General features: G+C 34.9%; 2 pseudogenes; one reads left to right on the forward strand and one right to left on the reverse strand.

The window, feature by feature from the left end:
- Positions 1-45,404: 45,404 nt before the first annotated feature.
- On the forward strand, positions 45,405-45,762 carry LOC107841811 (annotated as a pseudogene).
- Positions 45,763-47,872: 2,110 nt separating this feature from the next.
- Positions 47,873-49,875, reverse strand: LOC124897113 (annotated as a pseudogene).
- Positions 49,876-53,121: the final 3,246 nt, after the last annotated feature.

A 53,121-nucleotide genomic window follows, 5' to 3' on the forward strand; every position in this document is an offset into this window, starting at 1 on the left:
TTGGAAAACTTCTAAAGGTCGATGCGTGCACCTCCTCAACCCTTCGAGGGTGATATTTTAATGACCTAATATGTGAAAACTTTTATTTTTGTGTGATTTGATAATTTTGTACTTTTTCATAGTTGTTACATTTTAATTATGAGATGTGGGGGGATAGTTGACACGGTCCCTTGTACATTCGAGAATGATTTATGCGAGTTTGAGACTCTTAGAGGCTTTAAAAATCTGATAATTTTACTTTGGTAAATATCTTGTGTTTTGAGTATCAGATGATAATTTAGACAGTTCTATTACATCTAAAATATCAAATTTGAGTTAGTAGTGAGGTTGGTTCGGGTTCAAGACCTTTATTTTGCTTTTTGACCCTTGTTGTGAAAACTAGTTAAATAAGATTTTAGGTGTTTCAGGGGTTAAATTATTGAAAATATTTCTTTTAAAAATTTCGATGTTGTTATTGAGTCCAGAACATTCAAAATAGCCTAGTACCATAGTCCGTTTGCATTCATGGGATTCCAAATGAATCCCAGGGGTTGATCGATAACTTTGCAACTTAGCAAAGTTGTTGATGCAACTGATATCTGGTACAACCACTTAGGTGGCCAAAGATCGCTTCGATGGTAGTTGCTTTAGTGGCATGTCTCCCCTTTAGCGGTGACCTCTTTAGTGGTTATTCAGCCACTAAAGCAGTTATCGCTGAAGCACTATATATAATCCATTTGGCAATTTCCTTCATATTTGGACCTTAAAGCTTTGATTTTTAACAATTTTAAGGGTTTCTTTACCACTTGAACTTTGGTAATCTTCAAACTCTTTAATCTTGATTTCAAAAGGAATTTTGGAGTTTTGCTGGTAAAATATAAAAATGGATTTTCTTCGATTTGAACTTTGATAGTACTTGGACTTTCAACTATAGACTTATTTAATCTTAGGGAACTTGTTTCTAAATAATATGTCAATTTTACCCTTTCATTTTCGAACTTATTTTGGATTAGACTTAAATTGCCAATATGGGTATCGTTAGCTTTTTTTAATACATTGTATGTTTTAGTTGATTCCGAGACCGTTCAAAAGAAAAACGCTCCTTGTTGAAGTCATTAGGCTTGAGTTTTGTCACTTCGAGGTAGGTTATGACTTAACTTTCTTTAGACTGGGCTAGAGAGTTAATAAATGAGTAAAACATGCTATGGGTTGGAAAAATTATCCGTGAGAGTTGTATTTCAAGATTATTTGATATTGTAAACTCATGTGGGGGCTTATATGGTTATGGTTATTGACTTTAGATATCTTATATTATGTGTTGCCCATGTAGATAGGCCTTATATGTGCATTAATTGCCTATTCTTAATGTGATGCCTGTGTGGGTTTTTCATGAATTGATATATAGGCCTTATTTAAGTATTGTTTGCCTCTATCATGATAGACATACCCGAGTTAGGGGTTTGATATGATATTAATAATGTTCTACATGACAATTATTCCGATGGTGCCAAGAGAGAACTGTTATCATGACTTGTTAACATATTAAGTTGATTCTGATCTCACGTATATATGTATTGAATGGATTATTATCTTTATATTAATTTAACTGTGAGTATCATATCCCCATCCATGAGATATTAGTACCATTGAGAAATACTGATATAAAGAGAACTGAGATATTTTTATGAAAACCCTTGATCTGTGAACCATAGCCGAAGAGGTAAATGAGACATTTTTATGAAAAATCCTTGATCCGTGAACACTAGCTGTAGATGAAAGTTGAGATTTAAGGTAATATATGGGTTGCAAACCCCAACGTGTCCTATCTGGGGAGCATTAAGGCTCGGTAGGTATATACAGTAAGTCATGTGATGACTTTTAATCATTCATTATGATCCCATCTTCATTACATTGCATTGCATATGCATTTTTACATTTTTTATGTACTTGACATGTAGTTAGTTTTTGTATACATTTAGTGTGTATCTGTTTCTATTCGTTCTTTATATATACATATTAGAACTGTTAGTGAAGACAGTGTGAACTACCTTTGGGAACTTTTCTGCTTATAAGTTATGTACTTATAGTATCTTTCACTTGTATTTTTCTACTTTGCAAAATCGGTCTATGATACCTATGGAGTAAAAGTGGATTGTACTCACCCCCACTATGCCCTTTTGATGCAGTTTCTAGAATGATTACGAGATGTGGTAACTGATTCGTGCTATTTGGAGATGACATTTGAGGTACTGGTGCACTCCTGAGTTTAGGTCAGGCTACAAATCTCTTCATATCCTAGTTGTCTTTTATTTTTTTTTGGTGACAAACTAATGTACTTTTCAATATTTGGATGTCATATTTAGATTCTCTTATACTTGTGACACTTTTTCTTGGGATTTATGGTATTTTGTTCATATATCCACTTTATTGTACCTGTGTTGACTTGACTTCGTTCTACAAATCTCATTTGTGTCATTTTATTTCCATTTTTAATTTTCTTTTTATTTTGGGGAATCGACTTTCTTACCAAGGTGGTGCCTAGATACGTTCCATGACCTCAATTTTTTTATCTTGATAGATTAGGATCAGAGGCAGGTTCATTTATATTATAAGTGTACGAGCATGATGTCTAGTAGAGTCTCATAGATCGGTACGCTAACTTCCATTTCTATCTTCGAGAGGCTATAGAATGTCTTTATGAATTTTTTTTCTAATTTGATTCCTTTTCGTGAGGGTTATTCATACCGAATATTCTAAACTTTTATTTCATTATTTTCTGTGCATGTGGTGAGGAATAGGTCCAGATATGCCAGGGACGCTAAGCTAGCACCAGATATGGGAGCCTCAACCAGAGTGTGAGGTAGGAGTTAAGGTCGACTCAGAAGTAGATTACGAAAATGAGGAGCTTCCCCATCCAGGGTATGTGCTAAGAATACCTCACCCAAGCTAAGGTTGAGTATACTAAGGATGAGTATTAGAAAAGGGGTGGAGACCAGCTTAGATCCCATAGAGTTCAGTTGACACCCTAAGGATACATGATATATTGATACATCTTTTGAGTCATTTGGATGGTGTTCCTTTGAGTGTATCAGCTATTCCACAAACTTTGAGTGATGTTCCATCGTCAATACCAACTTCTTCTTATGGTGTTTCCACTTCAGGAGTACAACCATCTTTTTTGGTACCCCTACGTATGGATTTACTAACTACCATACTTACCATTCTTTTAGTTACTTCGGGTACTGTGATGTCTTTTGATGATCATAAGAGGTTTATTTATTTGGCTCCTCCTAGGTTTAGTGGTTTGATTGGCCAGGACACTTATGAGTTTCTGCTTGACTGTTAGGAGAAGTTACTTAATATTGGATCTCTTAAGTCTTATGGAGTTACTTCATGACTTATCAGTTCACTGATGTAACCAAACATTAGTGGAGGTCTCTTTCTAGTTGTAGACTATTAGGTTCACCTACTATGACATGGGCTTAGTTTTTCGAGGCTTCATTGAAGAGGTTTGTGTTGTACAATTTAAGGGATAAATTAAGAAATGAGTTTGATAACCTGAGGTAGGGTTTTATGTCTATTTCTGAGTTTGAGGTTTATTTCTACGCACTATCTAGATATTTATATGCAAGTATCTCCATTGAGTCATAGAAGATTCAAAAGTTTGTTAAGGGGTTAGACGGTCCTTATCAGTTAGCTACAACTCAGATGATAGTTTGAAGTGCTTCTTTTTAGAGTATTATAAAGCGTACTATGTTGGTAGAGTCGATTACCCATGATACATAGGATCGAACTAAGAAAGTGCACTGGCAGGGTTTTAATGGACATGTCTCCCGAGGTAGAGAATTTTAAGGCCGAGTTTCTCATGGTTATAATGATAGGCTAGTTCAAGCTACTTTATAGGGTGCAGATGATAGGCTTTTGATTTCCATGACTCCAAGAAGCTAGGTATCAGGTCAAGTGAGTGGAGGCTCTATTTCTAGTTCTTTGGGCCAAGGAAGTAGTTCTAGTTCATCTGTGCTCCCTCAGATTGAGTCCGACCATAGAGGATGCTATGTTTGTGAGGAGGTTGGTCATTTGTCCAAGAATTATCCCTGGTGCGTGTTTGGTCTTACCCAGTAGGGTTCTTAACTTCAGTTTTTCCCTACTTCTATATCTACAGTAAGAGGTGGTTTGTGGCAGAGGTGGTACTAGAGGTACTCGAGGTAGAGATATGGGAGCTCAGGGTAGTGGTCAAGGGGTTTCTTAGTGATGTGTCATGAACACATGACACTTAAGATGCTTAAAACAAGAAATATTTGCAATAATAAGGGTACTTTATGGATTTTATGTGTTTCTTTTAGTGTTTGCAGACTTTTTGGACTTAGAGAAGGAAAATGCTTAAGATTGGACAAAGTTGGCATCAGATGACTCGTACCATGATCGTGGGATTAAACCAAGGTCGCACCTAGGCTTTCATACCATTGAATTAGAGATGCTACAAGTCAGAAGTCTCTTAGATGGATGGAACCACAACCGTAAATTGATATCACGATCTTACCATGTGATCATGAGTGTAAAGTAAAATTCACATCTGCAGGAGTTAAGTGTAAGATGATCGAACAAGAGCAATCTACGATCGTGCCTTGGAAAAATAATTGTACCATATGGTCGTGGGAAAAGACTCCAGTTGTTGATAAGTTTCAGAACTTTAATAGCACAATAATCAAATGGTAATATGAGACTGAGCATCGTACCTTTAAAGACCTAAAAGTTATCAAGTCTAAGTACAAACCATGACAAGCAAAGGACGATTGTGGTTCCTAACCATGATCGCACTTTCTTCCCTTCGAGGCAGCCGACACAATTCCCTTTTTCTTTTAGGATAGATTTTTTTATCTGTAAATACTCTTATAGGGATATTTTTATGAAGTTACACAATTATTACAAACATTACTTCATATTTTAGAATTCTAAGACATCTTCTTGGGATTGTATGAACATTGTTCCTAGTGTTTAATTAAAGTTGAGTTTTAAAGTTTATTTCATATTGTAAGTTCATGATTATGTCTTCATCTATGAATTCTTGTTATGTGCTTTCAATTATGAGTAATTAAACTCCATAACTAAAGTTGTAGGAACCATGATGAATTAGCAAAATGGGTTATCAATCTAGAATGATGTGTTTGCATGTATTGTTGTTTTCTTTGGTATGATTGCTCTTTTAATGGATACATATATTATTAATTCACCTGTATCCTAAACTTACTTGAGAAAGTATAAATTAGGAAATGAGAATAACAATAGAGATTTGAAGCTATCAACCTTCATCTAATAACTAAATCCCTAATAAGAATAGTTAATCTAAGATTAAGAACAAGGGTTAGTAATGCAATGCTCTTAGTACAGAAGGAGATGAGTGAAATTCATCTATAACAAGGTCGGAAGACGTTTAGGTGATACATATATTGTTAGATTTTGCATGCAACACATTGGGATAGTCTGTTAGCATGAATAACCTATGGAGTTATGAAGCCATGAGGATCACAATCCCAGTGTTTGTCTCATATTGATTACAAATCCAACAAATCAATGCTTGTTACGAGTGGTATTTTCATTCATACCCCCATATTTACTTATGTGCCAATTACTTAGACATATACTTAATCGAATTTCATCCCATTTTTTGTGGGATCAACCCCAACCTAGTTGAGTTTTATATTTGATCAGCGATCTCTTTATACTTCTAGGAGGTGTTATTTGGGCAACATCAAATTTTGACACTATTATCGGGAAATATAGTTACAAAGCTGAATTATTATGTTTGTCGAGTTATTTTCATTTGTTGATTGTACTTTTTTGCTGTTTCTAGGGCACACACTGGTGTATACCCAATACTCAGAGTCAAGGAAACCTCTTGATCTGAAACTTTGAGAAAACTCTAAGACAAAATCGAAGGTTGGAGAGAGAGGGGGTTCATGATCAAGGAGCCCAGCTCAAAGGGGTTTATGAGAGTCATAAATTGTGAATCGGCCACTCCATCATGAGGTTTAGAAAACTACATAATAGGTCATTTCTTGGCTAATGGCTGAGAAAAATGCTTGGCAAGCAGCTGCCAGACGAGCAACAAGGAAAGCAAGATCTAGACAACAAGAGAAAGAACGTTTATCTACACTTGATGTGAGGAGCAAATTGAGAAAAATAGGGGAATATGCCAGTTTATGATGATCCAAAAATGGATTTGGGGTATGCTGTTGAAATTGGCGCAATCATTGCTCTGCAATTACCTCAAGGTACTAAGTTTGATATAACTAGTATGACGATTCATGTACTAACTCTAAAAGGGATGTTTGATGGCCTACGTACTGATGATGCACACATGCATATTATGAACTTTATGGGGATCTTTACTTCATACAATTTTCTTAGGGTGAGTCAGGAGGAGATACGATTGAGAATCTTCCCATTCTCTCTGATTGGGGAAGCTATTTTGTAGTTAGGTAAGTTTCCCTGTGGATCTATCATTACTTGGAACGAGTTAAGGACTCAATTATTTCTACCCTATAGAATTTTTCAATTGAAAGATGAGATATATTATCATGACCCGAACCAGGGCCTAGTCGTGACGGGTATCTCAAGCCTGCCATGGACCGGAAACCACCCCCTTAGCCTAACTTCAAGAGCACAATAATAATAATAATAAAGCAAAAGCCAATCAAGATAGTAACGAAAATATAAATAAGCAGAATGAAAGTTCTAAGTGTCTAAACCAACAATACAACCCATACTTGTCCACAAAAGCCTCTAAAGCCAGAAATACCAACTAAGTCGGGACATGTCCTAGACTATGACCAAAAAGGGATCCAAATAAAATACTTAAGATAGAAATAAATGTAGTGAAATGATAGGGCCTTCCAAAAGATGGAAGATTACCACTTCACAGCAAATCCACAGGAGTACTCAACCATCTAACACTGCACAGGAGCAACATAAAACCCTTCAGACCCTCTATAATGAAACAATGCAGTGTCTAGGCAAGGTCAATTAGGCGATCACTGCTATGTAACTATGGAAATAAGGGTAAAATAATGCAATTACTAAAATCTAGTCATAAATCATATGAACCACATTCATATACATTTTATAGGATGTTGGGATATGGACAAGGGTCATGAACATAAGAGTTTAAAGATTTAACCTGAACTATGTAGCTCGTTCCATCCTAAAAGCACCCATGGGCTATATGGGTCCAGCTCCCCTTATTGGAAGGGCCTTAGTGTGTGTTATCCGCACAAACTGAGGAAAAATTATGAAAAGGCTAAAGACATCAAGGTCATAGACCTACCAAAATATAGATACAATGTGTGCACCAAGCATACAGTTACATAGACCCCCAAAATTGGAAAACGTGGTTTCTAGTGTTCATCCCCCCGGGATATACACCTTAATGCTGAGAAAGACTATTTTCTTTAAGACCAAATTAAAATAATTTGCATATAAATCAAACAACAATCCAGGAGTCATTCATTAAGGAATTTACCAATTTGGTATCACTTACTAATATGCTTTCAAGCTAAATCAAATACGCTAAACCAATCTATATAACGAAATTGACTCTCAAGTTCCATTTAAAATCCAAAACCAAGGCCACCAAGGCTATCCAAAACCATATTCATTCATTATACTTTAATGTAATGAATTGGGTTTAAAAATAAGTTAAACCATACAATTTTCAATATCCAAAACAAGTTTACAAGGTGGGTTGAAGTTAATGCCACTATCAAGCCAAAATTCCATCAATTTGGAGAAATGAGACTCATACCTTATGCACTTTCATTCAACATGGGGAGCAAAAATGGGTGCTTGGATCTTTTATCTTCTTCACCTTACCATGTAGCCTCTTCTACCTTTTGATTTTTCCATAAAACCTTCACCGATGCCACATCCTTGGTCCTCAATCTACGAACCTTTCTATCCAATATTTTATCTGAGACTTCCTCATACGGTAATGAATCTGTAACACCGACTTCATTAATAGGCACTATCCTGGAAGGGTCACCAAAACACTTTTTCAACATACACATGGGAAACCAGATGAATCAAAGCTAAATATATAGCCACATGTAGCTCAAAGCAACATTCTTAATTCTCCTCAAAATCAAATATGGACCAACGTAATGGGAACATAGATTCCACTTTTTCCCAAATCTTATGACTCCTTCATAGGAGACACCTTCAAGGATATCTAATCACTAAACTCAAACTTCAACTCCCTTTGCCTTACATACGTATAAGACTTTTGGCGACCTTGAGCAGTCTTAAGTCTTTCTCTAATCTCCTTCACCTTCTCCATGTCTTAGTGAAACAAGTCAGGACCAAACAACCTAGTATCACCTACTTCAAACCATCCAATAGGAGACCTGCACCTCCTACTACAAAGATCCTCAAAAAGGCCATTTGAATGCTAGAATCATAATTGTTATTATAAGAAATCCCAATAAGAGGCAAATGGTCAACCCAACTACCTTTAAATTCAATCACATAGGCCCCTATCATATCCTCCGAAGTCGAAATAGTATGTTATGCTTGTCCATCTATTTAAGGGTGGTAAGTGATGCTAAGGTTCACCTGAGTACCCAAACCTTTTTGAAATGAATGCCATAAGTGAGAAGAAAACTACATACCTCGATCTAAAATGATGGATACTGGTACACCATGAAACTTTACAATCTCCTGAATGAACAAATTAGCATAATCCTCTCCTGAGTAGTTAGTCCTTACATGTAAGAAGTTAGCAGACTTAGTCATCCTATCCACAGTGACCCAAATAGAATCATACTAATTTTGAGACGGCGAAAGACCTATAACAAAGTCTATATTAATCATTCACCACTTCCACATGGGAAAATCTATCTCTTGAGATATGCCATCAAGCCTCAGATATTCAACCTTGACTTACTGACAAATCATACACTTAGACACAAATTTTCCATATCTCTCTTTATGTTATTCCACTAGTAGATTTTCTTCAAGTCATGATACATTTTAATCAAGATCAAATTATCTGTATAGCGAGAATCATGATCTTCAATCAAAATCCATTATCGTAGTCCATTAATATCAGGAACACACAACCTTCCTTGATACCTCAAAATTCCATCTCCCCAATCTCAAAAGCCATAACATTTTACAGATCCACATTATCCTTAACCTGCATAAGTATGGGATCCAAAGATTTCTTTTTCTTTACCTCAGTACCATGAGATGATTTAACCACTTCCTGAACAATCAGTCCTCCATTCTCAGAGTCCAAAAAATAAACTCCTAAATTAGCTAGCCTGTGAATATCTTTCAATAATCCTCTTTTCTCCTTATCAACATAGGACAATCTCTCTATAGACAACCTGCTAAGAGCATTAACAATAATATTACTTTACTTGGATGGTATTGCAAACTCATGCATAATCATTAAGCAATTTGAGCCACCGTCTCTGCCTGAGATTCAATTTCTTCTGCATAACACATACTGCAAGCTCTTATGATCTGAATAATATTCATATGCATCTCATATAGATAATGTGACTAAATTTTCATAGCAAAAACTACAACCACCAACTCTAAGTAATGAGTAGGGTAATTCCTTTTATGAACCTTAAGGTGCCTAGAAGCATAGGATACAAACTTACGATGCTGCATTAACTCATAACCCAATCCCACACGGGATGCATCACAATACATAACAAACCTATCAGCTCCCTCGAGTAGGGTCAAAACTGGCGTAGAAGTTAACTTATCCTTCAAATTCTCAAAACTACCCTCACAAGCATAGGACCATAGAAACTTAACCTTCTTATGAGTTAACTTCATCAATCAAGCAGAAATGGATGATAAACTCTCCATAAACCTTCTATAGTACCCTACCAAGCCTAAGAAGCTCCTAATATATTGGATTCGTGGGTGTAGGCCACCTCTTAACTTCCTCAACTTTTGATGGATCTACCTTGATCCCTTCGCTAGAAATAATATGCCCAAGAAAGGTCACAACACTAATCCATAATTTACACTTAGAAAATTTCACATACAACTTCTGGTCCTTAACAGTCCGCAAGACAATTCAGAGATAATTGGAATGATCCTCCTTACTCTTAGAGTACACCATGATGTAATCAATGAAGACTATAACAAACAAATCCAAAAACTGCCTGAACACCCAATTCATAAGATCCATATAAAAGTTAGAGCATTATTCAACCCAAATGACATAACTAAAAACTCATAATGACCAATTCTGAAAGACCCTGAGTTTTTAGCCCTTAGAAATTTCCTTAATTTCTGGTCTCTAGACAGGATATAACTAGGGGAATGATTCGTTCGCTAGAATATAAGTGGTATAGGTTAGTCATATGCTGACCAGTGTTTGTTAATGGGTCAAATTTCATTTCTGGAATGCATACGACATGGGTGGTACGAGTTGTATCGGTGGACACGGGTCATTTGGTTTGGGTCTTTCCTTCACTTAATCTTAGACTTAGTAGACTAATTTGGATTTAAGTACGAGTGGATCACAATGAGATATAAGCCAGGGTATGAGTCATACCATGGACTCGAATAGTGCGAAGTGTTCAATCCACTTTAGATTCCATTCTTCTAAGGGTACGAATAATGGGTACCAATCATATGCATGGTATGACACAGTTAAGGATGACTCATACCTTTGACAATGTTGCGTCTAAGGGAGATATCCTTGGGTATAAGTGGTGGGTACCACTCTTATTGGAGGGTATAATTGGTATGGATAGTCATATCCCTCTGATGGGCTTTTGGTGTAGTTTAAGTGGGGGCAATCTATACATTTTCCCACTTAACCTAATAAGTTCTCTTGACTTTTAAATTACTTGGAAGGTTATTTTCCCTATTATATTATCCTTTAACACTTAGAAAAACCCTCTCTAATTCTCTCTAAAGTTCTTGGCAAGGGAAGCTAGGGTTTTATCTTCAGGATTAATTTGGGGCTTTCGTTGGTGATTTATCTCTATCGTCTTCTTGGTTTAAGGAATGTTCTATTCCCCCATTGTTATTTTCAACTAAACGCATAGTTTTATACAATGTTTTCATGACTTGATTATTGTGTAGTTTTGGGTTTCAAATATAATTTGAGGGCTTTGGTTATAAATACTTGGTTATGGTTTTCCCTTGTTTTAATTATGCTTTACATGCTTTAACGGAAGTTGTGGATAGTTGGTTGCATGGGAATGGGTATTTCATGATTGGCTTTGGTTTTGGAAATACTATGCCCCCAATGTGTTTGATAAAATGCCTATGAGAATGTTTTCAGTATATTGTTGCATTTTTAATGGAACTTATGCATGGTTTAAACTTGGTAATGGAACCCTAAATGGATAAATAGTGAATGGTCAAAATAGAACGGTTTTGGGTTTAATAATCATTCTTGTAGGGTACAATGGAATCCCCCAAGTAATCGTAATAATAGAACACTTGTGGGGTACTTGGGACTCCTCCAAGTTAATTGGATAATGTGATCTATGGGTACATGGGAATCCCTTGATCTTAAAAGGGTTTGGCTAGGAACAATTCTTGCAAGTTGTAGTCGGTATGACAATACCACTATGCATAGCCTCGATTAATAATAATGATTTGGTGGTTGGAAATGGTTTTAATTGGACAATAAAGGTGGGGTGTGATAGCTAACCGTAAAGGTGGGAATCCAACGGATGAATACTACAAACTCATGTTTGCCAACATGAGGGGTAGGTCATGGTGACCTTATATGATACTACGAGGTAAACAAGAATCCTCTTAGTACATCGTACATATGTATCATGGAGGGTGATGGTACTTAGAAATCCTTTACTCTTATATTATCTCTGGTTCATGCGGCTACATGCATTAGGGCCCATTCAAAGTGTTACACTGGACCTATATATCCCGTGGGTAGTTAAGGACGGTTATGCTACACATACCAGGTTAATGGTTTTAAATACATGCTAGACCCATTTTCTTTTCCCTGGCATGGTTATATATATATGTATGTATGGTTTACTTGGTTTTGTTAAAGGGCATTATTTTATCCTTATTCTGAGTTCATGCTAGAGTTCACCTACTAACCCATCTTTGGGTGGATGTATCCCTATGCGATGCAAGAATCGACCATTCTAGTCCTACTGCTTCGCGATCAAAATTTGGGATCAGCTATTAGATTGAAGTGTTGAGCTTTCATCTTTTTTGGAAGGCTCCATTTCATAGATATTATTTCATACTTTGGTTTATTTATGGATATTGGTTTGGATATGGTTGGGGGCTTGTCCCAACTAGATTTTGGTATTCTTTTGGTTAGAGGCTTTTGTGGAACTACTATGGGTTGGTATGGGCGGGATCGGTATTAGTTTCAGCCTTGATATTGGCATTGGTATTGGGGATGACATAGTAGGACTAAATTTCTCACTGTTCCATCCACTTTCATTTTGTTATTATATATAACTATTATGGAACTCATATGGTTATGGTTTGGATTATGGTTTGGTTGGTATTGATTATCATTTTGGTATCAGTTGGTTGGACTTGTTTGGGTGGTGATAGATATATACCTATGTTAGAGTCCTGGATTACACAATAACTCTATCTTGTTATATGTTCAGAATTCATCCGACTCAGGATGTCCGTAGGTTGGTTGGGGTAACGGGGGTGGTCTCCAGTCCTGTTTGGACTTAGGATACCCATTACGACAAGGCCCAGGTTCGGGTTATGTCAATATTAGGTTTGGAGAGCAATCTTTGGAATATCAACCTCCCTAATTTTCAGTTGATCATAGTCCGAATGGAGATCAATCTTATAGAAACACGTATCACCCTAAAGCTAGTAGAAAAGATCATCAATCTTAGGAAGAGAGTACTTATTTTTCACTGTGATCGTATTCAGTTTATGATAGTCTATACACATCCAAAGATTCTATCCTTCATTCATATGAAAAACATAGGAGCTCCCCTTGGAGAAATATTAGGACGAATGAAACCCTTATAAAAAAAATCCTTTAACTGCTATTTAAGCTCCTTTATCTCAGCTAGAGCCATTCTATAAGGAGGAATCAAAATAGGACAAGTATCCTTAGAAGATCTATCCCGAAATCTATTTACCTATTGAGAGAAATTCCAAGAAGATTATAGGGAAAAACTTCAAAAAATTCATTAATCACAGGGATAGATTGCAAAGAGGGACCCTCAGAGTTAGAATCTTTAGCCTGTGCTAGATGATATAAACACCCTTTGTAAATTAATTTTTGAGCTCTAAGATATGAGATAAACCTCCTTTTGGGTACTAAGGAACTCCCCTCCCATTCTAGTACCGGTTCATTAGAAAAGTGAAAATTGACCTTTCGGGTCCTACAATCCATAAAAGCATAACACAAATAAAGCCAATTCATCTCCAAGATAACATCAAAATCCACCATATCAAGCTCTATCAAATCCATCAATGTCTCCCTATGAAAGATGGACATCATAAAACCCCTATAGATTTTTCTAGTAATAATAATCTCACTCACTGGAGTAGACACAAAAAAGGGATCGAAAATATTTTTAGGACCAAAACCAAAGTGTACAGCCACATAAAGGGTCACATAAGATAAGGTAGGACCCAGATCAAGCAAACAATAAATATCACGGGAGAAGAGTTGTAACACACTAGTGACCATTTCGGGGGATGCTTCAGATTCCTGACGAGTAGCAAGTGCATAGAGATGATTCCGACTAGTGTTGGCACCACAAGTGGTGCCCTTAGGTACCAGAGCCAAAGAAATGGTGACCAAAACCTTCTTAGCTCCAATGGCAATCCTTTATAAAGGATAATATCACTGTCTATGACCAAGCTGACCACAACTATACAAGTGATTTCTCCCTTCCTCACGATATCTACAGTGAAGATTCCCACAAAAATGGCATGGAGGATAAGGAGGGGCTGATTTAGTGCTACTATCTTAAGACTGGGCATCCTGTGCCTTAGGACCACTACTAGCCTGAGAATGACGATCACCTAAAGTCTTAGGATAAGGAGCACTAGTATACAAATAAGAATTTACCTAATTCTTATTTTAGTCCCCTACCTACCATCTGTCCCACCGTTTTGATGAATCCCACCATACTTTGAATAGCTAAACTTCTTATTTTGCCTCTCCCCTATCTCTCTTACTACCCTTTTTTATCCTATAGCTATTGCATATAAACTACCAACCTGGAGATGTCCATATCATTTTTTAACATAGAAACCTTACATTCTAGCACCAAATCAGGGGACAAACCAAAAATAAATGTCCTTATTTGGGATCTCCTATTAGACACTAACTCTGGAGAATAACGGGACAACTGTTGGAACTTTAGTCCATACTTCTTAACCCTCATCTTACCCTACTTCAAGTTCACAAACTCTTTAGCCTTAGCTTCCCCCAACTCCTAATGAAAGAAGTGAACAAGACAAGCACTTAGAAATTTATCCCGCACTGCATGTTCAGTATCATCACCCCTCATTGCTTCCCACTCCTCGTACTACTAATAAGACATATCTTTTAACTAATATGCAAAAAACTCTACACCCTGTAATTCAAAAGCATGAATCACCCTAAATATTTTATCCATCTCATCAATAAATTACTGAGGATCCTCCATAACCTTAGAGACTATAAAGGTTTGGGGATCTAACCTCATGAACTGGCCAACTCGAGTGACCTCAGATGAACTAATACTAGGAACGATAAGATTAGACTAACTATGATGCCACCAGCTGAGTAAGAATATATATGAATAGAATGAGAAAACTCCATAATAGAGATATCTCCCTATATAGACTGAGAATGAGTAACGCTAGCTCAAGAATATAGAGAAGGACAAGTAGGGACCGATGGAACCCTACGTAGAGTGGTACAATCCATAGCAAGGACCTTAGACCAGGTATGCACTTTATAAATAGGGTGAGTCCCCTCTACATTCTCCTCGGGTAGGATGGAGTTTCTAGCAAAATTCTTATAACCATCAGATTTTCGGGGAGGAATGATCTAAAATGCAAGGAAGCTAGGAGGTAGAGAAGTTTTATAACATTAGACTTTATAGCCTGAAATAGAACACAAGAATGGGAAACATTCCTAATTGTCTCATACCCTCCATTTTATAAGTTTGGTGCACTACATACCCATAAAAGAGACTCTACTAGAAACAACTTCTTAGATACCTAAATACCCTGACCGTGCTCTTATACAAAGCTTGTCACGATACCCAAATTAGGGCCTCGTCATGATGGGAATCTTAAGCCCACCATAGACCATAGACCACTCCTTTAACCTAAACTTAAGAGCACAATAATAACAATAAAGTGGAAGCCATTAAAGATAGTAACAAAAAGATAATAAGTCGAATGAAATTTTTAAGTGTTAAAATCAACAATCCAACCCACATTTGTCCACAAAAGCCGCAAAAGCTAGAAATACCAACAAAGTTGGGATATGTCCCCGACTATGACCAATAAAGGATCTAAATAAAATACTCAAAATAGAAATAAAACTAGTGAAATGACTGTGCCTTTTGAAAGATGGAAGCTCACTACTTCACAACAAATCCATAGAAGTAATAACCACCTAATGCTGGATAGGAGCAATAGAAAATCTTTCGAACCCTACATCATGAAATGATGTAGAATCTAGGGATGGTCAGTGCAGCGAACACTAACATATAGCTTAGGGAATAAGGATAAAATAATGCAATTACCAAATTCCAGTTATAAACCATATGCACCACATTTATATACTATGTCAAGATAGGGACAAGGATCATGAATATAAGAGTTTAAATATTTAACCTGAACTATGTAGCTCGTTTCATCCTAAAGGCACCCATGTGCTATATGTGTCTAGCTCCCCCTGCTGGAAGAGCCCTAGTGCATGTTAGCCACATAAACCGAGGAAAAACTATGAAAAGGCTAAAGACATCAAAGTCATAGACCTCCTAAAACATATATACATTGTGTACACCAAGAGCACGGTCACATGGAATCCCAACACCAATAAAAATGGTTTATAGTGTTGATATCCTCCGTATCTGCACCTTTACTGTTGGCTACACAATTCCTCCTAAGCCTAAATTAAAATAATTTCCACATAAATAAACCAGCATCCGAGGAGTCATTTATTAAAGAATTTACCAATTTAGTATCATCATACCAATACACTTGCAATTTAAATCAAATATACCAAACTAATCCATATAACCAAATTGATTCCCAAGTTTCATTTAAAATCCAAAACCAAGGACACCAAGGCTATCCAAAACCATATTATTTATTTATCCTTTAATGCAATACATTGGGTTTAAAAATAAGTTAAACCATGCAATTTTCCATGTCCAAAACAAGTTTACAAGGTGGGTTGAGGTTAATGCCATTATCAAGCCAAAATTCTATCAATTTGGGAAAACCCATGTCCCTTACTCCAACCATTTCAACTACGCACCAACTAATTCCCCAAAACATCAATTTAAATCATGAACAATAATTTTAAAACATGAGACAAGTAATTCAGTTAATAAAAATTAAAACCCATCAACCCAACTTCAAAACTCACAATTTAAATCACATGAAAATCCATTCAATTAATGTCACAATCTAACATTAAAGTTAGGAAAGAGAAACATGTCTGAAATACACAAGGATCCATAGACAATTCAAAGTGTGGAGCCTGGATGAAAAATTCTTTGTAAAATCCTTGAATGTTCTTGGGTTTTGAGTTTAAGAGAGAGTGAATGGTTTTTTGGTCTTTAAAGACTGAAAAGAAAGGATTATTTGATGTTTAAAAGCCATACAAGGGATAAAAAGATTAAAAAACCCATACCCCAAGTGAAAAAAAAATTAAAATTGGGTGTTTTTATCACAACAGTATGGCACGCCAATATCACGGAGGCTAGCCTCCATGTCACTCTACTATCACGGAGGTTATCTTCTGTGAAAAGCTAATATCGCGGACCCTCACTGCCTTGGTGTCCCAAAATGACCTCGAATCACTTTTAAAAATTTCAAACCTTTTCGAAAGCACCCTTTTAATATCTCTCTATATAATTTAAGTCAAAAATCAACATTACGCACATGGGAGGGTTAAAAATAAAATAATTAAAATTTTATGGGGTATCATATATATAACTTCCAACAGTGGTATTCAGACACACTAAATGAGATATGTTTGAGGTTTAAGAGGAAACTTTAGAGTGTGCCAAATCATAAAATTACTAGAAGAAACTTGCTTAAAATCTTTTATAGAGCCTTGAATGCTAACACTAAGGCTGTAGCATACACTATTACTGGTGAAGCCTCTATGAGTCTATGATAGGAGCAGGCTACTGAAATCTAGCATAGTTATAAGTTTTAAAAAATAACTAATAGTTTAGATGAATAAACCTTTGAGCTCAAAGGACTAACATGAACCATACTCTAATGTCAGTCAATCCTTTAAGTATAAATAAAATAATATGTTGGAATATGTAATGACCTAAAAATTTGATGAAATATGTAAAATATATGTTTTTGTATGCTTTTACTACTTCAACACTCCCCATAGTTGAATTATGGTATTTTTAGGGTATGGGTGTGATTGAAATGATTCCTGATGTATTTTGATACCATTTATGTTATATTGTTGTTTTTGGTGGCTTTGAGAGTCTTATTTTTGACTTTTGTGGTTATCTTTTGATTCGTGTGATGAATGGATCAATGGACAATGCCAGCAGATCCAGAACTTTGATCTTAGGGTGGTAACTGATATGTGAGCGGATGCTAAAACATTTGAGGCTTTTAACTAAGAATAATTACAAAGTCTTAAGCAACTTTTGTCGTTTTTTATTGTTTTCTCTTTGATATTGCAGTAAAAGTCAAGATGTAAGAGAACCAACAATAATGGAAGGAAAAGAGTTGAAATTTGAAACAAATAGAAGAGAAGAGTGGCTGATGACATTCCTGATAAGTCGTCAACACTTTGATAGGTTATCAGCTTCATCATCAGCCTTAGACAAAGAATGAGATTCAGTTGGAAGAAGTGACAACAACAAACCGTCAGAGTTGTGATATGTCGTTAAGCTTATCGTCAGGCTTGGGAAGGGCTTGAGAAAGTGAAGTGAAGAAGTGATGACATCCGTGATAAGTCGTCAAAGGTATGATAAGCCATCACGAGTCATTGTCAGCCGAAGACACAAACACTAAAGTAGAGGATGCGCTGATGATATTTATGATAAGTCGTCACACTCCTGATATTGAAGAGGAAATTCTAAAATTTTAATTTTGAAAGTTTCTTATGTTACGGATATAAATAGCTGGTTTTAGGGTTTCATAAAAAAATGAAAAACTTATTCCAAGGATTTCACCTCTCTTTGGGGGCTCTTAACTTAGAATTCAATTATCAACTCTTTGATTTGGTTGTGGGAATTTTCTCTTGAGCTTGGAAGAAAATCAAATCCATAATTCATCTTTTATAAGTTTAATTTCTTTGAATGATGAATACAATTGTTGCTATCTCTTTCTTTCTCATGTGGAACTAAAAACCCCAACTAGGGCTGCTGGATCTATGATTTTTCCTCCATGGATTTAATAGTTGGTTAGGGTTTGAGTGATTGTGGATATATCTTGATAATTCCTTTGTTATGATTATGATTTATTGGTTGCAAACAATAGATCCCGCCTTATTTTGATTTACTCGAACTGAGAAATAAACTAAAGGTAGCGAATTATCAACGGGGATTTGGGAAGGTTAAGTTCTCATCTAATGATTAATGCTGTAACAAGATTAATCAACTCGAGATAAAATCAGAATGAATAGAATGCTTTCCTAAGTTCGAGAGAATTAGGGAGTTCAACATCTAGGTAGGTTGAGAAACACTTAGATGGACTGTCGAAACTGATAATATGGTATTTACCGTAAGTCATGAGAACCCAATGCTACAGTTATTATTTAGTTGGGATTAGTAATCATAGTGATCACAACCCTAGTTTCTCTCTATGATTGATTTGAACTATTGAAATTTTGGCTTTGAGTTCTGAATCAAGTTACAACTTTAACATTTGTTTGATCATTGAAAACCCCCATTTTGTCTTTTCATGTTAGTTGTTTGAATTTAACTTGTAGTTTTAGTTTTAATTTAGTTTAATCACCACTCACATTATTCCCTGTGATTTTGAACCCGACTCCAAAGTTGGGTAAATATATTTATGACGACCACCTTGCACTAAATTGACGTGTAAGTTGAGCATTATTAATAACATATTTGGTGTAATTTTGTGGCTTTTAAATCTCATTTCGATCCTCGATTTGGAAAATTGTGATTTCGAGTTTTGGGGGTCAACTTTGTGAAAATAATATTTTTTGAAATTCTAATATTTCCATTGAGTCCGAAGCATCGAATTTAGTATGATTACATAGTTCATTTGCATATATTGAACTCCGAACATATTTTTGGCACCTTATCAAAGTCTATTTTGGACTTAAAAAATCTAGTGCAATAGGTTGAGGGTGCAAACTGGATAAAATATAGGGTAAATCACATTTGGCAAGAAAGATTTATGCCTAAAATTCCTAGTAACTTGGATACAGTATAAATAACCCCTTTTTACCTGATTTTGCTCTTTCTTTCATCTTGCCTCTTGAGGTTTAAACCCTAAAATATTATGAGAGTTTAAAAGTAAAACTTGTGGGTGCCTGGAGAGATAGATTAACATCTATTTCTTGATTCGATAAAGAATTTAAAGTGAGATTTCATCCTTTTCGTACTCTAATCCTTGATTAATTGTTCAAAACCCCCAAAATCTTATTTCTTGATTTATCCTCACATTACACACTTTTTCACTTAAATAATATTTTAATCTTATAAGTACTAGGTTTTCATCAATTTGACCTCCAAAACAACTTTGATTCTTGATTTTAACACGAATTTCAAAGATTTTACTTGATAAAACTTTAAAAATGGGTTTTCTTCTATTTGAACCTCATTTTTTTTTACCCAATTTGACTTGGATTTTCAGTTGTAGATTCCTAAAAATATGGAAAAAGCATTTTTAAAGTAAAGTTATGATTTTTCCTTCTTTTTGAAAACCCATTTTGGGGGGTCCGTTTTGACTCCAAACCAATAGTAGGCAATATGGGTATTGTTGGCTTTATTTTAACACATAGATTCTATATTTCTTTATTTTAGTTGATTTTAGGACCGTTTGTGAGAAGGACTTTGGATTTAAAGTGTAGCTAACCAATTTCGGCATTCGAGGTAGTTATGGCTTAACTCTTTCAGTCTGGGTAGTAAATGTTTGCACAAAATGCATTTTAAGGGTGAGAACTAATCATTAAATATGGATATATATATATATATGTTGTGACCGTATGGGGTTCTATATGTGATGTAATTATTAAATCCGAGATATCATGCGATATGTCTAATTGCGCAGGATCTTATGTGATGTTGATAACCTGGAATACATGTAAATAATTGTATTGTGTTGTTAAAAATGTCTATTATGGTGCCTTTGGCGTATTGTGATATATTCATACTTTGTGGGCATATAAATCATGTGTAAAGTTCATAGATAATGGAAATAGTGAGTGGATATTGGCTCACATGGTTATGGTACTGTAACATTGTGGTTGGTTTTAGAAATACCTCGTATAGATTAGTTGTGGTAATACACCATGTAGATTGGTTCTGCAAATACTCATTTTGTATAATTGTGAACATTGCATCATCATTCTCATGTTATCATACGCATTATTCCACTTGTTTTTTATTTTTTTATATTTACTTGTTATTATGCATGTGTACTTAATTTGTGTCTTATGTTATGTATTTGCTTTGGAAATACTAAAAATACAGAAAACCTAAAAAATACTAAATATTGGTATCAAATATTAGATATTATGGACCTTCTCTGAAGGATTATACTGAAGAAGACTCGATGTCTATGTGTCAACCTCAAAGTTGTGTACCAAACTCAAGGTTATGTGCCAATCTCAAGGTTTTGTGCCAAACTCAATGTAGTTTCACAATCTCAAGGCTGTGTGCCAACCTCATGCATCATCATCATTAGCATCCTCCTCATCTTATACATTGCATTTGCTTTATTGGGTTGATGTTGTGATTGAATTTCCATATTTACCTGTTATATGTATATTTTCTCTATATCTTTTTACTTATACTTGACCATCCTATATATACATATCCTTCTCTATTTATACTTGCATATGATGTAACACATACTTTTGTTATACTTGTTGTATTACTGTTGTATTTGTGATATATATATATATATATATATATATATATATATATATATATATATATAAGTACAAACGATGTGGAATATTTTCTGGTGACGTGCCTTTAGTGTGTACTCCTCAGACCCCGAGTCCTATTCCTATTTCAATGCCGACATCTGACTATGTTGCACCGAGATTGGGAGTTCTGTCTTCATCTATGTTATAGTTGAGACAATTTATTAAAAGGTCAGTTTGACAAGTTATTTTGACAATTAGACACAAGTGTTGAAAAATTGGGAAAATAGACACCTTAATGGGTCCACTAAAAAAGGTGTCAACCCTAGCACACAAGTTTAATAATATACACTTTAGTCGCACTCCCATTTTAATCCCTATTTTTTAGAAACTACACTTTAGTCCATGTGAAAAAATACAAATATTAGATATTTAATTTTTTAAAAGTAAAAAGCTCAAATTTCTCAACCAAGCTCCATTACCAACCACTATTTGCCTATTTTCCGATCATTTTTCATCGATTTTTATGGCATCCATCAAAACGTGATATTACCCCCATTGTTTTAAGCCATTTTCAAATATTTTTATCCCTACATTTTCATTCATTTTCATTCAAAAAGCTTGAAAATTAGTTCAACATTTTGAAATCAATTCTAGACTCAATAGAAACATTTCAACATTCCTTAGCTTGTTTCTAAGCTCCAATCCATTGCCTTATTTTGGTGGTCATCGAAAAAGGAAAAATCATGTACTGTACGAATAGTAGGTAAGAAGAAGACGACTACAGTCTATTAAGTCTAGGATTATAAACCACTGTTCATGTCTATTAAATACTATCATCGAGATATATTTTGTCTATTATAGAATATGTGGTTGTTGGTGGCAAATTTTTTAGTGAATGGAAGTAGACTCCTAAATGTTGGATTTGGATAACCATGTCTAAGGAGACTGTGTCCATTGCCCTTCATCTCAATGATTCATATGATAATTTGGTTAAAAGCGTAAAGGAGAGTGAAGAATTAAGTTGTGATCCAAGCAATGTGGTCATTAATTACTTGATGAATGGGAGGATAAAATATATCCAACATTCATAAAGAATGACAGACATGTAGAATTGTATATGCTTTACATTGATTTCGATAATTTCAGGCCTATATTATGGGTTAAAGTTGTTGAAAGGTCCCAGAAAGAAGCTTTCATATTAGCCCCAGCCCCATCCCCACCAGTGGATGATAGGTCAATGGAATACGAGTACATGGGTGTTCATGTATGGGATAATTCTAAAGAATTTGAAGAAGAGGAGTATGAACAAGGTAAGGAGGGGCGGTGTAGACCATAAGCAAGCCACTCTTTCTCAGATGGCACCGATCTTTGTGTAGGATGAACATTTAAGGACAATAATGTTTATGTAATTTTAAGTAAGAAGAGATTGAAGAATACTAGACTATGCGAATTATTTGATATATACTAACGTCGTTGTTGATTTCTACACATGATAGATAGGTTATCAATTTTTTGAGAAGTCAATTATTCATCAACTCGTAGGTTTATGATAAACTATTTAAATATATGGACAAGTTAAAATAATAACTAAAAAAGAAAAATTAAATAAAACAAAATTAAAGTATAGAAATTAACGCCTTTCAAACATTGTAAAGAAATTTAGATACATTAATTGTGATACTAAATTATTTTTGAACATGATCAAGTGATGATATCTAGTCGCAAATCAGTGAGATGAAACTAAAAAGGTGAGAAATAAAATAAAATAACATAAAATAAATAAGCACCATCCAAGCAATGCAAAACAACTAGATATCATCAAATGAGATTAGACGTGTCTAATGTGTATAAGGAAGAGTGATGATTGTGACTTATGGGTGTTCAAGGGACAAGTAATGTTTGAGAACAACTAGTCCTTCTCAATGCAGATGTTTGTTCTGAGTAATTGGTTGTTAGTACAATTACTCTTTCCTATACTAATTTGATTGAGTGTTCAATTATTTTGTACTCTTATATGATGATACTTAGTCACTTTTCATTGCTTGAATGATGTTATTTATTTTATTTTATTTCTCTCCTTTTTAGCTCTATCTCATTGATTTATGACTATAGCATGCCTTAAATATCACTTGATCATGTTCAAAATCAAAATTGAAAAAAATAACTTAATCACTACAAACCAAAACTGAAAAAAGAAAAAAAAACCATCAATATGGAACACAAATTACTCGGGAGATGAAGAGAAATTACTTAAAGTGGAATATGAAAGATCTTAGAGCTTTAAAGAAGATAGAAATAAAAAATAGTGGTAGAGGAAGGAAAAATATCATGGGGTTGGGAGTAAGAGTGAGGAGAGAGAATTTTTTTTGGTATTTTATAGAAAAGTGGGGTATGAAAAGTATTTAAGAAAGACTTAAGGGGTGCCAATAACTTTTTGGTATTTACACTTTAACCCATACGCCACTCCTTTTCTATTTTCTCTCCCCAAACCTTAGAAAATTAATTCAAGAAGAAATTGGTGTCTATTTTCCAAAATAAATTTTCAAAGTGTCTATTTACCTAAATCTTCTCATGCTACTTCCTAGACAAGATCTGAGCCTGCTAGATTTACCATGCCTCCTCTTGTTGCTAGTACAGTGATATCTTCTGGGGATCAGAAGAGGTTCGATAAATTTTACTCGTTTGGGTCATCCAAGATTTAGTGGTTCTATGGGTGAGGATGCCTACTAGTTCTTGATTGATTTTCAGGATAAGTTGCATAACTTGGGTTCTCTTGAGTTGCATGGAGTGGCTTATACTACCTATTAGTTAAGAGATACTATGAGAGATTAGTGGAGGTCATTTGTGGTTGTAGACCTTTTAATTCTCCTTCATTATCTTGGGATCTGTTTACTAATGCCTTTTAAGATAAATTTGTGCCTTATAGTTTGAGACATCGAATGTGTAATGAGTTTGATCATTAGTAGGGCTCCATGACTGTTGTAGAGTATGAGGCACACTTTCATTCCTGGTCTAGGTATTTTTATGCTAGTATTTCTATCGAGTCTGAGAAGATTTAGAAGTTTGTAAAGGGTTTATATGTTGATTATGTAGAGATGACAGAGGGTATCCTTCGAGTATATCAGGGTTGTGCCAAGAAGGTGCGCTATTTTGGTGAGTTCAAAGGTCATTCTTACCATGGTAGAGATTTTAGAGGTTCTCATGGTCATCATAGTAGGCTAGTGCAGACGGCCTTATAGATTTCAAGTGGTGGATCTTTAGGTTCGGTAGTGTAGAGGGACCATTTGGGTCTAGTGGTACCTTTTTCTGCTGACGTGGGCCGTAGGACTTATTTTATGTGTTGTGAATTTATCCATTTGACCAAAGACGTCCTTGTCATGTGATTAGGGCCACTTCTATTGTAGTAGCAAGAGGCATGCATACTACTAGAGGAGCGAGTGGTAGAGGTAGTGGAACCTATAGTGAAGGTCGTGGGGCTACTCACCCTGTTAGTAGTCGTGGTTAGCGTTACGCTGTACCCGCTAAGCTTGAGGCAGAGGATTCTGATGCTATAATCATTGGTATAATCCCCATATGTTTCAAACCTGGATCTATGTTATTTAACTCCGAATAAACCTTCTCCTATATGTTTGTGTATTTTGCTTTGGGTTTTGGTTCTTTTGGTAAGACTCTTACCATGCCTATTTGTGTATCTACCCCAGTAGTTAATTTCTTAGTGATGGATCGAGTGTACCAATCTTGTATTATGATTTTCCCTGGTTATGAGGCTTGGGTAAGTTTACTTGAGTTAGATATAGTTGATTTTGATCTTATTGTGGGTATGGATTGGTTGGATCTTTATCATGCTGGCTTAAATTATTTTTCTAAGATCGTGACTTTAGCTTCACTGGGTGTACCAAGGATAGCTTGGAGGGGTGTGCTTCATTCGAGTCCTAAGAGAGTATCTATTATGTTCAAGCTCGTAGATTGGTTGAGAGGGGATGTTTAGATTATTTGGATCATATTCATAGTACTAGTGTTGTTTCACCTCATTCCTTAGATTCTATCTGTGTTGTTCATGAGTTTATGGATGTGTTTCCTATGGATTTGTCTAGTATACCTCTAGATCATGATATTGATTTTGCTATTGATGTTAAGCCAAAAACCAAGCCCATTTCTATTCTTCCTTATAGGATACCCTAGCTGAGTTGAAGGAATTGAAGGATCAGTTGCAGGAGTTATTGGATAAAGGATTTATCTAACCTAATGTATCGCCTTGGGGTGAGATTGTCTTGTTTGTGAAGAAGAAGGATGGGTATATACATATGTGCATTTATTATCGAAAGTTAAACAAGGTACGATTAAGAATAAGTGTCCTTTTTATTGTATTGATGATTTATTTGATTAGCTTTAAGGTGTTGCAGTGTTTTTGAAGATTAATTTACGATCTAAATATCACCAACTGAGGATTAGACCTTTGAATATTCTAAAAAAAACTTTTCAAACTCGATATGGTCATCATGAGTTCTTAGTCATGTCTTTTGGGTTGACCAATTCCCTTGCCGTATTCATGATGTTGATAAATCGGGTGCTCCGACCGTATCTAGACTCCTTTGTTATTGTATTCATAGATGATATCTTGGTGTATTCTAAGAGTGAGGCTTAATATGAGGAGCATTTATAGATTCTGCTTAAGAGATTGAGGGAAGAGAAGTGGTATATGAAGTTCTCTAAGTATGAGTTTTGGTTGGAGTTCGTTCCTTTCATGGGTCACGTAGTAACTAAAGAAGGTATTATGGTTGATCCAGCTAAGGTTGCAGCAGTTCATGATTAGGCTACACCTACTTTTCCTATCGAGGTTTAGAGTTTTTTTTGGCTTGGTAGGGTATTACCAATATTTTATTGAGGGTTTCTCATCTATTACATCTCCGTTGGCTAAGTTGACTTACAGAAAGATTTTTTTCAGTGGTTTAATGCTTGTGAGGCGAGCTTTGTGATGCTTCAAGAGTTGGATTAGGTGCTATGTTGATGTATAAGGGTAAGGTGATTGCATATATATCTCATCAGTTAAAGCCTCATGAAGGGAATTATCCTACCTATGATTTGGAGTTGTGCGCAGTTGTGTTTTCTTTAAAGTTGTGCAGGCAATACTTGTATAGAGTATGTTGTGAGATTTTCTTGAATTATCGTAGCCTTCAGTACTTCTTCACTCAGTGAATTCTTAAAAAGAGGCAACATTATTGGCTTGAGTTGCTTGAGGATTATGACTTGACCATTCTTTATCATTTGAGCAAGTCTAATTTAGTTGCAGATGCCTTAAGCTGAAAGTCGACTAACATAGGTAGCTTGGCATATGTTTTGACCTAGGAGAGTCCTTTAGCCTTAGAGGTTTAGTCTTTAGCTAACCATATGGTTAGACTTGATATTTCGACACCTAGGCATTTATGGAGGCTAGATCTTATTTGATAGAGAAGGTTTGAGCTCATCGATTTAATGATCCTGGGTTGAGGTTGATTTGAGATAAGGTTTTGAGTGGGGAGGCTAAGGAATTCTCACTTTATACAGATAGAGTTTTATGGATTAAAGGCCAAGCTTGTGTCCTGTGAGTGGGTGATTAGATTAGGTTGATCTTGGAGGAGACCCATCTTTCTAGATATTCTATCCATCTAGCTATGACTAAGATATATTATTATTTGAGACAACACTACTAGTGTGGTGGTATGAGGAAATATGTAGGAGATTTTATGGCTCATTGCCTATGTTGTCAACAGGTGAAGGCCAAGCATATGAGAACTGGTGGTTTGCTTCATATGTTACCCATTCCTAAGTGGAAGTGGGAATAGATCACCATGGACTTTATGACTGGTTTGCCTCTTACATCTCATGGTTTTGACTGTGTTTGGGTTATTATGGATTGATTGACCAAGTTAGATTATTTTATTCCAATTCTGGTATCATTTAGTATTGACAAGTTGGCCTATATCTACATTCATGAGATTTTACGTCTTTCTAGTGTACTACTATCCATTATTTCAGATCGAGGTTTTCTGTTCATATTTTACTTTTGGAAGACTTTTTAGGATAAGTTAGGTACTGAAGTTGATCTTAGCGTGACATTTCACCCCCTGACTGATGGTTAGTCAAAACGAACTATTTAGGTTTTAGAGAATATGCTCCACGCTTGTGTGATGGATTTTGGTGGCCAGTGGGAGCAGCATTTGTCTCTAGAAGAGTTTGCTTATAGTAACATCTACCATTCCAGTATCGGTATGACTATTTTTAGGCGTTGTATGGTAGGTGTTGTCTCTCTCCAGTTGGTTGGTTTGATGTTTTTGAGGTTGGGCCTTGAGGTATGAACTTGCTTCGTGAGTCCTTGGATTGAGTTAAGATCATTCAGGATAGACTTCGGGGTACTCAGAGAAGGTAGAGGTGCTATGCTAATCCTAAACTTCATGCCTTGAGATTTGGTGTTGGTGATCGTGTTTTCCATGGTGTTGCACCCATAAAGGGTATGATGAGGTTTGTAAAGAGGGGCAAGCTTGACCCAAGTATATTGGTTCGTTTGAGATTCTTTGGGTTGTTGGTGATGTGGCCTATGAGTTAGCATTGCTGCCAGATTCATCAGTTGTTCATTTAATTTTTTATGTTTTTATGCTTCGCCTTTATATTTCTGATGAGTCTCATGTCATTCGCTGGGAGTCGGTTCAATCAAATGAGAATTTTTTTTGTTGAGGACTCGGTCTCCATTTTGGCTCTAAATGTTATGCAGTTGCACTCTAGTGTTATCCCTGTGAGGTTCTGTGGAAACATCGACCTGTAGATGGGCTACTTGGGAGGTAGAGTCCGATGTATGTAGTTCTTATTCCCAGTTCTTTGTTGATTCATGTATTTCTTTTGCATTTAGTTCAAGGGCGAACTAGATTTTTAGTAGTGGATGATATAATGACCTAAACATTTAATGAAATATGTGAAATATGTGTTTTTGTGGGATTTGACTATACTTTATTGTTGCATTATGGTATTTCTGGGGTGATTGGCATGATTTTTGATAAATTTTGGTACCATTTATGCAATATTATGGTTTTTAGTGTCTTCGAGAGGCTTATTCTGGACTTCTTTGGTTATCTTTTGATTCGTACGATGGATGGCTAAATGGACTGCACTAGTAGATTCGAAACGCCAATCTTTCGATTATAACATGTTTGGTGTAGTTTCATGGCTTTTAAATCTCATTTCGATCCTCGATTTGAAAAATTATGATTTTGAATTTTTGTGGTCAACTTTATGAAAATGATATTTTTTTTTAAAATTATGATATCGCCATTAAGTTTGGAGCATCGAATTTAGTATGGTTACATAGTTTGTTTGCGTATATCGTACTCCAAATGAATCTCAGGCACCTTGTCGAAGTCCATTTTGGACTTACAAATCTGGTGCATCAGGTTGCTGGTGCAACCTAGATTAAATATAGGGTAATCACATTTGGCGACTCAGGTATAGTATAAATAACCCCTTTTACCCGATTTCGCTCATTCTTTAACCTTGCCTCTTGAGAGTTAAATCCTAAAATAGTTTGAGAGCTTAAAAATAAAGCTTGTGGGTGCTTGAAAATCTAGATTAACTATGTGATGTAATTATTTAATCTGAGATATCATGTGATATGTGTGATCGTGCTGGGTCTTATGTGTTTTTGATAGCCTGAAATACATGCGAATAATTGTATTGTGTTTTAAGAAATGTCTATTGTGGTACCTTTGGCTTATTTGGTGTATTCATACTTTATGGGCATATGAATCATGTGGAAATTTCATGGATAGTTGAAATAGTATTGTAACATTGTGGTTGATTGTGGAAATACCTCATATGGATTGGTTGTGGAAATACACCATGTAGATTGGTTATGAAAATACTCATTTTGTATGATTGTGAACATTGCATCATCATTCTCATGTCATCATACACATCGTTCCACTTGTTTGTTTTATTGATTTAGATTTGTTTGTTGTCATGTATGTGTATTTGATTTATGTATTATGTTATGTATATACTTTGGAAATACTGAAAATATTGGAAACACTAAAAATATGGTAAACCTTCAAAATATTAAATATTGGTATCGAATACTGGATGTTATGGACTTTCTCGGAAAGATTATACTTGAGAAGACTCGATGGTTGTGCTTTAGCCTCAAGGTTGTGTGCCAAACCCTAGACTATATGACAACCTTAAGGCTGTGTCAAACTCATCGTTGTGTGCCAACCTCATGCATCATCATCATCATCAACATCATCATCATATTATAATTGCTTTTGCTATATTGGGTGTTGTGATTGAATTTTCATATTGGCTTTTTATAAGTCTATTTTCTCTAAATCTTGTTACTTATACTTGATCATCTTGTATATACATGTCCTTCTCTGTTTATATTTGCATGTGATATAATATATACTTTTGTTATATTTGTTGTATTTGTGATATATACATAATATATATATATGTATTATGTGTATTTTATTTTCTACTTTGCTCGGTCGACTTATGATACCTAGTGAGTACAAGTGGACCGTACTGACTCCTACTGTACCCTTCTGGTGCAGATTCAGGTTCGGGTGCGCCCCACATTGCTTGTCTCGGGTGATTGTTGGAGCTTTCAAGGTAGTTGATGGTTTTTAGGCATCCAGATGTCTTCTACTACCTTTCTTTATAAACTATATCCTTACTTTTATTTTAGAGACAAAGTTTTCTTGTATTTGGATATTTTATGTATTCCATTTCGATTCGAGTTGTATTAGATACGTTCTTATACTATTGATAATTGGTTTTTGGGAGTTATGACTATATTGTTATGTTTCTTTCCACATTTATTATACTTGTATGATTCATCTTCGTTTTGTAAGTCTTACCTTGGGGTTATTATTGTCTTTCCATCTTTGTGTATTAGTTAGGATGATAGGCTTACTTATCAAGGTTCGTTATGACAAGTACCATCATGATCCTTTTTTTTGGATTTTGGATCGTGATAGGACAAGGCCTCAACTATCCATAAAATAATGTTTAATATGGATGAAAGAAAGGAGCAACAAATCTAGGTCCATAAATAAGGAGGACTCACCCCTACTGGACTCTGAACTGCTAGACCCCTACTGGACTCAGAACTGCTAATAACTAGCCATGTGTCTAAGAATGATCACTCATATCTACATCAAATTAAAAATATATGCAGAAGAGGTATGCGACCAATACAAAAAAAGTATTAAGTATGTGGGAATAATGCTAAATAACTAAAATCATATCTATATCACAAAAAGAGGAATTTATCAAAATGGAAAATTTAAAAACATAACTGTCACTCAGAGTAAGTACAGTTTAATGCCAAAAGTAGAGATTTTGAAAAATACATATCCAAAAATCTAATATTTGAAATCATATAATGACTATATCAAGCCAATTTTCAAAGTAAAGTAAAATCTTTTAGGTGGGAATTTCTTACAACCAACATACATCATCTTGAGCTAATGATGTCCAACTTCTTACTCAGTTGGGATGAACTCCCCAAACTTTTTTAGGATAAGGGACCTATCTATCCATACATGGATTCACTAAGTGAGTATTTTAGGCTAAAATCATCTAATACTTTTGAAAAATATAATCATTCGGTGGCACGTAGTTCTGCAATTTAAGTTCTCTAAACCGTATATACATGGTGATAAATAATTCATCCAAAATATGTTATCTATATAACTCATTACATATCTGTAAATATTAAGCTTATCACGAGTCTTGCTCAAAATCTCTTACTAAAGCATATCTTGTTGTGAGACTATGCTTAAATAGTAAGACGAAGCTCAAATCTCTCTTTCAAAAATCATATGTTGAAATCTCTTTCTAAGAGGGTGTTTGGATGGGCTTAAAATCTCGTTAAAATAGCTTTTAAGCTATTTTTCACTTTTTAAAGTGTTTGGCAACTTCAAAAATGACTTTAAAAAAAGTTAAAAATTGCTTTTTTTAAGCCAAAAGTCAAAAGCACCATTACCCCTACTTTTTATTTTTGGCTTATAAGTCATTCTAGTTTGACCAATTAAAAGACATAGTTATCCCCTGTAATTCTCACATATTTTAAAATTGCCATCATGTTTGTTCTAAAATATTTATTCTCTTCTACCAGTTTTGTGTTTTTTGTCTTAATGTTTGTATTTTTCTCTCAATTTTGTGTCTTTATTTCTTTTTTTAACGGGTTGCTAATAATTTGATACTTATGGAAGGAATCGAGAAGAATTATTTTTTTGATCGTTTATTTGATTGAAACAACAAATTTTAATGTATCGTTAGCAATTCAATTTCTTTTGGGGCGACTTTTGTTCAATTTTCTTGAAGAAAAACGAAAAATCAATAAACCTATTTAGCTGAAACAATAATTTTTGCTCCTTTTTGAGTGCTTTGGTTCAATTTTCAGAAGAAAAAATCTCGTAAAACAAAAATGGGTTAATTAGTGTGGCAAAATTCACAAAGAAAAACGGATCCATATAGCTAAAACAACAAATTTTACTTCTTTTTGGATCTCTTTTGTTCAATATTAAGAAGAAAAATGGAACACAAATAACTTATTCATTCATGAAATATTTTTAAAAATAAATGTATTAATTAGTTTATATTGAAATTGAATTAAAATATAAATTATTTTAAAATTAAAAATCTAATAGTAATCATTTTTATATAATGTTAACAACTATAAGGGTATTTAAGAGCCATATTAGTACCTCTTTTGTATGAAACTTCTAATTTATGAAATATGATTTTTATGTATTATTCCCCTTCTTTAATATATTCTTTTAAATTTGAACAATTATTATTGTAAAACATATGAATTTCTCTAAGGAAAATATTCATCAACCAAGATATATGGAGAACACTAACTGAAGATATACAACTTCATGAACGATTAGTGAATGATACATGTATATTTGACGATGCAATATTTGTATTCGATAATATTTTAATAGTGATATAGTCATTACTCAATCAACGAGTAATATATTTTTCAATAAAGAGTCATTTTAGCAAACAAATAGTATCATATGTTGTAACGCCTCGATTTGCTGAACCGGAATGCTACACGGTGCTCATGATTCTGAGGGATCACAAACTTACTCATGACGGATATATGTACCTGTACACCGCATAATAAGATATGATAATGCGGAAACATGAACTGAAAGGCCATAAGGTTCGAGCATGAACATAATTGAATAACGTAACATCTAGGTGGGGTAATAGAATACCCAAAACAAAACTGATATAAACGAAGTCTGAAATATGAAAATCTGTATCTAGACTAAAAGCCTCTACTGTCTGAATAATCTGAATCAGGATTTGATGGGACATATCCCCATCTAACTCCAACTAATAATCTAATCAATGAGATAAAAGAAAATCATTATGTCCTCGAAGAATGAGGACTCACTTCTACTCTGTCTGCTGAGAACTGGAATCTACTGCTGATCTAGAACTCGTGTCTTTGAACCTATGATGTAACATAAAAAGAAAGCACTATAGCGCGAATGCGTCAGTACGATAGAATGTACTAAGTATACATGTAAGGTAGGCTATATGCAAGGGTTTATACACATAACTAATGCTAACTGGCTGTCTAACATGAACATGAGAATGCATAAACAAATACATAACTATAACTAACAACATGATATCGTGATTACTGAATCTGAATACTGATAACCTGACATAACTAATAACTGGATATAACTAACGACATGAGTGACTATAACTGACAGTCTTGAATATGATGGAACTATCTGAGTTCCGTACTGTATCTGAGTTGACTGTGTTTGACAGTCCTTAAATCTAAAGAACTATCTAAGTTCTATTACTAAAGCTGATTGACTGTGTCTGACAGTCCTGATTCTGTATCATGAAACTATGGGAAGTAGTATTTAACCGACATGCTCCAAAGGTACTATAATAGCTGAGCTGGGGTCCAATCTATACCCTGATTGGAAGGGTGTCAATACCGCGCCATTGGTAAGGACAACATGTGAGTAACCCTTATATAATAGGTAACTTCAGTGAGAACGGTGAGAACCCTCACATAACAGGTTAAGCCACCTCATCTACCCTCATATACCAGGATACGATGTCTCAACCTCTGCTGGCTACATAGTTCTGAAATGCAAGGAATGCTTCTAAGAATTACACTCTCATATAACAGGTGAGTTCCCATCCTTGGGTTCACTCGGTGCTAATTCCTACTCTCATCTGAATAGACATTAAACATATTTTACTGAACTGAACATGAGCTGAGTTACTGAGTTCTGTTGACTGACAGAATACTACTGATATCTGACAACTGACTGAGTCATAAGATCATGGAGATTTTTCCTGAGTCCTAAGGCTGTTTGAAGTCTAAGAATTCATGGCTTGACTGAGAATATTGTGAACACATGACATGGCTCTAGGCACACATCTAATATTTCGGGTAAAAGTACCCCCAAGACTCGATAGAAGGAAACTGACATAGAATGATTTACTCGAAGACTTGATTAATATCATAATACATACTACATTTATAGGAGCATTTCCTCAAACATGTGACAGGCATGAACTTGTACATACACGGGGATGTCATGACATCATGCTAGTTAGACAATATTCCTTCATCTAGGCATTTAATCAAACATATTGTAAGCATAATACTTGTAAACATCATTGTTCAATTCTAATTTCATCATTCAAGGGTTTAAGTCTTAGGGTTACATGAATCTTGGCTATAGTAATTAAACCCACATAGAAATTATCAACAATCATGGAGTAGAATCCAACTTCACATTTATCAACATGAACATGAGCAACCAAATCATGAAAATATGAAGGAAGTCCATAACTTAAGTTTTAGAAAAGGATTCTTGGACTTCATGGACGAAAGAGGTCCATGAATGAACACTATGCATACCTGGGTTATGATTTCTTGATGTTCTTGAACTTGGAGAATTAAAATCCCTTAATTCTTGATGAAGATTGGATCTTGTTCTTGGAGATTAAATTTATAGAGAAACCCTAATTTTGTTTGTGAAATAATAATGGATAAAGTGGCTGAAATCATGAATAAAGGGGTATATATAGACGGGTGCTAAATGACCAAAATATCCCTGTTAAAATGACCTGGAAATGCTGAACGTAAAAATCAACGGTGGCCTTCAACGGTCCATCAAACTTGCGATGGTTCGTTGGGTCTTGCCATTGATCCTAGACAGAACCTGATGCTACTGAAAGCCTCTGATGGTCCGTCGAGCCACGCTGTCATTCAGGGACAGAAACTGGTCCCACTAGTTCTCTCCGACAGTGACCTCCAATGTCGGCTATCGGACATGAATAGAAATTGGGTCCACTGCCTCTATTTGGTTGAGGTCCCCGACGATCCATCGGGTTTTACTATCGGAATGGGCAGCCTGACTATTTCCATAAAACGTCCATAACTTCCTCATCAGACACCGGATTTTGATGATTTCAAGCTAAGAAAAGGCACGGGTATTACAATATCTCCCCCTTGAGAACATTCATCCTCGAATGAGACTAACTGAGGGGGAAACAATAAACTGAACATGAACTGGACATGAATAACTGGAACATGATCTCATGACTGACAAACTGAACATGCGCATCTAATACGTATATAACTGATTTATAAATGCATAACTGAGTGTTCTTAAAGAACTAAATTTCTTACAATGAGAATGCATGATTTCATAACTGAGCTGGTACATAGATGCATGACTGAATATGCAATGGTGTTTGACACTAAGTATATATTGGAACATGAACATGAAACTGAATTCAATGCTAGTAATGAATACTGAATATGAAACTGAGTAAGCTTAAGGAGAACTGTTACCTTGAGCTTAAGCTGAGTTGGCAAGGAAGAGGTGAGGATACTTGGTACATGTGTCTGCTTCTGCTTCCCAAGCAGCTCCCTCAACGGACTGATTTCTCCAAAGAACTTTAACTAGAGGGACTTCTTTGTTCCTCAATCTACGAGTTTGATAGTCTAGGATTTCAACTAGAATCTCTTCATAAGAGAGACTGTTCTGAACATCGATGCTCTGAATAGGGACTACTACTGATGGGTCACCTATGCACTTCTTGAGCAAAGAGACATGGAATACTGGATGAACTATGGTTAGATCTGAAGGCAATTTGAGCTCATAAGCTACTTTGCCAAAGTGATTAAGAATCTTGAAGGGACTGGCATATCAGGGACTGAGCTTTCCTTTCTTGCCAAATCTCTTCACTCCCTTCATGGAAGACATATTGAGGTAGACATGATCACCGACCTCAAACTCAATATCTTTTCTATGAACATCTGCATAAGACTTCTGTCGGCTCTGAGAAGCCCAGAGTCTTTCTCTGATCAACTGGACTTTCTCTAAGGCGTCGAATACTAAGTTAGGCCTTATAACTGAGGCCTCACTAACTTTGAACTAACCAATTGGAGATCTACATCTCCTACCATAGAGAGCTTCGAATGGAGCCATCTGAATACTGTAATGATAGCTATTGTTGTATGCAAATTCAATCAAAGGCAAGTGGTCATTGCAACTACCCTAGAAATCAACTGTACATGCCCTTAGCATATCTTCTAGAGTCTGAATGATCCTTTCTGCTTGACCATCTGTCTGAGGATGAAAGGCCGTACTAAGATTAACTTAGGTACCAAGACCCTTTTGGAATGCTTTCCAAAAATGAGAGGTGAAATGGGTACTTCTGTCTGAGATAATAGACAATGAAATACCATACAATCTGACCAACTCTTTAATGTAGAGTTTAGTGTAATCCTTGGCTGAATAAGAGGTATGAACTGGAAGGAAAAAGGCTGATTTGGTTATTCTATCTACAATTACCTAAACTGAATCATGCTGATGACGAGTTCGAGGCAAACCCTTCACGAAGTCCATGTTTACAACTTCCTACTTCTAAGTAGGAATATTAAACTCTTGCATAGGACCACTAGGCTTTTGATGCTCTATCTTAACCTGCTGACATGTAGAGCACTTAGCCACAAACTCTGCAACATCTCTCTTCATTCCACTCCACCAATAAATCTCCCATAAGTCATGGTATATCTTCATGGACCTTGTATGAATAGAGTAGCGTGCACCATACGCTTCTATAAGAATTCGCTGCCTCAAGTCATCTACATCTAAAACACATAGACAACCCTGACAACGGAGGATGCCATCTCCCCCTTTGGAGAAAATCTCTATTTTCTGATTCTGAACTGACTCTTTTAGCTTGACAAGGCTGGGATCCTTATCTTGGTTTTCTTTCACCTCAGAAACTAGAGATGATTCTTAACTACTCTGAACTCATACGCCGCCCTCTGAGGAATCGACTAAGCGAACACTGAGTCTGGCAAGCTGATGGAATTCTTGAGCTAATTTATTCTTATTATACTCTACATGAGAAACACTACCCATGGAAAGTCTACTGAGAGCATCGGCCACTACATTGGCCTTGCCCGGATGATAGAGAACACTCATGTCATAGTCTTTCAAGAGCTCTAGCCACCTTCTCTAACGAAGATTGAGATATTTCTGAGAAAAGACATACTAAAGGCTTTTATGATCTTTGAAGACATCTATATGAATGCCGTATAAATAATGCCTCCAAATCTTCAAGGAAAAGACTACGGCTATAGATCATGAGTAGGATAATTCTTCTCATGGGGCTTTAACTGTCTGAAGGCATAGGATATGACCTTACCATGCTGCATGAGGACACAACCTAAAACCACTCTGAATGCATCACAATAAACTATGAAACCATCTGGAAGAGCAAGGACTGGAGCTAAGGTAAGTCAAGTCTTCAATTCCTGAAAACTCTTCTCATAAGGATATGACCACTGAGACTTGACTTTATTCTGAGTCAATTGGGACATAGGGGATGCAATAGAAGAAAATCCTTCAATAAACCATCTGTAATAGCTAGACAATCCCAAGAAACTCTTGATATCTAATGGAGAGACAGGTCTGGGCTATTTTCTTACTGTTTCGGTCTTTTGAGGAATACTGAAAATGATATGGCAAAGGAATGCTACTGAATTTGGCGAATAGCTGATGATTTCTGAGAGTCTGAAGTACTATTCTGAGGTGGTCTGCATGATAGCGCTGAGTGTGGGAATATGACCAGAATATTATCTATGAAGACTATGACAAATATGTCCAAGTACTGCTTGAACACACAGTTCATCAAGTCCATGAAATTAAGTCCATGAAATTTGCTAGGCATTGGTAAGACCAAATAACATGACTAGAAATTCGAAGTGACCATACCGAGTACGAAAAGTTATTTTTGGGATGTCACATTCTCTAACTCTTAGCTAATGATAGCCGGATCTGAGGTCTATCTTAGAGAAATAACTGAAACCCGAAAGTTGTTCAAACAAGTCATTGATTCTGGGAAGATGATACTTGTTCTTGACCATGACTTTATTGAGTTAATGGTAATCTATACACATCCTGAGAGAACCATCTTTCTTACGCACGAATAAGACTGGTGTGCCTCATAGGGAAATGTTGGGTCTAATGAATCCCTTATCTAAGAGATCCTTCAACTATTCTTTCAGCTCTCTGAGTTCTATTGGTTCCATTCTATTTGGAGAAATAGTGATAGACTGAGTATCTGGAAGAAGATCAATACCGAAGTCTATTTCCCTTTTGGGAGGAATTCCTGAAAGATTTTTGGGAAAGACGTCTGAATATTCGCTTACAACTGGAAATGAATCAAGACTAGGAGTACTAAAACTAGAATCCTTAACATGAACAAGATGATAAACACATCCCTAAGATATTATTTTCCTTGCTCGAAGGTAGGAAACAAGCTGACCCCTAAAGGCGGATACACTACCATTCCACTCTAGGACGGGTTTATTCGGAAATTGAAAATAAACTATTCTATTTCTGTAGTCGACTGTGGCATAGCCAGAATGAAGCCAATCCATGCCAAGAATGACATCAAAATTAGTCATCTCTAATTCAACTAAGTCTGCTGAAGTGACTTTTTGAAATATCATAATCGGGCAGTTCCTGTATACCCGCTGGGCTATGATGGTTTTAACCACTCGGGTAGAGACTAAAAAGGGCTCTGCTAGGACTTTGGGACTGATTTCAAAATCAACTGCTATATAAGGAGTAACAAAAGACAAGGAAGCTCCTGGATCTAGAAAAGCATAAACATGCACATGAAAAATATGTAACGTACTAGTAACTACATCAGGAGAATTTTCCTGATCTGGTCGAGTTTGAAGAGCATAGAGATAATTTGGGCGTTGCCCACTAGTAGCACTGGAAGTGGCACCCTGCTGATTTGGGCGACCGGACTGAGCTGAAGAGCGATTCTGATGACCTTGAGGACCTGACTGAGGACAGTCTCTAATTTTGTGACCTGGCTTGCCACAACCAAAACAAATGCCACTACCCACTTTACACATACCCTGATGGTCCTTACTGTAAGTCTAGCAAAAAGAATAGGTGCGCGCACTGCTAACTCTGCCCTGGGTCTTAGAGCCTGGCACTTTATATCTGTTACCCTTTCTGAAATTAGAAGCTGGAGCACTAGCTGTAGAGGGAGCTAGAACTGATGACTTAGAACAAAACTGAGAATAATTTCCTCCTTCTGATTTAGGTTGAGCAAAGTTTAAACTACCTGTCTTTGCTCTCTTATTCTCTTTCTCCCTCTACTTAATCTTCTGCTCCTCTATTTGCTGATCATGGGTCATAAGTCTAGCTAAGGTCATGTCACTTTATCATGGCAGATCTGCACTCATTAACCACGCTTTCGTTTACCCCTGAAGCGAACTAACTCATCTTGGATCTACCGTATGTTACCACATGAGGGGCATATCTAGATAATTGAGTAAACTTTAGAAAATACTATTTCACCGTCATATTTCCCTGCCTGAGGTTGATGAATTTTAGTACCTTGTATTTTCTAATCTCTTGGGGAAATAATCTTTCTAAGAAAGCAGTGACTAAATCCTCCCACTCTATAGGACCTGCATCATCGGACCTTTTAGACTTCCACTATTTGAACCAAGCATGAGAAACATCCTGTAACTGGTATACAGCTAGCTCAACACTCTCAACAATAGTCACCCCTATGATATTTGTCACTTTCTGGATCTAATCAATAAATTCCTGAGGGTTTTCATCTACCTTAGACCCGAGGAAGGTTAGAGGATTCATTCGGGTGACGTCCCAAATTCTCGCTGAAGCTGAGTTGGCCACTGGATTGTCTGGAATAATTGTTGGCCGTTCATTATAAGCAGTGACTAATTGAGCAAGAGTGGTAAATGCGGTCCTGAACTCCACATGAGAAACACGATCACTCAAAAGTTCTTCGGGTTGAGAGGCTGGCTGATTTCTTATCTTAGGAGGCATATTCTGAAATAAAGAGAAAAAGTGGTTTAGACTGAGAGACTGACTTGTGATTATGTTCACTGGAATAATATGAATACTGAAAGAAGGGAAATTATTTCTAAAATATCTCATAGCCTCCTGTACATAAATGTGGTACGCAACACCCACATGTACAAGACTCTACTAGATGCGGCTTTCAGATTTCCTAGGACTCTATTGAACCTTAGGCTCTGATACCAAGTTTGTAACGCCCCGATTTGCTGAACCAGAATCCTACACGGTGCTTATAACCTTGAGGGACCATAAGCTAACCCATAACTGATATCTGTACCTATACACTACATAGTTAGACATGATAATGCGGAAGCATAAATTGAAAGGCCATAAGGTTCAAGCATAAACATAACTGAATAACGTAACATCTCGGTGGGGTAATAGAATACCCAAAACAAAACTGAAATAAATAAAGTCTGAAATATGAAAATCTGTATCTAGTCTGAAATCCTCTATTGTCTAAATAATCTGAATCAGGAATTGATGGGACATGTCCCCAACTAACTCTAACTAATAAGCTAATCAATAAGATAAAAGATACTCACTTATACTTTGACTGCTGAGAACTGGAATCTACTACTGATATAGAACTTGTGTCTTTGAACCTATGGTGTAACATAAAAAGAAAGTACCATAGTGCAAATGCATCAGTACGATGGAATGAGCCGAGTGTACATGTGAGGTAGGCTATATGCAAGATTTTATATGCATAACTGATGCTAACTAGCTATCTAACACAACTATGAGAATGCATAAATAAATACATAATTGTAACTAACAACCTGATATCATGATTACTGAATCTGAATACTGATAACCTGACATGACTAATAACTGGATATAACTAACAACATGAGTGACTGTAACTGACAGTCTTGAATTTTGATGGAACCATCTGAGTTCTGTACTGTATCTGAGTTAACTGTGTTTAACAGTCCTAAAATCTAAAGAACTATCTGAGTTCTATTACTAAGCCTGATTAACTGTGTGTGACAGTCCTAATTCTGTAACATGAAACTGTAGGAAGTAGTATTTAACCGTCATACCCTAAAGGTACAATAATAGCTGAGCTGGGGTCAAATCTATGCCTTGATTGGAAGGGTGTCAATACCGCGCCACTGGTAAGGACAACATGTGAGTAACCCTCATATAACAGGTAACTCTAGCGAGAACGGTGGGAACCCTCACATAACAGGTTAAGCCACCTCATCTACCCTTATATAGCTGGCTATGATGTCTCAAACTATGCTGGCTACATAGTTCTGGAACACAAGGATTACTTCTAAGAATCACACCCGCATATAACAGGTGAGTTCCCATCCTTGGGTTCTCTTGATGCTAATTCCTACTCTCATCTGAATAGACACTAAACATGTTTTACTGAACTAAACATGAGCTGAGTTACTGAGTTTTGTTGACTGATGGAATACTATAGATATCTGACAACTGACTAAGTCATGGGATCATGGATATTTTTCCTGAGTCCTAAGACTATCTGAAGTCTAAGAACTCATGGTTTGACTGAGCATATCGTGAAAACATGACATGGCTCTAGGCACACAGCTAATTTTTTGGGTAAAAGTACCCCCAGGACTCAATTGAAGGAAACTGACATAGAATGATTTACTTGAAGACTTGACTAATATCATAATACATACTACATTCATAGGATCATTTCCTCAAACATGTGTCAGGCATGAACTTGTAGATACACGGGGATGTCATGACATCATGCTAGTTAAACAATATTCCTTCATCTAGGAATTTAATCAAATATATGGTAATAATAATATATGTAAACATCATTGTTCAATTCTAATTTCATCATTCAAGGATTTAAATCTTAGGGTTACATAAATCTACGGCTATAGTAATTAAACCCACATAGAAATTATCAACAATCATGGAGTAGAATCCAATTTCATATTTATCAACATGAACATGAGCAGCCAAATCATGAAAAAATGAAGCAAATCCATAACTTAAGTTTTAGAAAAGGATTCTTAGACTTCATGGACGAAAGGGGTCCATGAATGAACACTATGCATACCTAGGTTATGATTTCTTGATGTTCTCAAACGTGGAGAATTAGAATCCCTTAATTCTTGAAGAAGATTGGATCTTGTTCTTGGAGATTAAATTTAGAGAGAAACCCTAATTTTTTTTGTGAAATAATAATGGATAAATTGGTTGAAATCATGACTAAAGGGGTATTTATAGACGGATGCTAAATGACCAAAATACTCCTGTTAAAATGACCTAGAAAAATTGAACGTACAAATCAATGGTGGCCTCTAAAAGTCCGTCAGACCTGCGAGAGTCCGTTGGGTCGTGCCGTCGATCCTAGGTAGAACATGATTCTACTGGAAGCCTCCGACGGTGGCCTCCGTCTAGCCACACTGTCGGTTAGGGACAGAAATTGGTCCCACTGGTTCTCTCCGATGTTGACCTCCGATGGTACGTCAGACCTGCGATAGTCAGTCGAGCCATGCCGTCGGATATGAACTAAAATTGGTTCCACTGCCTCCATTCAACGGAGATCCCCAACAATCTATCGGGCTACTGACGGTACATCAGGTTCTACCATCAGAACGGGCAGCCTGGCTGTTTCCGTAAAATATCCATAACTTCCTCATCAGACAACGGATTTTGATGAAATTGGTATCAATGGAAAGCCTAAACAATTTTCCACGTGATGGAAAGTGAAAATTATGAAAATACCATGTGTATAAAAATAAATTCATATTTCAAAGAAAGTTCAAACATCCTGGTGGTGATTTCAAGTTAAGAAGAGGCACAGGTATTACATTTGTGATCAATTATTTATCTATTAATGTAGTTATAATGATTAGTAACATATATATTGTTTTGATGATTTAAACTCTTTTAACCTAGAAAAAAGATTTATTTTAGAGCACAAATTTAATAGTCATTCATGAAAATATTATATATATATATATATATATGTATATATATATATATATATATATATATATATTAAACTAATAAGAGTTGTATCGTCTAACTTCATTCAAAAATGAAACTTGAATTTTTTTAGAATCAAAATAGAAATGATTTTAGAATTTGATCATTTATTAGATTTTGTTGAATTGTATCGAATCCATTTTCAATTTTAAAGTAAACAGTTACTATATAAAACTTTTTCTTTTTACTTTAATTTGATTTTAACTTGTTAGATTCAGTAATATATTAATTCACATTATATCTTGAATGATGGAGAATAAGAAAAAGTTATCACACAATCGCTTGATAAAATTTTTTTTTTGGCCAACTAGATTCTAAAACTAGTAATTTCTATTAGGTTACACATTTTATCCTTCTACACTACCCCATCCTTGTCGCTAGATCAAGAAAAAACCTTTGGATTGAGATCCACAACAATGCATCACAACTATGAATTCCAATTATTCTATTTTTTCTTTCATCGAATATGATCTACTACTCTTATTCCATACTAGAAATCCTTCTCTGGGATTACGTGTATTCTATATTTACTTACGTTACCAATTGTCAATTCTTGTTCATTGGCATTGAGATTGAGATATAAGTCAATTCGAATTAATATTTAGGTATCGATATTACCTTTTTTTCTCCTTTCAAACAAATAAAAATGATTGAGATTTTTCTATTTGGAATCGTGTTAGGTCTAATTCCTATTACTTTGGCTGGATTATTCGTAATTGCATATTTATAATATAGGCATGGTGATCAGTTGGACCTTTGATTAATTAACATCTCTTTTTGATTGACCTTCTCCTTTCTTTAATTCACGAGCACAAGAGGTCAAATTCCAATTGTTATGAAAGTTACTGAATGAATCTATTTTATTCTAATTCGATCTAAGAAGGAAAAATCATGCTCTGTAGTATTTAAACCTACGACATCGGATTTTGGAGACCCACGTTCTTTCGAACTGAACTAAGAGCACTTTCTTATCATAATAGATAAGACTGTAAACAAAATGATTCTTTTCATAAACCCAATACATTTTGTATGCATATACTAGAATTGAATGATAAAAATAAAAGGTTATGTCCAATTTGAAGCGATCTCAATTGATCCCTTGTTATTGCTCAAAGGAGCAGTAATAGGTAAGGATGATAGGGTTTGAACTCGTGACATTTTGTACCCAAAACAAATGCGCTACCAAGTTGCACCACATCCCTTCAATTATTCCATAGTGTAATTGTAGAGAATTCCTGTCTTGTTTTCCACATGGTTATTTCCTCCATTGATATATACAAATTTTCTGCTCATTTCGTCTTTTTGGTATCACTTAACATATAATAGTAAAGGGAAAAGACTTCTCTTATAGATTATATAGAAAATACTTATATACAATTATATACAAAATAAATATATAAATATAGAACCCATCGTAAAAATAAATTAGTATTCTTCAAAAATTCTCAGTAAGAAAAAAGGGGATGTATTTTTTTCTATTTTAAGAAAAGAAAAATCTTTTTTCCAAAATCATTGTACATTTCAATTTTAATTAGGAATTATGTGTCCAACTCTAAGTATCCCTTAGCTACATATGCATCTGATCATATATGTATTATCTATTCCAACAAATAATACAAAATAAGGAGATTTTTCAATTCGAGATCTAAAAATATCTCTCTCTGTGGCACTAGTACTAAGTGCGCTATGGTTCGGGGCTTTAGCAGGTCTATTGATAGAGATTAATCATTTTTCCCAGATGCATTGACATTCTCCTTTTTTTCATTCTAGTTATTGTCATGGGAAGGAATGAAGAAAATTAGAGATCCAATCAAATATTGGTGATGAATCCCTCTCCCTCTCTTTTCTCTTTTTTCCCTTTTTATAATAAGGGAGGAAAGAGAAAGAATAAAAAAGTGGATTCAACATTCGGGCTCAAGTTCAAATTAGCTGAATATTAATCATAGAGGAATAGGGGTAGAATAGAAAATGGGGGTCTAGGGCAAGAGTATTATACAAGATATTTAAATGATTACTTAAATTTGCAATATACTTTAGAAAAATCGTTGTATTTTACTATGACTTTGCTTTACTATTACTTTATTTTCTTGATTTTAATATTTTACTTTTCGAATTGGATTTCAAGTTAGTAACTTCTATTTTATCCTTTCTTCATTTTGAATCGAAAATAGAAGAGTTGAGTAAATAAAAAATTCAAAGGAGGTTCAAGGCCAAGGGGAAAGATGTCCGAGTAATGGTGATTTTGGAATGTACTAGTTGTTTCCGAAACAGTGTTGAAGGTATCAAGAGGTATTTCTAGATATAGTACTCAAAAGAACCGGCACAATACACCTAATTGCTTAGAATTGAAAAAATTCTGTCCCTATTGTTACAAACATACGATTCATGGGGAGATAAAAAATAGAGAGAACCAAGTACCTGTGCCTTACCCTTTCAAGGAAGGGGAAAAATGACATTATCTATAACATATTTAAATAGAAACAAAACAAATCCTATTTTTCAAAAATCCTATTTTATTTTTGGGTGGATTTAAAATGAATTAGAATTAAGAAATAGGATTTTAGGGATAAGGAATAAATTAAATAAACAAACCATAGATATATTACTTACTAATAAAAGGGAAAGGACAATAAAGAAGCACACATCTGGATGTCAACATGTGTGTTTAATTGTGGCGATTGTGCTCTCTGCTATTTCTGTTTGAGAAAATGGTGAAAGTTCCTAAGACAAAGAATACCTACTGCAAGTCCAAGGAGTGCAAATAGCACATCTTGCATATGGTCACACAATACAAGAAAGGGAAAGATAGCTTGGCTGCTTAAGGAAAGTGTCGTTATGACAGGAAGCAGTCTAGTTATGGTGGTCAGACAAAGCCTATCTTCCACAAAAAGTCAAAGACCACAAAGAAGATTGTGTTAAGGTTACAATGCCAAGGCTGCAAACATGTTTCACAACACCCAATCAAGAAGTGCAAGCATTTTGAAATTGGTGGGGAAAAGAAAGGAAAGGGAACCTCTCTTTTCTAGATTGCCTATGATGTCACCAAGAACTTCGTTTTTTGTCTTCTCTTATTTTGCAATGTTGAGAGCTTTGGTTATTTTGGATGTTGGTTCTATTGTGTTACATTTTGTTCCAATATATTTTTGTTTTATGATGTTTATATGAAGATCTTAACTATATTCTAGTTCCTGATAGTAAAAACAAAGAAAAAAACATGGACAAATCCAAGCGACCTTTTCTTAAATTCAAGCGATCTTTTCGTAGGCGTTTGCCTCCGATTCAATCGGGGAATCGAAATGATTATAGAAACATGAGTTTAATTAGTCGATTTATTAGTGAACAAGGAAAAATATTCTCAATACACGTGAATAGAATGACTTTGAAAGAACAACGATTAATTACTCTTGCTATAAAACAAGCTCGTATTTTATCTTTGTTATCTTTTCTTAATAATGAGAAACAATTTGAAAGAACTGAGTCGACCGCTACAACTACCAATTTTAAAGCCCGAAATAAATAGGCTTACTTTTTATTTACTTGAATCATAATTACTCAAATCTAGATTTGCATGAATCTAGATTTTAGTATCGTGTCATAAGAAACAAATGAATCAGAAAAAAAGAAATTTGTTTTTATTGAAGTGAACTTGTTCATTCATTTTGACTACTTTAGCATATTTTATCATACTAATTTCTAACTCGTCCGGTAGAAAAAACCTCCATTTATTCTTAGGAGAGCCTGGGGAGTTTTTAAAGACTCCGGTAAGGACTTCAGGTTGATTTTGTTAAAAATCATATAAAGACAATTCCTATTTGATATAGCTATTTGTGAATGTATTTTGTGGTTAAGAAGCAACCGTCTATTGTATAGATTGTGTATTAATTTACTATAACTATGGGAGACTTCCCCTTTTAGAATTGCTGCGTTTATCCGAGTAATCCACAAATGACAAAAATCTCTCTTTTTCCTACCCCTAGCCCGATGAGCCGAAACTAAAGCTCTTATTTTCTGTTGAATAATAGTTCTAATATGCCTTGAATGAGCCCCTCTAAATCTTGATGCAAATAAATGAATTTTTGTTCTACGTCTCCGAGCTATATATCCCTGTTTAATTCTGGTCGTTGAAGAAATGAAACTTTGACGAATAACTAATTGATTACCTTTCTTTCAGTTATTCTTTTTCCCCTTCCTATTCTATTAATAACAAAATGAATTTTTTAATGTATAAAATAAAAATTCCAATGGCTTTGGCTACACTAACCTTCTCGACCACGATTTTTTTAGGTATTTCATTGCGAATAAGAAAGAAATAAGAAATTGTATTTTCCTAGGTATCAAAAATATAGTAAATAAAAGAAATAAAAAAAGAAATAGTGGGTTCCTTCATTCTATGGTTTCTTCTTAAATGGTGAGGTCTTCTCTATATACTAGAGCCTTTACTTAATACTTTAATTTAATATATATTTAATCAACTAATTGATGTTATTGGGAACTTGTATAGTTCACACGCTTTGGCTCTACCCATGAATTATCCAATAATAGGTCTTTCACAATCAGATCTACCTATACAGTAACGTTATTTAATTATGAAAGTTTACTGGGTAGCTGACCCTTTTAGTCCATTCTTGCCAGATTGGGAGCCTAACTAATCTTTCTGTTTTATGGTTTTAAAATAAGATTTCCTCCTCTTAATAGATAACCATTTGTTACCAATGGAGAATTTCTTATCATCTTAAATTCAGGTGATTGGATTTACACCAAAGGAAACCATAAACTTCATACACAATAGAGGGATATGATAGAGTTTTTTATAATAATGAATGGAGTTCCTTTTTCCATCCTATCCCATTTACCGGTACTGATCATTGATACTTGTAAAGTCATTTTCTTTCTTTTATGCAAGATCATGATCTAAACGAGTCGCACATACACCCTAGTACATGTTCCTTGATGTTGAGGGTACCCCCAAAGAGCAGGGGATTTCGTGACATTTCTGATTAGCTGTCTTGTATTTCTAATAAGTTGTTTAATAGTGGCATGTTGAATCGTATACATAATATGATGGGTTGGTTTAGATTGATCCAAAACGAATGATGATGAATTACTTTATTTGATAGAATATTCAATTCGAAGATAAAATCGCAAATCTGTGATTTGTGCGAAATCCATGTTATTTTCATTGAACCACTACAAGATCAACAATTCCATAAGCTTGGGCTTATATTGCTGACATAAAAACATCTCTTTCTATATCTTAGGATACAACCCAGAAGGGTTTGCCTGTTCATTTTACATAAACCCCTGTGAGGGTTTCACACAGTTTCAGCAGTTCTTCCACTTCCACGACACATTTGGTTACTTGTGCCATATAAAAACCACTAGCAGGTTGATGCATCATTACCCTGATGATATAACAAAATAAAATCTCCTCCAATCTCGTATGATAAAGCAAAGAGAAAAGAAAAAGATTAGAGAAAAGATAGAATTGAACAACCGTACAGGCATCTTTTGTGCATATGACTCTAAAAGAAAATTGACCCCCCTCCTTTCTATTGAAAAAAGAGAAAAATAGAATCTATCAGACTCCAATGGGTAAATAATCAAATTGTCATCCTTCCTTTCGGAGGATTTAAACAATACTATGATGGCTCCGTTGCTTTAAATGTTTCTTTTTTTTTTATCTGTGATTCAGCAATCCGAAAGTTTCTTTTTAATCCGATCAAATAAGAAAAAAATCTTTTTTTCGTACTCTTTCATAACATAAATATTGTTACGAACTTACGGTATGAAAACAAAAATGTTTGTGATACTGAACCAAACTCCCGATAGATAAGACAAAATCAAAAATACCCCTTATCTCATACTACTCTCTCGATACAAAATCTAATGTTTTGAAAAAAAATAATACAAAAATTTCTCATACTGAATTCGAAGTGCTATGCTATTATTACTTAGTATTCATATGGAGAAGCCATAGTCTTCTTTTTTCTCTCAAATAAAAACCTCATTGGCGCCATGCGTGAGGGAATGCTAGACGTTTGGTAATTTCTCCTTCGACCAGGATAAAAAATCCCATTGAAGCGACTAATCCCATTCATACTGTATTGACATTTGGTCACACAAATTGCATAGTATCATAAATAGCCACCTGAGGTATTACCCAACCCCCAGGAAAGTTTATAAACAAATACAGCTCTTTGGTCTCATCCTCGATACTTAGATATACCATAAGACTAATAATTTGATTCAAAATCTCTCTATTAATACCTTGGCCTAAAAAAAGTAATCTTTCTCGATAAATTCGGTTGATTAGGGTAAAATTGTATTCCTTAGGAACCGTACATGAACCTTTTGATGCATACGGTTCAAAAAATTATGAATCAATTTATAGATCCCAGTCCTCTTTCTTTTTTTCTGGAAAAGTTCTTTCTTACTTCTAATAAAAGGGATTTTCTTTTATTTTTCAATAAAGAGGAGTTTTGACTCCTTTTTTATATTTCTATTTTTGATTTTCAAGTATAAAATTAGAAGCTATAAGAAAGGGTCATTAAACTTATCGAATTAACTTCTCATTGATATATTCTTTCATCGAGATTTAATCCAAACTACGATGGTAGTTTCTTCTTCCTGAATGGGTTCTTTTCATCTTTTTAGGTTTACGCTCTATTCCGGGTAAAGATCCGCCCGATTTGGATTTGTACATCTAGGACAAATACTCCCATTACCATTTGTTTTTGTATTTCTTTTTTTTTTAATTCATTTTATACAAGTATTTATTAGAGTTGATATAACTTTGCTTGACAATTAGGATCTCTTTACAAAGAAGAAATATGAATAGCAATCATAGATATCTTACCAATCCAGTTGGGTTTTTTCTAAACGGATCCTGGATACTTCATTCTTTTAGTCCAACCAAGCCAACCATAAATTATTCTAATTGATAATAGTAATTGAATCCCGTAAAAAATGGATCTAATTGCACTTCACACTCCAAATTTTTTATGATTCAATTTATCATTTTATTGTTCTTGGGTGAAACGGGGGATATCTCTATTGGGGGAGAAAATGGAAAAATACCATTTGACCCAATATATCTGACAAGTCACACTATACATCAACCCAAAGTAGATTTGCCTCTCCAGGACCTCAGAAGGGAACTTTCGAAACACCAATAGGCATTGAATGAAAGAAAGAACTAAATACTATATTTCACTTTGAGGTAGAAATGTAACAATTTTTTTATTGTCTTCTATATATATATATATATATATATATATATATGAAATTGCAATTGTATTGATAAATGTCTTCCAGACATTAATTATAAAATTGCATCACTATGTACAGTGTTATCAAAAGTTGGAGAGAAAAACTAAGGTCGCATAAAATTTATCTTTAAAATAAAAATTAAATGATATATAAACACTAAATTTGAATATTATATTAACAATATATATATATATATATATATATATATATATACATTGAAAATGAATTAAATATATATATATATATATTAATTTTAATTTGAATCATTTTAGAAATAAAAATTAATAATAATCAACTCTACATGTTAACAACTTTAAGATTATTTCAGACATTTTGACCAAAAAAAGTATTTAACAACACTTGTTTACCAAACACATCAACAACTTTTTTTCAGTTTCAACACTTTTATCCAATCATGTAACTGCTTATTTTTAAAATAAATATCAGCACTTTCAAAAGTACTTTTAAAGAACTTTTTAAAAGTCACTTTTTTTAGCTTATCCAAACAGGCTCTAAAACATATATTTTAATTATACTTCATTGTCTCAAATATAGAAAACTTTCTAGAACTTGCATAACTTTATAGATGCTAAAATAACATTCATAACTTCATAAAATAACTCTTTTATGGGTTTATACTATTCTTTGAGTATTCATACTATCATAAGGTTCAAAAATTCATACTTTAAAACATAATCTTCATAAACAATAAGTAGAAATCATATCAAGAATAAGAAATCCAAACAAGGAGACACTATACTAAGCATATAAGTAAATAAAATATTCATATAAACCATAATCATAAGTAAGAACTTCACTAAAATTATAAAATTTGCTTTAAATAAGGAGAGAATTAAAATTGTGTTTATAAATCCTAACCATAAACTTTAATTCATGAAACTAGGAAAGTATTGGACATAGGATGAAGGGTAACTCCCATTGAAGTCCGGCATATTTGAAAGAAGAAGATTCTTAGAGAAATTCTTGAAATTGGAGCCTTTCTAGCATAGGATTGAGAAGCCCTTTCTTGAGTTCTTGAATATTAGGAGAAGGGAAAGAAATTGTGAGAGACTATTGATGGTTTTATTTTAACAAAATAACCTTTATTGTGTGTGTAAATGTCGCGCCCATAAGCTTAGATAAGCAAATAAGAATTGTATAAGTATGTGATATACAACTGACATATATTCTAAGTAGAAGAGTTACTATTCCAAAAATTTATGAGGGCCTACGTAAATGTATAAGTATAGATCATTGAACCCAACTGATATAGACAAGTGAAACTATAACCACACGAGATAATTCAGTACGGTCTACAAAGCCTTCAATAGAATTTGTATCCGTACAATGGAATATGGTTGGAATAGGGCCTCTAACATACCCAAACTCTAACTACAAATATGACTAAAGATTACTAAACATCTATTATCTCTAGATGAGAGAGAAAATCACCAACAACTTTGCAGAACACAGGACTAGTGCCTAGTATGAAAGTCTGTTTATCAACATACCTGATCCTGTGTTAATACAAATACAGTGCCCCGAACGAAGGGGTGTCAGTATATATAACACATGTACTGGTATGTAAGGCATACATAATAAAATATTATAAGTATGGATGCTTATATGGATGAATTATCAAGATGAAAGACTTATGAGCACGTAGATAACTAATACAATATGAAACGGTGGCCTATACACTAGTCTAACTGACATGTCATAATTCATGTATTATGGATGAGCAATTAAGAATAAATATTATCAAAAAATATAGTATGACTTCTGTAAGCAACCTTTTTAGTTTATACATGTGTCCTCAAAGTTATTCGTCATTATAAGTCACCTAGAAATTTGCATAGGTGATGTCCTATGCGTATATAAATACAAATAATCATAAGATGGCCCATCGAAGGTATTTTAAGTCAAATGGACGTCAATTTTTTCTCATATCTATGTATGCTTTTGTTAATGAACTGCAGTCTGATGTAGGGTATGCCCTTCCTTAGGGTCTCACTATGAGGGTCTTTCCACAGGCCATATGTGTCATATATTGGCTCGAGTCAGGGGAAACTGTGCATGAAATTTTAGCTGAACCCAAATACAAATGATGCCATAAGGAAGGGTACACCACAATGTTTGGGCTCACTATAATGGTCCGGTCACAATTCTGTGCACAGAATTATGTGGTGCGTGTGCCAAGTAAAACCTAATACCCTCCCTCGATAATGATAAACTTTTAGAATATAACGTCTAATGTGGTTATACAAGGAAATTATAATGATGATTATTTAGCCATTCAATAGTATTTTCCATATACAACTAACTTCTTTAATGTGATCCGTATATCTAAATGTCAGTCCTTTAATTATTTAAATTTATAATATGTTGCTATGGGATCAAGTATACTAGTGCAACTTTGTTATGGCCATTTACTCTATTTATAGCATGCGACACAAATATATCATGGGATTTCTAGGAATTTCTAATGAATGTGAATACCATTATGCATAACTCTATTGATGCTTGGCTTGACAAGAGAAACATGAATATTATGACTTAATCAAATAGAGGCAGGAAGTGTGATGACAAGTAATTTCAAATGAAACAGACATGTAGATATTGGGGGCATATTACACATGTAGTCGTGTGCTAAACATATAGAAAGTGAAGTCCCTATTCACATATTGAAGTAGGTAATGTTGACTATTTTAAGAGAAAGAAGTAACAATAGATTGTGCCGTAACAATGAGGGAGGCTTTAGCTTTATTGTAAGACCCCGTAAGATCCTATCTCAATTCAGTTCCCCGTTGTATGTTAAAAGGGGTCCAAAACTTAGAAAATTTCATGAAGAATTGGGACTTAGTCATTTATAAATCTCCTAAACTTTGATGATTTGATTTTTGTCTTATTTGACATTGGAACATTAATTTGTAAGTTAATTTATGATCGGGATGGTCAATAGTATATCCAGGTGAGTTTCAAAATTTTTGGACCAACATAAGGGTGTGTTTGGACTTCCAAAATAGTATCCACATTGGGATAATCCTACATCACGTGCCTCAGTCCCCTGGTAGGGGTACCTATAGTCGTTCTCCAGTCTGGCGGACCAGAGCCCGCGGCGCATGCTCTATCGTGGCCTCCTTAAATTCCAGGTTT

Source organism: Capsicum annuum, chromosome 1, assembly GCF_002878395.1.
Source record: "Capsicum annuum cultivar UCD-10X-F1 chromosome 1, UCD10Xv1.1, whole genome shotgun sequence".
Taxonomy (NCBI): Eukaryota; Viridiplantae; Streptophyta; class Magnoliopsida; order Solanales; family Solanaceae; genus Capsicum; species Capsicum annuum.